Source organism: Centrocercus urophasianus, unplaced genomic scaffold, assembly GCF_019232065.1.
Source record: "Centrocercus urophasianus isolate 14NV4802_14NV808 unplaced genomic scaffold, USGS_Curo_1.0 seq_21, whole genome shotgun sequence".
Taxonomy (NCBI): domain Eukaryota; kingdom Metazoa; phylum Chordata; class Aves; order Galliformes; family Phasianidae; genus Centrocercus; species Centrocercus urophasianus.
This window is the reverse complement of record NW_024884767.1, coordinates 9,762,600-9,834,419: the sequence shown is the minus strand read 5'-3', so window position 1 is coordinate 9,834,419 and position 71,820 is coordinate 9,762,600. Positions and strand designations below refer to the sequence as shown.

The window sequence follows — 71,820 nt, the reverse complement described above, 5'->3', positions numbered from 1 at the left end:
GCACCCCGGGCACCGCTCGGCCCCGCGCCGCTCCACCTCGCTGCTGCCGGGCCTTCCAGATGGCATTTTTTAGGGGGAGGAGGGAGCACTCTATCAAAGCAAGTTCTGCAGAGGTCAGCCAAAGTAGACAAGGGATCAGCGTGGGGGACCTCAGCCAAGTAGGCTGTTTCCCACCAACACCATTCTTGCAGGATACTTAAACAAAGATAATTTTTAAGCTTTAATCCAGCACAACTGGAGAACCAGGGAATTAGCAGAGTCTGTGTTCAAGTGTCTGACTTGTTGGAAGTCTACAGGAGTCAGTAGCCGTGTTCAAGCAGAGCCCTGGCATCAGGAACTACTGGGAAATACTTTCTCATCATATCTATCTTTTGAGATCCTTAATGCATGATTTCTTGTTTAAGTTCTGTTCTGTGTCACTACACAGCACAGGGTGCTGCTTACCCACCCACTGCAACTGCTGCAAAACTGACCTGGCCATTGGATTGCCTGCAGTCACTTCTGGCCTCATCATCAATCTGCTGCTGGATTGAGTCCTTCCACTGATTATATAATAGATTCATACACCATTGCTGTTGGGAAAGACCTCTAAAATCACCATGTCCAGCTTACTGCCCATCCCACTGTGCCCACTGTCCACGTCCCACCGTGCCACATCCACACGGTTCTTTAACACCTCCAGGGACGGTGACTGCACCACCTTCCTGGGCAGCCTGTGCCACTACAGCATCGCTCCTGAACAGAAACTCTTCCTGAGATCCAACCTGAATGCTGTTTCAGACACTGAAAAACATTGAAAATAACCCAGTACATGCATGGAATACAGTAATGATTCCAGTCATTAGGATTTGCCTTAGCTTAGTACAAAGATGGAAGGTTAAAACTAAGATACATTGTGCATGTAGCCCATCTGTAATTCTAGCACATGGTAATTTCCAAGAATTGAGAAGAATTGAGTGTCATATCCACAGGTATATTAAGGTGACTGTCTCCTATTTATCAATCAGTCAGTGGGAGTTTCAGGATCAAAAGAGACTTGCAGTCAAGTTCCTGTTCATATCCCCAAGGCATTGCTTGAAAAGGAGATTCAGCATGCACAAAAAAAAAAAAAGAAAAAACAACCACTTGTCTTCTGCTCTAATAACTAAAGAACCTATGCCAGAGCCATCATCTGCAGAATGAAATATTGATGGAGAAGTCAAAGTTTCAGGCTTTCCAGAGAGATCTTCCGAGAAGAGACTGCACCAATGGCACCAATGGTGCTTGAGGTGTTAGCAGTGGGGCTGAAGAGAGAGGGTGGGTAGGAGGCATCGCTGCATTACCAACAACTGCAGCAGTCCTTCGGTTACTGAGACCTAGGGTCCTAAGGCCATGCTGGGATAACCAGAATGCCTTGGTTGGTGGGTAGAAAATAGGTTACAAATGCAACAGTGGTGTATATACTCTTTAAAAAATCACAGCAAAAAAAATCTTAGCAAAAAAAACCCAACATTTTCCTCAGGGGTCTTTGTTAGGTGAATAAGTTTAGGACTCGGACAGCACCATCACTCACTACACCAAGGACATGTGTGAAGGAGGAAGGACATCTGACTTGCACTGCTTGGGAAGTGCTGTCAGTGTTGTGTACAGCTCAGCCAAGTTTGTGGCAGACCTTGCAGCCTGACCAAGTGCCAGAATACATGACCTAATGTGTTTTGCAGTGTATATGGGCTCATATTTTATTTGGTGATGAATACTTGCCATAAAATGTTTGTGGAAACAAAGAGAATAAAGCAAGAGTGGTATTCATGCTGTTTGCCAAGAGTAATACCGCAATATTTGTTTATGTAGTTAGCCAAAAATACCAAGTATCACAATAAACAGGCATTAGGCCAAATTTATCTGTCACTGACACCGTCTGCTCGGCTGATACTTACTGAAAGCAGCATTTGGTCTTCTATTTTGAGTACTTAAAACAGTGTTGCAGGGCAACACTTTGATTTTTACATCAAGTAGCTGTTGTGCGCATACAGGTGATACATTACGCATACACACCCCACTCTTTCGGGATGCCATTCCAGAGAGTGACACAGAACTATAGCTGCCTCTAATTAAAGTGAACAAGGAAGCATAACCAGTACCTAAAGTGAGAGCATTCACCAACACATGGAAATCAAAGTGACATAACAGCAGTAGGAAGTTACTTTCATTGTTCTCCATCTTCTCTGGGATCAGCTAGCCCTGTCAGCCACATTATAAATGAGCCGTGTGATACAGACATATTTTAAGCTTGTTTACCATGATTTGCTCTTTCTTCTTTTTATTTATTTATATATTTTTTTCCTGGCAGAGGGGAGGGATGACTTCGAGACAAAACGCTGAGCAACTTTGGAGCCACACAGAAATGTACTGACTAGACATTGCCTACAGTGAGGTCTTGGGTAAAGTACTGCCACACTTTCGGGACAAGTAGTTTCGCAACCTGTTCAAAAATTACTAGGAGCAGGAGGAACGAGTAGTGTTAATGACTGTAAATAAAGCCAATGCATTTCAAATCAGATCCTGGTGGAATATGAGACGGTGAAGGTAAAATACCATTTGCAGAGAAAACCCGAATAGCAAGCAATGGAATAATCACGTCTGGCACATACATGTAGAGAGCGAAGTGATCCAAAGGGTCTTAGTTAAGCAGCAGTGATGTAAGGCCCACTGCTGCTGGAGTCAGTGGAAGCACTGCTCCTGACTATATTGAGATAATGTTCATGCAGCTCCAAGTTTGAAGGACAGGTGCCAGATATCTCCGTGCTAATTACCGTGGAAAAACATTCTTGACTTCGAGGACTTTGAACCAACTTTGCCAGCCTGCTCCAGCTGGGGATCCAGCCATTTTACTTACAGCATGCAGTCATCAGTGGGCGAAATAATTATGGGAAAATGAGGGAGACAGTGGAACACAGCGTAGTTGTATTTATGTGAAATGAGTGTTTCTTGCTGATGCTGAGTAATATTTTCTCACACTCTAAGTTCTGGCATCAACAGTGCTAATCAGCGGGAGAAAGAGCACTCAATCTGGCCACAAACAAAGGCTGCTGAGTTTCATTATATCTGAAAAGGAATTTCAAGGGAGACTTCTGGAGTCCAGATGAACTCTTGAAGAGATGGGAATCCCTCTGCTTCTCCTGAAGATTTATTCCTGAAAGTAATCACTTTCCCTTTTCAGACGTGTACTTTACACACGGCACCCGCCTCCCTTTCCAGGCTTTGCTGTCAGCTTGTCCTTTTCACCAAGAACAACTCAGGCTTCCCTAGAAAATATTTGAGCTTGAAGCCTTAAAATCCATTCCTCTCCCAGTTTCTTGTCACATATTTTCCAATAGTCATAAGCTATAAATAGAGACAGATGGAAAGAGAAAAATAAAGACACTCATTCCTTTGAAAACTTCAGGGCCAGAAGAACTTTCTGGCAGGAAGTAATGGAAGAATGATAACTATTTTGCTTCTAAAAACCTTTGAGTTGTTCCTCCTAAGTAGGGCCAGCTGATGTATAAGGCAGTCAGCTATTTTAATACTGACATGGAGTTGGCCAAGGAGTTGCTGAAATGCTAATTCCTTCTGACATTAGCCCTGTAAGTCAGCTCTAGGCAGTTACCTCTGGAGCTTCTCAAAAGACAGGCCTCAACCATGGCAAATTTTATGTGCATACAGCAAGACACAAAGAAGGTGACTGTAACTAGTATTTTGCCAACTCTAGGGATGCACAAGGGCTGCTGGAGACAAGTTTTCACAAGCTCATTTCTAGATACTCACAGTCTGGAGGAGACTTGTTTTGAAAACGTGCTGTAGGGATGGTTCTATGGAGCTGGCATTGTCCTCAAGAGCCATCTCCATCTCTGTCCTGATGGTGCAGATTTCTGGTCTTCATCAAATTTCAGTCAAATTTTCTTCATCATCAAATTTCAAAACAAAACGTTTCCAAGCATGTATGGTTGGAGATAGGTTGACCATATTTTAAATATCAAAACAGCCATGTGAGAGAAATTAGTTGTTACAAGCAACTTAAATTATGTGTAGTTTGCACACAGTTTAAATCACATGCAACTCTCTATTCTGATGCTGACCTCCTCCTTAGAAGTAGCAGTTAAACACACGTGCACATAAACCTCTAAGCCTACATTACCGCTGATTGCTTTCTTTCACCTTACCTATTTTGTACTGATGTAACATGCAACTTAGGTGTGGAAGATAAAATGTAAGGTTTTTGTTCTGTCAGCCAGGACCACGGTACTGTTTAGTCATCATATCTTCCTAGCTTGGGAAAAGACAAAATTTGACAGCTTTAGAAATAGGTCATTTGCCAGAATGAGTTAGCACTGTATCTGTAAAGACAGTAAGTGTTGATGTAGTTGATTGTTTCTTCTTTGGAAAGGAAATAAGAAACAGTCCCTACTTTTACCAAAAGAAACAATAAATTCTATTGCTTACCTATCCTATAAGTCTTTCAGATCTGCCAGAGAGTAGCTTATAATTGCATAAGCGTGAGCCTGAACATGCTGTAGGCTGCATGCACCTAGCTCCGTCCAAATTAGAGCAGCAATTGTGTGTGCAAAATGTGCACTGACACAATTAAGGAGTTAGTTAAGCTGGAATGGGTGTCTATCTCTGTACCTACAAGACTTCTGTTAACCTGAATTGCTTGACATGTGTGATGTGACTGCCATCTCTGTCATTACTGTCCAGGCTGGCTGTGTCTCATATCCTGTACTCATCAAAATGCTACAATGCCTTCCACCAGCAGATGTCTCTCAGGTTGTGCAGAAGTGCAGCCTGAAAGCATGTGTGGTAAGACAGAAAAGAAATGGAACAGCTACAAGCCGTGATACAATTCCAGGATGCGACATACTTAAATTTTAATGAATGTGCTTCAGCAGCCTGACTGCTCTATACGAAAATTGTTAGGGCAAAGCCTCATTCCATGCATCTCACTCTCTACACTAAATGTTGAATACCTCTCACTGTTTAGCATAAGTGTTCCTTTGCTCCTTGAATAGCTGCCACCACTTGTTTGCAAGATGCTCCAGGATTGCTTTCGGCCATACAAGATGAAAATTAAAACTGTTTTCAGGGCTGACAGGGATACCTCAGTGTTGCACAGAGTGTACTGCTTTGTCAGTACAACTACCCATGTGCCAAAGAAGGTTGAAAATCCCAGCACTAATGTACTTTTGGATGCAATCTGGGAAGAGCTGAGATGGTGGCAGGAAATACAGAAACGGGGCAGAAAAGACAAGAGTCCAGAAACAATCCAGATTCTTTTTTTTTAATATGATATTTTCAGATAGAAAATTAAAAAATATAATCAAGGCTGCATGTGCAGAGAGAATGGTGATGCAAGAGGTTGCAAGGCAAAATGCTTCGCTCACACAACAGACCATACCAACTTTGAGGTATGGAAGCACTGACTTAAGCTACTGGAATTGTCGAGACCAGAATGGAGATTACCTCATAAAATGAAGAGGGTGGCTTAATGGTGTACTCCTCCACTTCAAGCTCAGCTTGTTTCCTATGCATGGCTCACACCGTTCAGAGGGCGCTGGTGCCACCTCTCCTTCTTCTCAACAACATCAGTAGACAACAGCCGTAAATTGAGTTTGTAGTGATGGACTGCTTGGCCACGAGGCTGAGCACTGTTAGGCAGGTGTTCGCCCTGCAAGTGAGCTGTCACTCCACAGATAACACTTTCCACTTTCTTGTCCTTGCTGTCACAATTAGGGATGAAGAGATACCTGCTAGTGAAACATCATGCCCTACTGGCCGTGTAATCAAGGTATTTGCTCTCCCTTATCCATGTGTTAGCCGTGAAACGCAAAAACTATATGCTCCTGTACTCCTGTGATCTTCAGGTTCACATCTGCCTTAGCTGACATCAGGATGACTCCTCCCTTCTTAAATCAAGCGTGTGGTGCATTTACAGGCTCATTACTTTCACATTCTTTCTGTACCTTTCTCCCTTACTTTGCAGGATGTCAGTGTTTCTTACATTGTATTCTATGTTGCTTGAGCCCCTGAGACAGTGTCTCACAGGCAAAGTCATTTCATTATTTTTAAAAATAATTGCCATATTGTTACCTTGTAATGTGAATGTCAAAGGGAAGTAAGAAAAGGTGGGAAAACAGATTAATTTAGCAGGCAATTAAAAATCTACCAGTCAGAGTATGGACAAAGGATTGCTATTGCTTAACAAGCTACAGTTCATCAGTTGAAACGTGTTTAACTAAGCAAGCCACAAATATAAAACAGAACAGGTTAATTTAATCTATTTTTTTGATAAAGGCTCTCTCAGACGATAATAGTGAGCAGAGAGAGGGAGCATAAAATGACAGCAGTGTGTTGTTGGAGTTTGCATGGCTTAATTACTAGCAGAGAAAATTTAGAGAATGCTCATTCCACAGGAAGAGGAAGACTTCAAAGGACATTCAGGCATCCAGCTTCTGTCCATGTCACTGGAAATTGTGGATGTCATTTCCCACTATGCTCTTGCTCTCTCCAAATCCCGATGAGAAACAAGATGTTCACAACAAAATAGGGCCAGGAACTGCTATGGCAGAGCCTATTCTCCAGCTGGATCCTCAGCACACCCATATGGGCTTGTAAATACATGTTGGAAAAGCCCTAAATGGAGCACTTACAAGACAGAATGAAACCACTCGAAGAAGATTTCATGGCTGAGGAAATAAAGGCTTTAGAATGTGCCCGAACATGCACATAGAGAAAAGGCTGTAATGGCTCCAGAGAACTGTCCTTCTTCTTTTCCTTGCCCAGATCACTTCTAAAAGCAGAGGCACATGCAAACCCAGAACACCTCTCACCTGACAGGGAGCCTAGGACACTGAGTGCCTCACTGCATATACTCAGCCAAGAGTCTCTGAGCTGCCTTGCAAAATTGCACTCCCAAGGGGAATAAAACAAATGCTTTCAGCATCTTTCCAATTATCCTCTCCTGTGTTCAGGCTTAATCTATAAATGAGCATGGATGTATCTAGAGTCTTCAATTCATTGCCAATGCCTAATCACACGGAGCTGGAAACAGAATTCACTTTTTTTTTTTTAATTTTACTAATTGAGCAATATATTAAATGTTTTGGGACTTCTTTTTTTTTTTTTTTTTCCCCCCCCCCCCATGGAAGTGCCATCAGAGTTGGTGATCATCAAACCAAAGAAGATTTTGACTTAAACTTTTCCATGCTTTAACTCCTTTGGCAAAGAGGTTTGGTTATAACAGCAAAACTCTTCATGTCAAGCTCTCCAGACAATTCAACCACAGCATTCAGGCAGTTTCACAGGTTACATTACACTGAGGTCACCTGATCCATCCAATTCATGCTGCATTTATTGGCTGTGTGAAAGAGCATGCTTTTGTGTGAAAAAGAGCATACAAAACAGCAAAGCTTCTGCATACTCATCACAGCAGTATGACACAAAACAATCCAAGTAAAGGAGAGGCTTGTCATACTGTTGTAGTTCAGATTCACTAAACGGTGTACCAAAGAGTAATACTCTGGATGCAAGAGTGCCATGTAGGGTGACTTCCACTTCTTTGTATCAAGGCCAGCCTTTGTGTTCAGCTAATGCTAAACATGATGGAGTGGCTTCCAACCTTGACTCCACTGGGAGATGTCTCCCAGGTTTTATGGTCACACAAGTTGTTGTCCTGACACCCCTTGAGAGGGGCACCATGAATCACAGAATCACAGAATGGCCAGGGTTGGAAGGGACCTCAAGGATCATTGAATCTCCAACCTCCTGCCACATGCAGGCCACCAATCTCCACATTTAATACCAGACCAGGCTGCCCAGGGCCCCATCCAACCTGGCCTTGAACAGCTCCAGGGACGGGGCATCCACAACTCTCTGGGCAGCTGTTCCAGCACCATGGTCTGAAGAAAAAGAGGACACACTTTCCTTCACTGAAGATGCAGCTCCTGGTTGTCAAGACTGTTGCTGAGACAGAAGCTTAGAACTGCATCCACATCTCTTCCAACACTAGTCTCATTTTGCTTTGTTCTTCAAGAGTGTTTGCATTTCCAAATCACCAAGCAGAAGGCAGGTAAGGAAAAGGTCTTTCCACTTGCTTAAGTTGCTGTGTTCTTATAAAATGAGAAGTAAAATGGCAAGAGTTTGTGTAAGTCAAGAAAATGAATACCTCTATCTGTTAATAAGACAATGCAATAGGCTAAAACAAGTACTCCTAATAACAGCTTAACATTTGAGAGAAAAATGGACAGGACTAATGTAAATAAAGCTCAACAATTCATTTTCCCTTACCTCATTTTTTGAGGCATTCCAACATGATAGTAACACATATTTTCATGTTGCTTACATCAGAAAATTAAATAAATGACTTTCATTACTGAACTATGGAAACACAAAATTCATTTGCAATCTGTCAAGGCAAGTAATCTTGCCACATGACCTAAACCTGAACAGATGAGGATCTTAGTCCCAGTATGTCAAAATACAGTATTATAGAAATTTTTCAGAAGTTTGATGATTGGTTCAGAAATGTTTTTGAGCTGAAAAGAGGACAGATGTGTATTGTGCACAAAGCAGATATTTACTGAAAGTCTCGGTTGGTCTGAAAGTGTGCTTTCTTGAAGAAAGGGCAGCTTAAAATTTTCTGCTGATACCTAAGGAAATTGATAAACTGCAATTGAGGCAATTTACAAAAAATAAATAAACAAACAGAATCTTTGTTAAAATCCAAAACTTAAACTTTGGAAAAATCAGTTTTCAAAAAACAAAATCCATTTTTTTTAGAAGAAAAATATTCATTGGTTTTCTATGCTACCCAGAGTTAACAATAATTTCCACCAGTAAAGCTTTCTTGCAAAAGGAGATTTCCTTTCAGTCAAATCCATTTTCAGCTGGAAAAAAAGCCTCAATAGAATAACCATGCCCAACAAGAAAAGTAATAATTCATGCATCTAGAATATGCTTTCATCTTAGCTCCTGAAAGCATTCTACAGATAACAGGCTGACTGCACAGAGGCGAAAGAATGACTTCTATTTTATAAGAGAGGAAACACTAACAAGGCAAGGGCCCACTCTTCAGAAGCAAACTCAAGCATTGCTGCTGCAATGCAGGGTCAGCCCAAAGGTCTCTCTAACCCATAGCCTTTTGTTGGCATGGTAGAGGAGATGCCATGGTCATGGAAGGTGGGTTGTCTAGGGTGAAGTTAATTCTTCACGCTCCAGATGTGCAGCTCTCTCTAAATTCTCAAATGGAAGAACCTCAGCTGTGTAATTTTTGCTAGCAGGAGTCTGTCTGCATCCATCCCTGGCTAGCTGGGGCTGCCAAGTGTGGATGCCAAGAGAAATAGCTGAGAATAGGTCAAGCATGCACTGTGTAATGCACCCATAATATTCTCCCTGACAGTACACGATGAGGCTTACCTGAATCAGAACCAATATTTAATTGATTCCCATTTCTGGCATGCACAACTACCTCTAGTTATGCAATCCACAGCTTAATTATGCACTGCACAAGAAAGCTATAGTCTTTTCCATTCGTTTGCTCCAAATGCATTGCCTGCAGTTCTGCTTACAGTTGCCTTGTTGCTGCACAAGGAGAAAACCCTTCCCTGTGCACCTGCTCATGTAGGATTTTACAGACCTTTGTGGTAGCCCATATTCTCTCTTCTCCAACACTCTTGATTTACTGAGTCAGGACTTTGTGCAGGTGACATTCAATAATTTTCTTGCTCTTTCAGCATTAATAACAGATCTGGTAGCTTCAGTGGTCTGATGCCCATGGAGAAGGTCCATATTGCCCACCGTAGGATTGCTTGACGTGACTACTTTACTGCACGACAAGAAGCAAGGATGTATTTTACTAGGAGTATTTTGTTCAGTGCACTATTTCTCTGATGTTAATGAACTGCTCAAACATAATTCCACTTTCCTCCACATCATTTCAGCCTGGTTCTTAACACTACAGAGCTAAAAAAATAATAAATCAGTACTGTTTAAACATATCAGAAGCACATCTCATTAGTAACTTGAAATGCCTGATCGTGTTCTTGTAGTTCATGCTGCGAACATATCCCCAGGGGTCTTACCCAGCTTGACCTCCTTAATCATTGTTTTTCCTTACAGCATTGATGCTCTGGTTTCACAGATATCCATATAAACCAGCCACAGGCTCAGAAATGTAGTCTCCACTCTTGGGTCAGCAACTGTAAGGTTGTACTAGCACAAAGAACCATACTGTCAGTTCATGATAGCAGCCTGAGTTTTCTCTTCTTGCTGTGTAACAGCATGCTGCATAGCATCTCCGGGAGTTATTCCCTGGTTTTGACTCCTGGTGTACTTTCAGCTTGTTTCAGTTTGCTCTGAAGCTGACTTCTGTTGTACTCTGGTCAGCTTGCATTTGAGGACAAAAACATATATACAGCAATATGTAATTTTGGAAACTTCTTTCTCCTGTCCATGGAAAACAACTTCTCCCTATATCAATGATGAGTTTCTTCTCTGTGTTTCTTAAGTGTGGGCTTTTAGCACTTAAGAAATTTTGTTGCTATTCGGTAAACACTTTAGCATTTGGCATCTGTGGGAGATACTTTTTTTTTCTTTTTCTTAAAGATCCTGCATGTCTCAGTTTCTTCTGAACTTCTGAACTGATTATGATTCCTGCCAAATATACCCACGTTCAGTCTGAAATAAGCAAAAGCTTTAGGTAAAGATTAGGGAACGAAAAAGTGACTGATACATTTATTTCAGTGGAATTATTCTTTTGGCAAGACAGTTCTAATCCAAAGCCAGCTACAAGACATCTGAATTATGCTTGGAGAAGGCTCCATATGAATCTAATTGATCCTGAACTTTTTAATCCAGAAAATGAAGTATAAAAATAAAGCATATGTGTGTTAGCTAAAGGGGAAGGTACCCTAATTATAGGAATGAAATCTTAGGGAACATGAAGTCTAAATTATCAGACTGAAGGCTAAACTCAACATTGGTGAGGCCTGCAATGAGCTAAACATACCATGTGGAGTTACCTCTCCCCCTTTTCAGCTGCTATACTGAATTAAAGAGACCTAAAAATATATGGGGTAATTGGATTGAAGCAAAAGAACATGTCTCAACTAATGCAACAGCAGCTGCTTAGAAAAATAGGAAGCTTACTATGCTTCATATTTGTCTTTCACTTAATCTGGAAAAGCTCTAAGCCCATCTCCTGCTGCTTTAAGCATTTATAAACTAGAATGCAAACATCAAGGGAAAATCACCTTATTTGCTGGACAACTCACTGTGGGAGAGTCAGAACCAAGCACTGGTGCAAGATAGGTGACTCATAGGACAACAAGTTTTCATACTAAGAAGGATAGAAATCCATACTGTGAGAGGGAGCTGCCATGAGAGTGTACTCTCTTGAATACAACACTAACTTTTTCACCTTGGATTTTTCTGATATTCTGCTATGACAACACAAGAACCATATAACTTCATGTCTTCAACTTGTTCAGAACAATCTCCCTGTAAGTATCTTAAAGTCATACACAAATCTTACTGAAAGCATATCCCAGAACCATTTAATAATATAATTGTTAGAAAACAGAATGTTTATCAAGGAGGTTTGGATCAAAAAATCTCCCAGTGATTTTATTCCACGTTTAGCCAGAAAATAAACCAAGCCCAAGACTATCAAATCTAACCTCTGTATTCAACTCTTTGATGTGGTCACCTTTCACAGAAGGAAACAATTGACAAACCGAAGGTGACACTGATTAAGTGGCTCTACCAATTTACATATAACCTGTAATAGTAAACAGTATCAGAAAGCATGTCAAACTTTCACCCAGCGACAACAAAGTTGTCCTTTAAAGTCCACTCCTAGGTACGAGAGGCCACTGGCACTATCAGCTTACAGAGTCAGTAAGGCTCTCTCAATCACTTTGACAGCATGCTCCAACTCAAAGATTTATTTATTTTATTAGCAAATGTATCTATTCATTCTCTGCAGTTAGCATTGGATGTAAGCATGCACTAGTTTATCAGACTTGGCCCCAGCAGTTTTTTCTTTGGTATGGCATTTTAATCATTATATTCTCCTTGTTGACTGCAGGTAAAATCCCTTGCAGATCACTGTTCATCAGGCTTTTATTGCCTGAGAATTATTCTACGTAAGCATTCACTAATTTTACCTGTTCTTTGATGGACGATTTCACACATTTCACAAAGGGATGTTGAGTGCTTAATGGGGCAGTTTTATCTTAACAAATGTAAAGTACTATTTAGATCACATTTTCAATTGTCATTTTAATGTCAAATGCTGTTTCTCAGTTGCTGTTTTTTATAAGACTTTGCTTAGTCCTTATAAACGAAGATTCCCCTGAAAAAATGAAAAGCATTTATTGAGTAAAGCTTTCATTCACTGTCTAGCTTGTTGGAAGACATAGAGATCCAGCACAACCCTTAAGATAAGTGAATTTATATTCCTACAGAAGATAGAAGTTTGTAATTCTTCAGCAATTCTATCTTGCCTAATAGTATACTTAAGAATCAAGATGGAAATGAAGTCACTGTTTCAGCTCATCAATTACACTTCTTATACTTCTTGTTATAGAAACTGGGCATATTTAGGAGAAATGAAGACCAAGAACAGCCACTGAATTAGCAGGCACAGGCCTTACCAGTGCAGAGTAAGCTGGTGGAAGAACTCTTTCAAGCCTGCCTTTATATAAGAATAAAGCAACTATTTCTAATTTTACCATACTAGTGCTAGAATTAGATACAGGCTACTAGTTCACATATGCAGTTCTTAAAAGCCTGACATTCTTTACCCAAAACAAAATATTTCAAAGGATTTCTTACCAGTCTCACAATGGGGCACTTAGCAGAGATACAGAAGCACCAGCAAGAAAGTCAGAAAATAGTTAAGTGTTTATTTAAGGCATCCTGGATACACAGTATTAAAACCTCCCATGGAATTCAGCTTAAACTATGTGCAACTACTTATCTTTTTATATTAAAAAAACAACAAAAACAAAACAATTATTAGACTAGAAAATAGCTTAATAATCCCCCATAGTGCTTGCATGTAACTCAATGCAGAGTTCTTTTGAACACCCATTCTACAGAAAAGCCTCTGAGATCTTTAAACATGAAGGTTTGTTTTCCAGGCGCTTATCACAGAATTTCCTTCAGCATAACATATGTTCCTTCTCCTAATAATACACAATACATTATGTTTCATATCTGCCTTGAAATATTCAGTAAAACAGAAGAAAACCTATTTTCGTAGTATTGTAGTTAAGTACAGAGAGAATACAAAGCCACATATTTTTGTTCGAATTGCAAACTTGCTAAGAGAATTAGTCTAAGTGTATTTTCACATTTGTTTGGGATAACAGTAGCTAGTTATCAGGCAGCACTTCACAGCTGTGTAATTTCTTATCACAATTCAATTAGATTAAAGAATTCATCCAGAAGTCTTAATAACTGTAGACAACAACTTTTGCTGATATTACTAAATAAACTAGTTGATTATTAAGCAGAAAGTTGGCTGCTCCAAGCTTACTTGTATATCCATGAGTCCTAACACCAAAAACCTAAGACACCCTGCAAGCATGACTCCAAGTGTTTTCAACTGGATAGATTTTCACTGTAAAACAGTAAGAACATCATTACTACTTTGTCCGCAGAGCAGGATTCTTTTTTATTCTGTGTTGAATACCTGACTTTGTTTTTGAGGTAGCATACATTTGCTATACAGTTGAATTCCAGACTAAGGAGGTCGGTGTCTTTGGTCACTACCATGGAGATGTAGCTTGACAGGTGTAAGAAATTTCATGGATTCTTTTTTAAGTATAGCACTGGCGATGGCTTTTTCTAAATTTAGATGTGTACCTGGAACTAGAACTTTGCCTTTTCAAATCACATCTTCCTCCACATTCTCCTTGGCATTCCTGCACAAAGATTAACCACTGTCCTTTTATTCAAAAGTTCTCTTCAAATCAGCACTCTCCAAAGACAAAGAATCTCATTCTGTAAAAGTTGTTTAATGTGTACTAAAAATGGCACATCAAATTGAAAACTTCTGTGAAAATATTAGAATCTTACAAAATGCAAGATCTGTGAGACCTTGGTTCTGAAGTAAAAAACTGCTCCATACTGTCTGCAAAAAGATGCCATGAGCAGGATGCAGCAAATAGCAACAAACATTAATATACTTTCAGTGCTTTTGGCAGTAACTCAATAGCACCAGAGGTAACTGCTAGAAAATAGTATTTGTGTGTATTAACAGCATGTATAACAGGGCATAACTTGTGATAAACAAGGCATACGTACTGTCCAGTGTTCTTTCTTTTAAAAAGAAAAAGTTTGAATGTTTAACTTTGAAAAGATAAACTTGTGCCTAGATAAAAGTGCAGGCAAAGAGATGTCTCATCCCAAATTGAAAGACGCCAGAAACAGCATAAAAAAAAAATAATCACACGTTGCACAAAAGATAGCTAAATATTCAAAAATTTACAAAAAACAAAGTAAGCTCACAATACTGAAATGCTTCTAATTCCTAACTGTAAAGATTTTTAAAAGTGCCAGATAATTTTTATTTTGAAAAATACAAACAGTGCAAAAAATACTGACTTAAGTAAATGACGGAAGTCTAAACTAGAGTAGTGGGAATTAAAACAGAATTCCATTATTTTTGTTATTAAAGGCATTATGTGGTACTTTTTCATAGTTTTACAGTGCAACGTGATTAAGCCTTAATCAGGCTTTCCTACTTGGGACACTGTGCTGTGAACACTTGGCAGCACAAGTCTGGGTATCCAAACAAAACGTGAGAATCAAGAAGTAAAAAGAGAGGTGAATCATGTGATACGAAGAAAAAAAAAAGTAACTGTCACGTTTTGAAAGTTATTTTAGCATCTAAGAATTTAAAGCTATTAATAAATACAAAAATTACCGAACTTAAAAGCACTATAAAAATGTGAACTTTTAGACTTAGAAATCCAACGTATGCACCTAGACATCTGAATACATTCCAAAAGCATACCATACAGATTCTGAAGGCAAACAACAACATATCATACAGCCTTAATCTCATCTCATGTACATTAAAAAAAAAAAAAAAATTCAATCAGCCTCATCTAAAATATAAACATTTTCACAGGTTGTCATGTATTGTAAGCTACTTATTCTGTTTTCTTTGCCTGTCTCTTCTTAACACCATCACGGGGCTGCTCTGAGGACGACTGGTCACAGACTGAAGAGCCATTGGAAGATGAAGCACCTTCACCCTTCACTTTGGGTGGTGGTTTTTGCAAGCCAAAGAACATATGGCTCAATGCTGACTCAATGGGAGCAAATGGAGAAGCTGTAGATCTTGTCAACATCATTGTTACCTATGAGAACAGTCAAGTTGCACTGTAAGTTTCAATCACTTCACAGTAGTTGAAAAAAAGTTCCATGATAAACCAATGTATGGCACTTCCAACTTGCAAACTGAGCACTAAGAGTCCATGCCATCAAGAACAGAAACATGCTCACTATAGCTTGAAATCATCAGCAAATATTTCCCTTTCTGACCTACACTTTTTAGATAGCTACATACAAGCAACCCTTGTATGTAGCTATCTAAAGCTATGTAAAGCTACATAGATTTACTAAAATCATCCTAAGAGTAAACCTTTATTGGTGTCATACCACAAGGCCTTTATTTGTTTAGGTGAAGAGCTGTGAGCATTAGTTTGAAGTCTTGTCTCCCTAAAGCAACTTCCTCAGAAATGAACTTGTCTACTACTTCACAAAAGTGAGACTGACAACAAACATTTTGCTCTCTAGTCTATTCAACAGCAGCTCAGAAGCTCTTAAAATTGCTAGACTTCTGCTAACACACAGAGGCTACACATTTCCTATTAGCTAATAATCCTGAAGACAAGCATCATCCTAGAAATGAACAATACTAAATGAGTCAAGGACTGAAATTAAGTGATGCTGTGTAAGAAAATACTATTATTTACCTTTAATGTATTAACTGCATTGTTTTTACAGCATTGTAATAATATGTGACATGCATATACAGACTAAAACCTATTTAGTTTCTTTTGCAAACCCATCAATGACTGCACATATAAGGCAAGCATTCAGCAGCTAGCAAAAGGCAGAGGAGTGTTTCTTTCCACAAACACCAACTTTGTTTGAGTTTGTGTTAATAAAAGGCTACCATGCCAACTCTTGGAAGCCAAAATTCATGATTTCACCTCACTCCATATGCTGAACAGCATGAGAATAGGTCTTCTGTTCATATAAGCAAGACTAAACAGCTTCAAGACTTCTGCAGAAGCCATCCACCCCTCCTAGAAGCAAGCTTTATAACTTGCAGCATAATGTTCGAGGACTGAAAAAAGGTATTTTTTAAAATCAGTTATTTGCAACACCTTCAGATTCTTACCTTGGAAACTACAAGAAAGATGGTGTATAGAAACATAAGGTTGTGTCTTGCGATTGGCAAGTACTGGCTGTGCTGCAGAGTGAAGAGAACTGCTCCTATCAAAGTTACCTTCACAGGACTGAAAATTAAACAAACAATGTTAATTTCTCTTTCCTACACTACTCTGACAAATTTCATGGCCTGGAAAACAAATATTCTCAGCATGCACAACAATTATTTCTAAATAAAAGAGACAAATACTTGCAGTGACAAAGTAAAAAACCACAGTGTTATTAAACTATGACTTTCATTTCATACAACATTATTATGCTTGCTGTATTATAGACAAGCATCAAGTTCAACATTGATTTATACAGCCAATAAATTTCTATTTCACAAATACTCCTCAAATTAAAATACATCCTAATGCTTCTATTTAGATTCTACATACTAAGCTGCTCCTTTTCCTCTTCTCAACATGCACTTTACTGGACAGATAAATTACAAATCTTTATTACTCAGATTTGACTTAAAAACATATTCCTCCCCTATATTAGAGGAGTTAGTTATTCCAAGCAGTTGTCACAGGTGTCAAAGAGTGACCTTATTCAAGTCTCATTCCACTGCGACACTCCACCAGTTCTACAGTTGTGATCAGCTGACAGTTGGCTTGATATAGGCCTTTGTTACCAAGTTTTGTCAACATAGCTGTGTTGACTTGCAACACAGAAAGATATACATCTTTAATCTACCTTCCTCATGATGGTACTTGAGCTGACATGTATGCAGTCAGAAAACATGAGAACTTTCTGTCAAATGAAGTCATCCTACATTTTTGCTATAATGAATAACCAGTTTGCACCTTCTCAAATAATCAGAATCTTCAGTGGAAAAAGTGCTGGCAGAGAAAGTAAGAATGTTCAAAGGAAGCCATATTGCTGATGTTCAGAATGTGCACTAAAACCACAGACTTTACTCATGTATTTGTGGTACTTTTCATTTTGGACTGAAGGCCGTGCTCCTCCGTAACGTTCTCCAACAATTTCCAACCACTGTTTAGCCATCATATTGACTTCTTCCTATTTGGTATTCTTGCACTGCAAACCCCAAATGACCAAAAGATAGCTAAAATTACATAAGATCAACAGCCAATCTTTCACAAGATAAATACCAACCATCTATTATAAACATTTCTGTTTGGGTTTCATTTTCTTTTTTTTTTCCCGTATTTTTAAATGTGAAGTGTCAATACAGGAAGTTATTAAAACAGCAGTTAACACATTGTATTTGTTTTTAAAAAACTTACTAGGACATCTTCAGCAGTTCATTGGTTTCAGGTTTCCACACTCCTCTCACCAACTGCTCGAAGTTGGAGATTAGACCACTACCAGCTCCTGAAATTCCAAAGATTAACAGTAAGCCTTCACTGGCATGCTACCGCTGCTGCACAGCCTACTGTTGCTCCAGCAAAACTTCTTAAACCAGGCGCCAAATATGGCACCCAAAGCTCAGACTTAAAGAGGTTAATCCAATCTTTGATATGTGCATGACTTGAGTGACCAAAAGGAAACTTCAGGGCTTCAGTTAGGAAGAACGCCAGGTTCACCTTTACACAGCAATCGGAAATGACACACTGATCACTGCAAACAAGTGCCAAACCTGATAAAGTAAATCGCTACAGAAGCTTATGGTATTCCATTCTTGTTTGCAACTAAGTACGGAGAATGTGAGTACAAAATAGGAGAATCTTCCACAACAGAAGACAGATGTGTGTTTTATATTACAGAGAGGCAAAACATAACCAGGTATTAGAAATTCTGGCCAGTAAAACTGATCTGTATCATCAACTGAAAAAGTTATACAACAGACAGATCTTCATATGAACACATTGTTTCCCAAAGCCCAGCAGCATTAAACAAATAGATTCAAGATCTGCAGCACTACAACCTGACTTCTTACTTTGTCACTATAAATACAGCTGTTAGGAAGGTAGATTCCAGACAGCATGCAGGCTAGAAAGGTAATTCCTGTGTTTAAAATAAGCTCACGTTAGCAATAAAAAAAGCTAAGACAACCTGTCTTCTACAGCCACGTGTAAGGAAAACATTTCGGAGGACACATGCTTTTGGAAAGATTAGTGACAGCAGGAGATCTACTTCCTCATTGCCACCAACTGCCCATCCTAGAAGTCCTCACAAGACCTTCTGAAAGGATAAGATGAACTTGCCTCAAAGTCATTCAGTGTCACCCTTACCCAGGCAGAAAAGCTGCCGCACAGACTTCTCCCTTGGGGGGATAACAGGCTGTATTAGGACTATCATATTCATCACAGCAAGGAACAGTGCTAGAGTTATGCTGAAGGGCTAGGCATTTAAATACCACTCCAAAATATCATAACTCATCAGAAGAAGATGTTATGCATGTTACCTCTGGCCCAGCCCACAGCTATCATGACAAGCCAGGCATCTTCAAAATGACTGTCTGCATGCGCAACGCCAGCCACTATTTTCCAAGTCCTAGTCACTTCTTTCATTGCTGCAACCAGAAGCCGAAGAGGCAGAAACGCAAAGCACTGGTAGAATTTGTCTTGTGGGCAATAAAACACAAGATACCTGAAAATCATATTGAGAAAATCTGTTACCAGTGTTCAAATATTTCTGCTAACAAATTCACTAGATATTCCTTGAATGTGACTAGCAAAACTTGATACACTCCTGACAGCTCAGTTTCTTATACTGCAGATATTAGAATGAATCTGAAATGCTTTTGAGCCTGTTTGAGCTCTTCTACCAAATCATGAAACATTACTATCGTTGTTGCCTCACTGTCCAGATGAGAATCCCTTAAAGTAATCAGAAGGAGCTTTAAATTTTCACAGAATATTCCAAGTCGGAAGGAACCCACATGAATCATCAAGTCCAGCTCTTGAAACTTCTTTCAGCAATGGTTCCGTAGTTTACATACCATATTCAGATTATTCAAATTATTAAATTGCTGTCTGACTTTGTTTTTGTTTTTTTACCCCCAGAAGTAAGACAAGGTGATAAATTATGTGCTGACAGTATGCTTCCCTCTGAAAGTTGTATGGAATTACATAATTGCAGCAAGAATGCCTCCACTAGTTAGTATCACGCCAGACAAAACGCACAGCTATTTTCAAACCCATTTGAAACCCATTTCACATCTCAGTAACCACTGATTCTGGTTTTCCCAGCTTTTCAGTCACAAGTACATTTCTTTCTTCAAAGTGTTAACAAAACAACTGAAGGTATACCTAAAATGTAATTATTTTTTTTTTTTTAAATCAGGTTATTTTCAAAATAAAATAAAGATACTTAACAATGAAATCCTAAGTTGACAGTAAATTGTGTTTAGATTATGTGATGTTTTACTTTATCTCCTCAATCATAACCAAATTTGAATTCTTAAGCAGACAGTCAAGGTCTCCTCTAAATAAAAGTTAAAAAATAAAAACAACAAAAAACATAAGCATCTATATTAGAATAGAAATAAAGCAGCAATAATGAAGTGAAAGCAGAGACAACCTGTAAAAGACAGAAGATTACATCTTCATTTTTCTGAAAGAAATACCTGCCTCTTGGTTTAGGCTTCTGAGTTCAATCTAGTCTACCAAGAAGTACAAGGGCTGTATCTTTTCCCAGTTTTCTCAGGCAGCAAGGTAGAGATGTGCATCTCTTTCTCTAGTTCACTCCATCAAAACAACTATCACACACCAGAGCCAGGAAGAGTCAGTCATGTTTCTTGGTTTGAGATTAGAAAGTATGAGAATACTTAGGTGTTTTTCCAGAAATAATGCCTATTCTTAACAGCAGAATGCCATGATGCTCTATAGGAAAGCACAATTTATGCATTTCTTTTTGCTGCAGTGTACTAAGTATCTAGAGTTTTCAGTATCACTGAAAACATATAAAGCTTTTTCTCTTTAAGACCTCCCAGACTGAAGCATACAATAGCCTTTTTCTCAAATACATGGAAGCTATTGGAATTTACAGTAATAGCTAACTATTGCTCCTACTCTATTAGTTCTAGCACTGTTTTCAATTGCTTAAATTTCTTCCTTTATCTCCTATGGCAAATTCAATTGCCTCTGCAGCAACCAAACTTCAGCTGGTATGTCATAGATGTATATAGAGCACGCATTTTGGTGGCTACTGCAAATAGCCATTTAAGCTATGTAATCAATACACAACACTAACCAGAATTAATTTACAATTGCAAAACGAGTGTTTATGACATCAAAGCATAGATAACTGGATTGAATTCAAATTGCACCACTACTCCACCACATTTCAGCCTCTAACTTCTGTTAGTAAAGCTTGCTAACAGTAGATGTCGCTGTCCTACAGTCTATTTAGGAGCAATTCTTGAGCCTAGCACAACCCCTTTCATTTTCCAGTTTTATGTGTGATCTGGGGAATTTTGCTTCATGTGTCTTGAGATCAAGAATTCAAGTTATTATACTAATGAAGAGAGAACTCAAAACTAAAACCTTAAGAAGTTTCATAACATTCACAGGTTCTCATTAAAACCTCATTTTATTTCAGCATGTCACATTTGTCCACATCAAACAAAAGTTACGTTCTCTTTACCTGTCCTGTCCGAGTTTCAGCTGTGACAGAATTTTTTTCTAGAGAGTATGGTATGATGCTATGTTTTGGTTCTAGGAGAAAAATAATGTTAATAACACAGTGATGTTTAGAGAAGCTACTAAGCAGTGTTGTACAGAGCCAAAGCCATTGATAGTGAAGGCCCCAAGGAGATGGGAGGGAACTGAATCAGGATAGCTGACTTAAACTGACCAAAGGGATATTCCATACCATATGACATCAAGTTGTAGGAGTTTTGAAGGCTATGGGAGTTCATCTCACTCTCTTCCCCTGTTCAGGGTCTAGCTGGATAGCAGTAAGGGGGTGGTAAGCAAATGCTTGCGCATCACCTGTTACCTATATTCATATATACATACATACTTTTTATTGTTGTTGTTATAATTATTACTCTTTTCCTTTTCACTATCTTAGTAAACAGTTTTACCTCAACCCACAAGTTCTACTTTGTTTTTCTCTAGCCTTTCCCCCATCCCACTGGTAAGAAAGGGATTGAGTACGTGGTGCTGAGCCACCTGCCAGGTTAAACCACAACAGCTCATTTGGCACCCAACATGGGGCTTCTCACAGGGACTGGAGTGACTACAGGACTGGCTGTGAGGATCACAACACCTGCAGGGCCTGTCAGAAGGGCTATAGTAACTGCAGAATCTGTCACAAGGGAGTCAGAGCAACTGCAGGACCTGTTACAGGAGCTGGAGCGGCCACAGGGTCCATTGTAACAGTGGGAGCAGCCACAGAGCTTGCTGGAGGAACTGGGACAACGTAGCTCCTTGGGACCTTTGCTGTGAAGATTCTTGGCTCTGTACAACACTGCTTAGCAGCAACTACAACCATCAGTGTATTATCAACATTGCTTTTCTCCTAGAACCGAGCCACAGCACCACACCAGACACTGAAGAAAACCATTTTGTCCCACCTGGGAATAAGACACCTCCTAACTCAAGTATTATTTGTTAAAAGTGTCTAATATAAACCAGAAGCTGATTCTGTAAATATTTTATCAATACACATTTAATTGTAGGCTATTCATCTCACTGATTTGCTTAAATTTGTCTGCATCTTCCACTACAAACCAGAAGACTAACACAGATACACTCATGTAGATGTAAACACTTATTTTCATTTCTATGGTTTGCAATTGTAAAACTTAAGAGGCAACAAGGAAGGATTTCAAGCAGCTAATACTCCTGTAAAATAGGAATCTACTGCTGCTCACAAATTTTGTTAAATTTGAGGATTCCTTTCAAGGTCAGAGCAACAAACTGATCTTTCAAACAACTGACTTCCACTGCAGGGTACCTTCACATGAAAATAACTCCAGTACTATTTACAAACTCCAAAACAGGCCAAATTACTGCCATGTTCACATACCTGACTTCCCATTCAGCTCTCTATTGGCTTTCACTATAACCCCATCCTTTTAGGAAAGCAATATGGGAAAGGGCAAAAGACAGAAAAAAAAAAGAAAGAAGACACTGGAAGAGAAAAAAGAATATCCATATCTTAGCTCCCCAGCTGAAAAAAGTTCAAGAACTTTATTTCAATCATGTTCTGGTCTTCAGAAGTTACCACTGAAAATACCAGATGGCATTTATGACCTCTCTGTATCCAGGGAAGCAATAACTGAAGTCTGTTTTACTCTGGATAATCTGCTTGACAAGGAACACCATAAAAATATAAGGAAAATGTAGTGACTTAGTTATAAAGCAATTTGTAAGAGTTGCTCTTTTTGAACATTTCATTTCTACAGAAAGGGTTCAAACCAGCTGTTTTGCTGCAGTGACTTCTCTGGTGAAGAGAGAGCATCTAAATTCATGATATTTCTAAGTTAAGCTTGATGATATAATCTTACTATTTACAGTCAAAGTACAGCTTCCTTAGAATAAATACACTCACGTCACTCAATTGTGGCTGCTTACCAGACTGAAGATGCCAGTAGAATGTTTGTGGTCTTTGCCAAAAATGCTACTGGAGGTTCTCCAAGCATCAAGGAAGACAAAACAGATCCACCAAAGCAGCAAAGCATAGCACTAAACCAGCAAGCAACCGGACTGCGGATTGACACTTCCACAGCTCCTAAAGCAAAGAGAAAAGATATGTAAACAGAAGCAAACACTTGAAAATCGTGTTACATTTGAAAACACAGTATTTTTTAAGACACACAGTCTTGCAAGGTTCCTTTGGATCACGAAAAACCATACACAAATCTGCAGGCCTTCACAGGAGAAGTCTTTGCTAAATGCAGACTTTCTACAACATGAAGTGTACACTATCTATAAAAGTGAAAAAATGACGCAGTGTTCTCTCAGCATTTTTTGTGGGTTGGTTCAGCCTAACTACTTTGCTACCAGTAACAGCTTTCAAAGTGTGGTCTGAGAGGGTTTGTTGTTTAAAATTTGTTGTAAAGCTGCTTTTGAATTTTTATTAAGAATACGTAATTGCTTTGCTGACGAACAGGACTGGTATTAATACAGCTACTTTCTGAAGATTGTTCTACAACTTCTATTTCTGCTATGAATTCAAGTTTTTTCCTCTTAAAACCCTCCTAACAACGTTCACTGGGTAAAATAAAAGCACAACCCAAAGTAATTAAGCAACTATTGTTTTACCTGCAGTCCTGAACAGGCAAAAATGTTTGCCCAAAGATGTAGAATAAATTTAAGCTTCACTTGTTATTAAAAGCTTCACTGTTTCATCTTTAAAATCTTAAAAATTAATTGCTTTTTAAATTGCAATTCAACCATACCAGAAGAGTTTTCAATAGCAGAAGATTATGCTGGAGTAAAGAAAAAAGGAATCTTTAACCATTTCTAAGGGGAAAAAACACTTTATCAAAGCCAAAAATATCTTGAAATCATTGTTTTTATTTTCTTCCACTTCAGGAGCTCGTCACTTTCAAATCTCCCCCCTTATGAAGAGGTAGGGCTCAGTTTGCCTAAACTAACTGTATTTTTTGTAGTCCAAAAGCTAAAGGTCACAAAAGCAAAGATGAAAACTAGTGTCTGCCCCCAAAGTGAAATGTAGCATTTGGCAAATGATACAGCAGAATTATTTTGCAAGAATTCTACGGGAAAAGAAGGTTCTTATCAAAAAAGGGATGTGTAAATGTATCAGGGAGAATCAGAGAGCACTCTCACTACAACTCACTTTAGACAAGACTATCAACAATACTGCTCCAGTTGTAAGTGTTAGTGCAGTATTACAGCACAAGGAGATCACGTATAGAAGAAGCATCCCAAACTTTACAGACTAACAAGAAAAACTTGGATGATGGTAGCAGCCACCATAAATCACAAATCACTCGGGATCACAAGCCACAAGGGCACAAGGCTGTTAGTAAATATATGTCAGCAGTTGTGCTATGCACTACTTCAATTCCTGGCCTGATGTAATACTAAATGTAATCTGCACAGTGATCTGTTTTTGGAGCAAGACTGGTAATCACGTTATCACAGGAGGTTCCACACACAAGAATTACTATCCTCCAGACCAGGTGCAGAAGAAATCTCTCATTTTATCCATCATCAGGTGGGCCTGCACCAACCTCTCCTTCATTAGCACAATGCTTCTCACCTGGCATTAGCAGAGAAGTAATCATCTTAACATCTTACTTGTGACCTCCTGGAAAATACTGAACTGCGCTCCTCCCTCCCCTAGGCACAGCACAGCTGAGAGCTAGTGAAAAGAAAGCCTCCTTCACCTCACCAGGTGTTTGGCAAGATTACTGACTGAAGGAAAGGAAACCATTGCAGGTGCTGTGTCTTCCTGAAAAAATAGGATTTTACTGATGATCAGTAGGAGAATTTTCTTAGTTAATATATCACTATACAAGCAAAAGGCAAAATAAGTTTATCCCAATTTAAAGCCTATATTAGCACCTAAATTACAAATGGGATGTAATTTTCAGAAAATAAATGGAGTTTTAAGTAGGTCACGTATTTTTTAAACAAGGAGTCATTTATTTTTGTCCTCTAGTGCACCATGAAAAACTAATGAGGCATCACACAACCATGCAGGATATTATCTGCCAAAAGGCCACCAGTCCTGCAAATGGTGTATTTTAGAAAGCAGAGATAAGGTTTCAAAATACAAAGATTATCATTGAATGCAGTTTTAAATATTATTTCTAGATGATATTAATAAAAAGCTTTGCCAGCTTATTCTGTAAGTAGGTTAAGTTCTGCTTTAGGCTTCCTAACATGTTCTAAACAGGCAAACAAGAATATATACCACAATACATCTAAAGATCAAACTAGAAGCACTTCTAGAAAAGTTTTCCCAGCATTCCAGTTGAACTGTACATACTGTGAATTAGGCTAAAGCCAGACTTAAGCCAAATTTTTCTAAGATTTAGAAAAAGGGTGCCAAAAGCATTAGTTCTCCTCACATAACTTGGATCCCATATCAGAAGACTTTCAAGACCAAAACTAGCCCGTTCCTTCCAAACGCTGCATTTCCACAATCCTCAATTTCTGTTTTCTTCTGTTCCCCTTTCCTTCTACCTCCTCCAAGAAAATATGACCCCAAACTTACCATCTGGACTTACAAGCGGTTGGTTAAGCAACCCCAAATGTACTGAGCAAGAAATCTTAGCTTAGTTGATGCACAAAGCAACATACTGGTTGTCTCTGCTACAGTTCATCAGTACTCACAAGAGAGGAAGAAAATCTAGCTAGAAAGACTGGGAAAATTCCCAGTTAGTACGTGCACATCCATCATAAAAATACACCTAATCTGGTGTTTAGCAGTTAGTAATTTAATGAAATGCCAACTGAGATAAACAAACTTAGCTGTGACATGACTACATGCTTCCTGTGCCAACAGACACTTAATCGCTACCCAATTATCCATGTGTGGAAGAGAAATTTCTGAGAACACAAAGAGCAGTGCTGCAGTGGCACCGGCTGCCCAGGGAGGTGATGGAGTCACCATCCCTGGACGTGTTCAAGAATCATGTGGACACGGCACTGAGGGATATAGTTGATGGGCATGGTGGGAAGCGTTGGTGATTGCATGTGAACATCTTGGAGGTCTTTTCCAATCTTAATCATTCTGTGGTACAATACTCAAACTGTCTGCAAGCAAACAATAAACCAGCATGCAGTCACTGTAATTACTTTTATTAATTCTGAGTATTAGGGTATACTCAAAAGCTCTGAACTTTACAGCTACAAGGTTGAAAATTAAATTTAAAAAAAGCACAAACCATCACTTTCGCTGTCCTGAGGTTATGTCCCATTGAAGCTACACTACACTCAGCACAGCACTGCAGAGCAACTCCTACTGCTCAACTCCTCTCATGGGTGTTCATTCCAAAAGAAAGTCTGAAGGCAATGCATTTTAACCACCTTTAGATAGGCAGCTCCTTAGATAGAAAGTTGCAGAAATGTACTGAAGTGTTGCATGTCAGCACCCAGAAACAACTTCAGCCGTAGCAACAAGCCGTGGTGAAGATACCAGCACTTTAGGCTGGCCTTCACTGCCTGTTAAGTGCACTTATGCAGCAGGAGGTAAACGTTCACCTAGACACGCTTCACGAGTGACCTAAGAATCAGCTCTCAGTAAGCACACAGAGCGCTGCAGCTCCCAGTCAGCTCCACAATCCTCAACGCCAGATCCGTTTCCTGCACGGTTATCAGCCCGAAATCACTCCACAGGTGGCTACGCTAACACAAGGCGGTCTCTATGCTTAGGACAAGGAGAAGGGGGATCTGGGGATAACAGTGACAGTGAAGGCGATGTGCTGGAAAAGAGTAAGCGGGGGCTGAAGCGTCGTCCCGACGTGCGCCACACAGACCGCCATGGGACGCCTCTCCCATACGGGGCACAGCGCGACCCGCCCCGCTCCCCGCGGACCCCGCGCCGCTCACCCCGCTGCTCCTTCAGCGCCATGACGGAGGCCATGTAGTGCGCCAGGTCGAAGAAGGGGAACATGGGCAGGCGGGAGAAGAGCAGCGGCACCTGCTCCAGCTCCATGGCGGCGGGCGCTTGGGAGAAGCGTGGCCCTCGCCGGGAGCCGTCGGAGGGCGGAGCGGCGGTGCGCTGGGCCGGGTCTGATCCCAGCTGGTGGGGGGGGTGGGGAGCGTCCGTCTGTGAGCTCGCTGGTTTCCTGTTGAACTTTATTTGCTCTCGGTTTCTTTCTCTCTGTGCTTGAGCGCAGGCATGATAACCAGTTATTTTCTAGAGCAGCATATTGCTTTCCACAGCTGACAGGAGGTGATACATTAGTAGCTGCATCCTCTGGCGGAAAGCGGGTCGGTATGGTTTTGTCTCCCGCTGAGTGCTGACGTGTTCCTATGCAGCAGCAGAGGGTTTCCTGGCAAGGTGTTCTGCCCACGAGCTGTGGAAGTTGCCGTACCATTTCTGCTCCTTGCAGTACTGCTTCATGCCACGGAGCGGCACCGGCCTCGTTACCAGCAGGTGGGATCAACGAGAGCCGAATGTTCGGCAACGACAGCAACAAAAATTGGGTGACGTGAAAGAAAATGTGGGCCAGCGACACGTGCGTGGTGGCAGTGTTTACACCGCAGACATTATAAGCTAGTTACACTTAGTGTATTAGTAAAACATTGGCTTAGTGTTTTTTTTTTATTTTAAACTAGGAGATCTCCCCTCATTTCTTGTGGGTGAGGTGATAAAAGGAATATTGTGTTTATAAGAAATTTTAAAATGGTCTGATGAGTATTCTGCTGTGTTCATAGAATCGTTGAATGGCTTGAGTAGGAAGGGACCCCAAGATCATCAATTTCCAACCCTCCTGCCACTGGAAGGGTTGCCAACCTCCAGATCTGGTACTAGACCAGGCTGCCCAGGGCCCCATCCAATCTGGCCTTAAACACCTCCATGGATGGGGCATCCACAACCTCTCTGAGCAGCCTTTTCCAGCACCTCACCACTCTCTCTGTGAAGAACTGTACCCTTGCATCCAATGTAAGGCTTCCTTCCTTATGCTTAAAACCACTGCCCCTTGTCGTACCAGTGTCTACCCTTGTAAAAAGTTGATTCCCCTCCTTTTTATAATCCCCTTTTAAATACTGGAAGGCCACAGTGAGGTCTCCTCAAAGCCTTCTCTTCTCCAGGCTAAACAGGCTCAGCACCCTCTTTGCAGGGCAGGTGCTCCAGGCCTCTAATCATCTTAGTGGCGCTCCTTTGCACCCTCTCCAACAGCTCCACGTCCTCTCTTGTACTGGAAGCCCCAGACCTGCACGCAATACTCCGAATGAGCTTCAGAAGGGCAGAGTAGAGAGAGACAATCACCTCCCTGTCCCTGCTGGCCACCCCTCTTGTGATGGAGTCCAGGATACCATTGGGATTCCATGGTGCATGAGGTGTAAATCTCAGCATAATAAGAATAAGAATAAGAATAAGAATAAGAATAAGAATAAACAGCAACAACAAAGAAAAAAAAAAAAAAGCAGTAGCTCTGCATCCACATATGCCAAAGTTTTTTGTTTTTTGTTTTTTGCAGAAGTATGTTGGCTTTTTTTTCCAGTACAATAATGATAAATTAATACAAATGTTTTCTGAATTTTCTTCAGAAAACATTCTAGCTATTTATGAAGTTTTCTACTTACAAAACAGCTGTGAAAGTCTGAGGTATCACACGCTTGTCTGCTGTTCTTGACAGCTGCCTTACTTCATGTTATAACTGATCCTGGACAGACAGTTGTTATTAGTCCATTCCAATCAAAGCTAAAACCATTATGTAATGCTGGGCAGTAGCAGAGTGAAGTGGTGAAGAAAACTGGTTTCAAAGTGAATTCAAATCCACATCTTTAGTCTTTGTAGAGCACGAGATTAGTTAGTTGTTATTCTGTACATCTTACAAAAGCCATGGAGAATCTGAACTAGAGTATTCATACCCAATTAATAATGTTGTATTCATTTCCTTTGGCAATTAAGGTGGTATAATTTTCGAAGAGAAGGTCTGTGTTCCTAGCTTGGAAGCACGATCTGGTTTCCTGCTTCTGAAGTTAATGCTGTATATGGAATATGCTTATTTAGTGTTGTATTTCTTAATGTTTGGGATTCTACAGACACTGGCTTGGAATTGAAAGATGGTACCTTAGGAAAAGAGGAGAACTTATTTAATCATTAGATTGAAAACTTGCACCCCACTTTCCAAAACCAGGCAAATAGAAATGTTCATATTCTGTGGACTGCTATATTTAGTTTATTCACCTTTCTTAGATTTTTCAAACTCAAATCAATTAAGCAAAATCAATCCAGGTTAAAATCTGGCTCTTTGCTACATACAAAAATGGACACTCCCACTGTCTGCCATCACTCTGCTTTGCTCATGATCTGTGGTCGTTTGCCCACAGTGCTATCTATCTTTCATAGAGTCATAGAATCATAGAATGGCCTGGGTTGAAAAGAATCACAATGATCATCCAGTTTCAACCTCCCTGCTATGTGCAGGGTCGCCAACCACCAGACCAGGCTGCCCAGAGCCACATCCAGCCTGGCCTTGAATGCCTCCACATGGGGAGGCATTCCCCACCATCCATTCCATCCACAGGGATGGGGCATCCACAACCTCCTTGAGCAACCTGTTCCAGTGTGTCACCAACCTCTGGGTGAAAAACTTCCTCCTAATATCTAACCAAAACCTCCCCTGTGTCAGTTTAAAACCATTCCCCTTGTCCTATCACTATCCACCCTCATAAACAGCTGTTCCCCTAAGAGGATCTTTGTCCTCTTCCTGTTCAGTTCCCCATTTGCTCCATAGTTCTCTGCCTCACTTGTATTTTCCTCACTTTCCCAACAGTCACTTATCCCCCTCAGGCTTCTTACTTTGATTTTCTAGTACATTTCTGTCTCCTTCCTCTCTCTGTTGCACCCTATTTCTTTCATTATGATTCTTCACAGCTGTATCCCAGCTTTCCTTATTTTCTTGTTTGATCCATGCATTTAGTCATAGTTTAGTACAGGTCTCAGTCTCCCATTTCGCTCAGAACTTCGTCTGTTCATCTGTGAGGTCTTTTTTACTTCTCTCTTTTGCAAGTTTTTAATGAATGCATGAATGCTCAGGCTATACCTTCTCTGTGGAGCTTCAGCCTTCATAGCAAGCTGTGCAATCACTCTCCTTCTTTTCCATACTCTTTCTCCACAGGTCACTTTCTCATGTCTCTCTTAAGTTTTTGTTTGTTCAATGTTTGCTAAAGTGCTTTGATAAAAATACCTGCAAGGAGAAAGCTCAGGAAGTTAGCACAGACGTTTATTCCCTAACATAACATCACTTTATTTTCCTGGAGTGCTGGTTGATGCAAATCTGTACTGCGAAGTGGAGGCACAAAAGTGTTTCTTATCTGAGTAACAGAGTTACTCAGTGCATGAGTGCTCAGGTTTTTCATCCCTGATTAGGTTTCAGCACAGGACTAAGCATCTGCATAGTCCATCGTGTGCTTTAATGAGATGTGCTTATAGAACAGAGTTGATTTCTAGAGTGAGCTTGAACTCATACTCCAGCTCCAGATGTATCACTGGATGTTTTCTTCACAGGACTTAAATAGGTTGCAACACTGCTCACAGAACTACAGGGTGGCTACGGTTGGAAGGGAGCTCAGGAGAACATCTGGACCAACCTCTGCTCAATGGCCACCTAGAGTAGGTTAAGGGAAAGCTCTTGTGCTTTCGGAAAGGTGTCCTTAAAGATCTGTCAGTGCAATTCCTATATCCCTAAGAACAGCTTCCCAGGTGATCCCATCCAATAATTCCTTAAATAGTTTAAAGTTTGCAGTCCAGAAGTGCAGGTCCTGCCTCTGCTCTTTGCCAGGCCATGAACTCATTTCTGAAGGCCATGAACTCAACCTGCGTATGGTCACGGCAGCCCAATCTTAGCCTCTTTAATGCTCTCCTCCACATTGGTGAGCACCAGGTCCAGTAACATTTCACCTCTTGTTGCTCTGTCTGATGCCTGGACCAGGAAGTTATCCTGGAGTCTCTCGGCTTGCTTGCAACCATGTTGCTTTTCCAGCAGATATCCAGGAGTTGAAATCCCTCATCAGGATGAGAGCCTGTGAGCATTCTTGTAGCTAAAACAAGAAGGCCTCATCAACAGGCTCCCCTTGGTCAGGCATCCTGTAGTAGGCCCAATCACCAGATGTTCTTTCTTGGTCTGATCCCTATTTTTAACCCAAAGTTCTCAACTTAATCTTAGCTGCTTTTCAGAGGGAGCTCTTTGCTGTCTATCTACCTCTTGACATAGAGGGCACTCACCCCTCCTACCCAGCCTATCCTTTATAAAAAAGCTTGTTGCTTTCAGTCATCATTGTATGATTCATTTTACCATGTTTCTGTGACAGAAATTAGGTCATAGTTACCTGTCATGGTTTTGTGATTTTTGGCTTTCCAAATTTCACATCATAACATCACGTGGGGCACTGGGAGTTAAACTGCTAATGCTCAAGTCCTGGGTACCTGCCCAGAAGAGAAGAAGAACTACATTCCCCAGGGGACCTTGCGCTCAGGGAGAGGAGACAGAAGTCCTGGCAAGGTCACCTGATGCGCTCTTTTTCGTCTGCTCTTCATGGTCGGCTCTCGTCCTGTCTCCCTGCTGCTCAGGTGGACTGAGCATCTCACCTCAGCGTTGTGGTGAGGCCTATCCACCTTTCGGACATTCTCTCTCTCATTACATTTGATTTATTAGCTTCAATTCTGATTATATTGTATTATTGTGTGCTATCTTGCATTCTGATACTATACTTAGTAAATTAGTTTGTTTCTCCTCGGATTGTTGCTGCTGTTTTTAATTATTTTGGGGTCCCCTGTTCCCTTTTTCTGGAGGCTCGGATTTTGTGAAATCCCTCCACCCCGCTGGTCACGGAACTGGGCCGAACCAGCTCGCAAACCGTTGACATAATGTAACTGCGCCATGGCTTCTATTTCATACTGCTTATTTCCCATACTATGTACTTCCCAGGCACTTCTGCTGGCCTTCTTGGGGGAGGTTTTCCCCTTTGCTTCCTAAAGCGATGGGGTTCCCTGGATCTTCTCTGTCACTCAGAGAATTTACTTCCCCCATCAAATCTAGTTTAAAGCCCTGCTATATACATTGTATTTTTTGTGTTGGATGCATCAGCAGGGCAAAAGCCCAGACCTTTAAAGTTGATTGGGTATCAGAGGGTTTTAGATGTTCAGTACTTTCCAAAATCTGGCCTCGAAGAAGCAGAGGATCTGGGATTACTTTGTCTCAGATATCATGCTGTTTGTTTAATGGAATGTATTTATGTACAATGTAGCATAGGTTATAAAAACACTGGTTTGGCTCATGTCTTATAAGCTTCAGTATTTCCCAGGAAAAAGAAAAACAAATGAGATTTCCATGTGAAATCCAATCAACATGTAGTAATTTCAGAAAGTGTATTTTTTTCTATTTACACTTACTATGTTAATTTTGCCTTTCTGATTTTTTTTTTTTTTCTCCTTTGCTTAGTAATTCCACTCAATATTTTGTTTACTGCTAGATTTGCTAAATACTGATTTACATGTTGTAATGCGTGACATGCTCAGCAAACAAGATCTCAAGATACAGAGGAGCACTGCTGGCAAGATAATAGATGTCTCCTGCCCTATCAAATATCTTAGATGTAATGCTTTCCCTGAAACATTGTACAAATACAGCTGAGCCCAAAATTGAACTGAGATGACAGCTTTAAGGCAGTCATTTTTACTCTTCCATTTGTTTTCATAAAATGTTGCCCTAACACATTCCGTTTAGGGCTGTAGGACTGAACAGTCTGCTTTGCAGGAGAAATGAGAGCCATGCTACTTAAGGTGGAGTGCAGAACAAATATCTTCCTTAAATTTCCCGTTTTCTCTCCCAGCAACAAATAATTTATCTTTAGCAGAGGAAAGAATTGTCTCTCAGAAACCACCATTCTGAATTTCTGCCTGAAGTAGGTGCAGAAAAAAAGTAAACAACAACAGAGTACACTTTAATATTTTCAAGACGTTTCTGTTCAGTGTGTGAAAATGCGTATCGGGAAGCAATGATGTAGAAGGACCTAGAATCCTCATTGTTGACTGCTGACAGGATGGTAGGCAATGGGCATGAATTAAAAACTTAAAACACAACTGAGCACAAGAAAAGACTTTCTTACTGTGGGGGGTGAATAAGCATGGAAACAGATTTCCTATAGACGTTACAAACCCAGTCTGTGGAGATTCAGAGTCCGACTGGCACAAGCTCTTGTGGGTAACCTGCTCTTGGTGGCATAGCTTGAGCAGGAGTGCTGAAACAGACAATCTCAGGAGGCCCCTGGCAATCTAAACAATTCTGTGATTTTATGATTGCCTAAACTCTACAGTAAGGTTGCTTTTATCTTGGAAACAGATTTTCTCTATTCTTGAAGAACAGTTTCCTCAGCAATTTCAATTATAGCAGAGATAATGCTGGTAAAACAAGGCTAAAGCAAAGAGATGTGGCCAGCTTCTGCAGCGGTGACTCCTATTTGCAGTTGTGTGTGCATGCCTGAAAACACATTGCCCATTATTCAATAATTTTTGAGTGCAGCCTTAGTCTAGTTGAACAGATGAGGTTGTATCAGAAGCTGTCTAGTGCCATAGCTACCACCTGACTAACAATCCACGGACCATACTTCAACTACTAGATTCTGGGAAGGATTAGGTAAGGAGAAAGAAAGGCAACGTTCAACAGGAAACAGACTTCCCATTGTGTGCCTTCATTGTATATTCTCCGTGCTCCCTTTTCTGCTCAGTAACGCAGGCCAGTTTGGAACACTCTAAGTTGTCAAGAGCAGCAAGGGGTTACCCAGAGTGTGCTTTGTCTGACAATACAGACAGCTTTTTTTGTTAACTGGCTTGAACCCATTAGACAATGCTGTGTTTCCCCCTCCCACACCCTCAATCCTGTCCTCACCACCCTCATCCCCAGCCTGGCTCACCCTCCACAGATCCCTTACAGTGTTTGGGTTCATGAAGTACAAATTAGCATAATCAGATTAGCTTCATGGGGTTGTAGAGCTGAAAAGGAGGAAAAAGAAAAAGTGGTTCACAAAGAGAAGCCCTAAGAAGGGCAGAAGGGGGTGATATTGCTGTTGTGCTGTGGTGCTGAAAACTTGCACCTGCATAGCAAGCAGATCCTCTTCTCACTAAGGACTCTTAGATGGTATTAAAGCATGGGAATTAATTGGGGGGAGGAGGAGAAGGGGAGGGGAGGGGAGCGGAGTAGAGGGGAGGGGAGGGGAGAATTCTGTAAATTGATTATCTGTTTTGGGAATGAAGGTTTGCTGACAGTAGAAAATATTGATTCCATTCATCATGGAGAGGAGATCAGTTTGGTAATCTGGACTATCAAGATAAGAGCTTTAGAATCTCTGCAAGAGACTGATAAGAGACATTGTAGGAAAAAAGCCTACTGAGTGGGGGTGGTGGAGTGTGGTGGGGATTTTTATTGCTTTGGTTTTTGTTGTTGTTGTTTTTCTTGTAGTGAGCTTGCATTGCTAAAATTGGTAACTAACCTGCTTGATTGCCTTAGTGCCTGCCCTATTTAGCACCTTCCTGCTCTTGCTGTGAAAAGAACCTTCCTACAGAACTGAAGACACAAATCCATAGTCACAGGTTTTAAAAGCAGCTAGAGACTATGCATTTTTATATACACAGAAAGCAATATGAAATCACTGACTTAGTAAAAGTCTTCACATGCCTGCCAGAGCTGCTTCTGCACAGCCAGCTCTTCCATGTGGATTCACATTCATCTTTCTGAGGTATCTTAAAAGCACACATGGTCAGAAATTACAAGGTAAACCATAAAAGCTCCCTACCCAGAAAGCACCCCAAAAAGCACTCATGACAACCCTGAAATGTTTAAAGTTGAGCCCTCAAGATCAGGAGTTTTATTGTGAACCTCAGCCTTAGACTTCAGTACTTCAGAGGCAGGATAAAAGCAAACATAAATATCAGAGGAAGTCAAGCTTTCAGGCAGTATTTATGACAAGCGCATGGCTGATGCAAACCTGTAGATTTCAAGAAGAAATACTATTTGTGCTTCTATTTACCTTAACAGCACATGGTTGAGAACTGTTCAAAGTGTTTAAATGATGTAGTGAGAAGAAGTAAAGAAACGTGTTTTTTTTTTTATCATTTTAGCATCATTTTCACTTATTTACCTTTAGAAGTAGGCAATCAATATATCAAACGTATAACAAAAACATAAAACGTATTAAGATATTAAAAATATAATTAATACTTTTATGTATTGTTTCAGCTGCCTGTGCTGCTGAAAAACACTCTGGAAATGTTTGAAATTAATAGGAGTCTCTGCATAGAGCTTTCTGAATTACCTGACAATTTGATTTATTTACTAAGTGTAGCAGAAATGAGATGATAGTGTTCTGTTTTGATGACATATACATAAGTAACACAGAGGAAGTCTATGCACCCACGAGACAAGTGTGCCAGACATATAAGATTCATCATACATGCTTTCTCTCACTTTCAAAGGTATTTCCTTTTCATTTTTGTTATTTTTCTTTTCCCTTCATCTGAAAGAATTAAAGACAAAATTTGCACATGACTGAAGTGAGCTTTAGCAAAGGTCCAATAGATGATGAGAGGAATATGTATGCAAATGTTTTCTAATCTGCTCACCAGATCAAAGTAGATTGGTAAAATTTGTCTGCTAACACTGTCTGTAATGAGTGTTTCTCCTCATGCCCATATCCAGGTGTTGGGGAACACCCGTTTGCGTTGTGTCTATGCAGAAATGTGTCCTTTGAGACTGGAATATCCTCTGCCAAATGCTTTGGCTGGGCATGTTCACCCCACAACAGCTGGCAGCTCTTCTGTGTGTGAAAACACAGAGAAAAGAGGAGCCAGAAAGGGCAGCTCCCTTCAGCACCAAGTTATTTCTGCTGCCTTTGCAGCAAAGGGAACATTTCCCACCCGAAGCAGTGCCAGTGCTGAATGCTTTTGGCAAACACAGCCTGCCAGGCTCACTTGCTCTGGTGCGCCAGCAGCCATCCTCACATTTGGCAGTGGGCTTTTCCCATTCAGAGTGACAGAGATCACATCAGAAACTGTTACTCAGCTCTTAATAGGGCCAAATACTTTCTTCTGAAACATTTGTTACCCTACAGGCAGTAAAATACAGTCAGTTGGCCTGAATTTCTGTGCCTAGTTTACTAGGTCTAATAACTTCCTTCCAGTCTGAGTACTTTTAGCCATTGTAGATTCCTCTTTGAAGTCCTCACATCTTTCCAGTATGTGTAAACCCTTTTAAAGCTTGAGTTTAATAATGTAGCCTTGAATCTGGGATTTCTGTAGATCATATTTTAACTGGTTATATACCTACCAATCAGAACACAGTAATCCTCTTTGATTTGATGAAGATTTAATATTGATTGTTCCTAGCCTCTCTCAGCTCCTGGACATCTAATGTTTGCCAAAACCAAGAGAAAACGAATGATATAATCCAACTCCACCATTAACAATGATCTGCATCCTGGGTTCACCCCTGTTCAGCATTGACAGGTTTCTTAAGCATCATACAGAGGTATTTCATGGCTAACCTTGAACAGTGTGAAGGCTCTTCCCCAGGTCTGAGCTATTCAGTTGTGTTCAGAACTAGCCAGGTGTAATGGAACAGAAAAGTGGGGTCTTGGGAAACTTCTTCCCTCTACCTGTGAATACCTCCCTGCTTTGCTTGCCAACACAAAAGTTGGAAGACACATCTGAGGCCCAACGTGGTCCATACTGAGACCTTAAACAAGGACTTCTTCCTACCCTTCATCCTGAGCCACCCCTATGCTCTTTTGTGACACTGACACTCAGCAGAAGAATTGCAGACACAGAATTTTAGAGTCATTAAGGTCGGAAAAAAACTCTAAAATCATCTAGATCAACCACCCATCTACCACTAATATTGTCTGCTAAACCATGTCCCCAAGTACTACATCTATACTTTGCTTCAAGACCTGCAGGGATGGTGACTCCATCACCTCCCTGGGCAGCCTGTTCCAGTTCTTCCTAATAACCTGAATCTCCCCAGCTTGAGACCATTCCCTCTCATTCTATCACTGTTATCTGGGAAACGAAGACAACCCCCACCTTGCCACAACTCTCTTTCAGGTGAGTGTAGAGATCAATAAGGTCTTTCCTGTGCCTCCTCTTTAGACTGAACAATCCCAGTTCTCTCAGCTACTCTTCATAAGATTTGTGTTCCAGGCCTTTCACCCAAAAGATGGCTGCTCTTTGTCTGTGTTTTTGCCAGAGGGATCTCTTTCCAGAAGATGCTAAAGCTGGAGCTTAGCAGAGGACCCTCATTTGTGCACTATTGGTTTTGCAATATGTGGCAGCAAAGTAAACCATGGAGGGATGGGATATGCACTTGTTCACACACATAGGAAGGGGGCTGGCGGAGAATACAATGGGATGAGTCTGTTTCTCACAGAGAAGACCTGGACCGACCCAGAGTGTGTTGAAAACTCTAGGGTTAGCTTATCAACAGCACAATGATAATAAATCCAAGCAGATGCATTTTTTGATCAGATACAGAGTAACCTGTCTACTTTCTGTTACCTCTCCACTTGTTTGAGCTTCTTCGCTTATATCCACCTTCCCCCTTTCAATTCTCATAGCAGCTGCTGCACTAAAAATGCAATTATATCCCTGAAAACTGATGGATTTCTATTCTGACACTTTGTCTTTGGCCTTTAGATTTAAGATTGGCTCTCAAGTGACCTCTGCCCCACAGGTCAGTAGTTAAGTCGCCTATTCTCTCCACCTCTTTTCATCACCCAGCCTTCAAAGGACAAAAGTCAGATCTGCCTTGCTCACACTACTTTAGCTATGGTCACTGCATATCATTCTCTAGCAGCAGATAAATTCATGGGAGACAGTTAGATATGGGAAGACAAATTATTAAATGTTTCCTTAATTGTGCGTCTCTGGAACACCTTGGTGCTGCAGCTTCTACTTCGAGCTCAGAACAAGATGCTGAGATGTATCTTAGTGTCCTAAATAACACCTTTTTGCCATTTACATTGGCTGACTCAGGAATCGTGTGGGTCTCCCTTAAGTCCACTGTAGCCTCATCCTCCCTGATTTAGGCTCACTATAACTAATAAGGCTGCTGAGTGCATGTCTTACTGCAAAATTGTCCCAATCTGAACAACAACACATCTAGGTTTAAAAAAAAAAGAAAAAAGAAAAAAAAGCACCATCCAGATCTGTGTATGCATTGCACAACATGCAGTGCTAGATGCAGTATGTTTCATGTCAGCTAGGATTTGAATTCACCGAATCCCAGGACAAAACCCTGACTTTATGCCTGGCCTCCCTCTGACCACAGGCTGGCCCTCACTAGAATTCACACAACACTAGAGCCTTCTTGCAAGACATGGTCTCAGCACTTTTCTTCCTTTACTCAACCCCAGTCTCTAAGGAGACTTCAGTTACGATCCATAGGCACGAAGCAGATACTGAGAATGTGGAAGACCAAATGATGAACACAAGTCTGGACAACAGGCTTGTTCTTAGGGGTGCTGTGGTTAACTTAAGCTTTACTGGCAACAGTTCCCCTAGGTTCTACAATAGCAGAAGAGTGCCACTTCTCTACTGGCAGCCCTGGCAGCCACCCTCTGTAAAAGGTAATCCTCATTCAGTCTGAAATGTGGAGATATATTCTTCTGTTGATCTTCATGGAAATTCTGAGTAAAGGAATGATTCATCAGGATTTCTGCTTCACAAAGGCATGTGAGGACACCTCACTCCACTCAAGCTAGCGTGTACCATGAGTTGGAGAGAAACATAACTTATTTTTTAACCTTGCATCATACCATTTGCTATCTGGAGACACCAAAAATTCTTCTATAAGATGACCACCTTAATTAGTTTTCCATGCAGTATTAAGAGCCATGTTATTCCCCTTACACCTCTCCCTCCTCCCCCTGTCCCCCAAAAAAGGAAAAAAGTGCCACTCAACCCACTTTAGCACTACTAGATACCTGTAGGAGACACAGTAGGGATCTTACTATTAGGGCCTATTACTGTAAACCTTAGTATAAATGACTATTATGTCATTTATACTAAGGTTTTGCCACTGCCAAGATATGTGAGAGATGTTTTCAGCCAGCTACAACTGAAGTGGTAGTTCTCCATGCCACAGAAGCCATTATCTTCCCAGACAATTTTGAGTGTACCAACCAGTGTGGCATTACCTGCAGCAAGCAGAAGATCCTCTCTGAGTTGACATAACCTTGCATGGTATAAATACATATCTTCAAGTTCACATTTGCTGATTTCATTATTTTTATATAGAATCTCCTGGGAAATCTTTCTCAGGCATGTTTTGCACAAACATGCCTCTCTTGCACATCATAAAGTACCACTGAATGTTTTGAGTTGGAAAATCACCAGAAAGTATTAGTGACAAAAAACAAAGAATTCCTAACATTGTTTGTCATCTGATATTACTTCCAAGTTGTTTCTAAGATCAAGAATCTTGCATAAGATCTAAATAGAAGAATGAATATTTACTGGAAATTACATTGCAGTGAATCTGATATCCTCTGCCAAGTGGTATGCAACTGTAAAACAAAATTTTAGAGAAATTTAAGGACAAAGAGAGATTCATTTCTTAAATAATTTATTTGGAATATATTAGATGTTAAATAACATAATGTAGCGCAAAACGTGATCAGGCACACCATATTTGTTCCTGATCATACAGATAAGAAATCCCCAAAACACGAAGGAAAAAAAAAAAACAACCTGACAAAAAACTCTTTGGCCAATAGATTTAGTCAAATACACATGGGATGTGAAAGTAGGGGGCCCATAAACGGAGAAAGAGAAGAAAGAAAACACTGATGAGAACCAAAACAATACTGAGAAAGGAACTTGAAGGGATAGGGAATATTACAAGCACGTTACATTGCAGAACTGACAGGTTTCCTTTTGCCTTCCCCAGGCAATAATTCTGCTGATGAGATGCTTTGACTTGTCTTGGTGACACATGTTTCTTAGGACAGCAAGTGGCTGATGGAACAAAGAACGCCATCACACTTCACCAATCAGTGCTCTGATTTATTTGGACTAATTCATTGAAAAGCTAGAAGAACGTCTTGTCTCATTACCTTGGATGCAGAGGTGGGGAGAAGGCAGTGCTAGTTGCACAGACCATGCAAAAGACTCCTATGTGTTTCCACTCAGCTGCTCTCCTGTACCATCTTTAGCCCTCAGAACTCAGTAATGCAGGAACAAGCAAGTGGAGATTCACAGTGTTCAGAAACAAGATGGTCATTAACCATTTAAACTTTTTTTTCTTTTGGTCAAAGGTTTCCACTGATATTCCTGCACCCCACAGCATCAACCCTGTACGGAGTGAGCAGTGTTGTTCTGTCAGTGCATTAAGCAGCACAATATGCACTTCACAAGAACCAGACCTGTCCAAGGAGGAAGGAGAAAAGTATGCCTGCTGTTTGGTGAAGCTTTAAATGCAGCTGACCTGTGGGTGGCAAATACCCTCAGGTAGAAGGGCTGTATTTGTTACCTAAACAAGCCCTGTCTCCGCTTCCTGAAGGCAGCTCCCTGTGTCACAAATAAGAAGAAACAGCCCAGGGAGATGCTTTGGCATGTGGATGATCTGTTTCTTCACCTGCCACGTACCTTGTTTCATTTGGAAATAGAAAGGACTTTTGTCAAAGGAAACATGTGTTAACGTTGAAGAAGGTCTACTTGAGCCCAACGTAATTTTTTCTCTTGCTCTCAGCAGCTTTGTACCTTTCATGAGCAGGACAAATCTTTTCTGATACACGTTATAATTCAGGGAATTGATTTGTGTAACAACCCACAGTGATCACCCTCACAAAACTCTGCTCATCCTGCTCATTGCCTGAATACAGCATGGTGGTTGCCAAGACACCTGGCATGCAGCCTGTGCCAAACAGGCACTAGAGCACGTTGCTCATTACATCCCACCTGTGCACGAGAAGGGCAGTGATCGCTTGTGTTCCATAAAGGTTTTCTGAGAGTGTCATTCAGGCCTTTTTCCTGAGACCTCTTGCTCAGAACGAGGGCTTCCCCTGTTTTTACAGCTGTTGAAGAACAGAGGCATTTAGCCAGCAATCTGCTTGATGGGTTTTGATAGCAGCTGGAGTGTAGTCAGCCAGCTTCCTTCATGTACACATGCTGGGTACTGCTAGGTATGGGCTTTACAGATTTCTCTGAAATTCATCTTTGACTCTACCTTTATTTTAAAACAACACTTTTGTTTCAAGCTAATTTTAAATTTTGTTAACTAGTATTTTGCTATAATTTCAGGGATTCCTCCAGTCTGATAAAGATGTAGGCAGGTTCAAGGGTTAGGATTTGTATTTTCAAAGAAGTTCAAGTTGGAAATAAGATTTGCAGTGAATGCAGGTGGTTACTAGAACCAGCAGTGGAGGACTGGAGAAAATACGACATCCCTCAGAACCTTTCACTACCATGGCCAGATGTCTTTCTTGGACATGTTTTGTGGCACATTCATCATTTCTTAAGCTCAGAGTGCTTCTTCAAAATGCCATGGGAGAATAACCTCTTCCTCTGACAAACCACTGGATGGATTTCTATGGCCCCAACTGATAGAAGAGGTCAGGGCAGAGGCTTTTCTGGCTTAGAATTGTCTGTTACAGCAGTGAGTCCTTCCTAGTTCCCAGAGCATGACCTCTTTCAATGGCTCTTTCAATTGCTAACTGACCAAGGAATTCCTTTGCCATTAAATGGAAACTTAAATAAAGCAGTAATAAATACAAATAAATTATCATTGTACATTGAGAGGCAACCCACAAAGATAGTGACTATCAGACTAACACCAAGACTTCATCTCTCATTCTCTGCTAAGGAGATGAAGTCTCTGACCAGCATTCTGCAATGTTGCTGCTCATGCTAGGAGAAGAGGCACCACAGCTTTCAATGAGAGTTAGCTCCTCCATACTCTGCAAGCATGGGGCTTGCTGGAAGAATCCCAGGATGCTGCCTCGTGCTGCCACTGCTGTCTGCTGCAGGCCTGGCTCTCCCAGCACCTTGACAAGGAAGTTGATGTATCTCATAGCTAGCCGTAGTGTCTCATTCTTGCTTAGTTTTTTGTCTGGTGGATGGGTGGGAATAAGTTTCCTCAGCTTGGCAAAGGCGCTGTTGACATTTTGCTGCCTCCATCGTTCCCTGGTGTTGGTGAAGATCTTCCTGGTCATTTTCAAGGTGCTGTAAAGTAAAGGAGATGGATATTGAGTGCTAGATATCCCTGACTTTCCTGCAGGCCGCTGCTCTGGGCATGCTGTTACCTCTGTGGCAGCTGTGAACACTTGGTCATGATGCTAGGAATTCTTAATTGTTGCCCTCTCTGGCTGATATCCTTGCCCTGCACACACAGATTCACCCCACTCTTAGAAATTATGTCTCAGTATAAATACACAATCATAGGCATAGCAGCTGCAGACACCAGAATCCAATAAAAATTTCACAAAAGAGTAAATGAATTTAATTTCCTTGTACAGCCCCGCAATGCTGCCTTTATCCCAGCTTCTCCAGCCTCCTAAGGTTCTCTTACAGGAAAACTCCCTTTAGCCTCCAGGTTAGTCCACTCAGCAGGCTGCGTGGGGCACCTGAGCACTTCTTGCAGGGTAAGAAGGGAGGGGTGGGCAGGACCATGACAAAACACCCATGTTTATCAAGGCCCATTTCTTGGGCCTTCTTGGGGGCTGTTCCCACCTGTCCCAAGTTTCAGAGTATAGCAGGAAATAAGCCATGCATAGGTGGACCTCGAGCAGGGGCCTTCAGAAGGCAACAGCTGATGATAATGAACACATGGTTACTTTAGGATTACTTTAGGTTATTTTAGAAGATTTCTCCAGGGAAGCAATGGTCTGGTTCCCTGCCCATATTGATGGCTCACTGCTGGTGACAGGGATTCCCCAGTTCAGTACATTTAGGCTTCTATTTTAGCCTCTGAGATCTGCTAAGACTAAGCCACAAATGCCACGAGTGCTCCTGGGCAGGGTTCACAGGCTGTAAAGGGACAATGTGATGCCTACAAAATGTGCAGGCATTCCAAAAGTTCATGCAGATGTTACTGGCCATGCTGCTTCACAGTGCTGAGCAACAAAGGGGACCAGTGCCCAGAACAGACCTGGAAACAGGACACTGCTGTGCTAGGTGCAATGGGTGGTTTTAAATGCCGTTTATTAGAAACGTTGTCAAAAACTTTTGGAATTCACCTAATCCTGCTCATTGATGTTTTCGGCCCATGGGAGACTGGCTGCCAGGCCACCCTGCTGTTCTTGCTCATTTCCATTTCCCAGGAAAGCCCTCAAGTTCTGCTCAGAAATATCTGATGGCTGTAGTTCCCTCTCAAAAGCCTTCCCTTCTGCCTCACAGCCGTGTGGGAGATATTCACTCTTCCATTTCTGAAGTGTTTTTTTTATGCCAATGGCATGCAGGCAGCTGGAGCAGAGAAAACTATCGACAGCCAAGGGACTAAAGGACAAATGCTTCCACCTTCTCTCTCATGAATGTGAAACCCTCAACTCTTTATATTCATCTGCAAATTCACTCCCAGGGCAGTCCCAGAGGCTGCAAAGCAGGGGAGGCAGCGCTCCTCACGCTCAGAACGGAAAACACTGGAGATCCCTGCTACGAAGCCATAGCCACGTGAAGAAGCCTCATGCTGTGCGAGGTGCTCACCTTCATTGAAGCATGTGGCAAAATTCTGGGTGAGTAAAGCAATCCCACTGTGACACAGAGATCAAGTGGGTCTTCCTTGGCAGGGAGGCAAGACACGCACAGCAGACGGGAAGTCCCCTCTCAGCACCTTCACTTCACAGTCTAACACTCCTTGCAAATCACCAGGCAAACACAGCTGTAGGGCCATAAATCATGTTGGAGCCACATTCAGACACCTCCATCAGAGACGCACTCATGTAGACTATATATGGCTGTGCTCCCAGGCTGGTCTCATCTGTAGCCTCTACACTGCTACCACGCTGCTATTTTAGTAGAAGCTTGAAACTACTGTCAGCCCAGTTGTCTACACTGCCTTAAGGGGACAAGAAAGTTGTCTGATCAGAATGTGCTTGTTTCATGAGCAGCTCCTGTTAAAAGCTAGCTCTAGTATTTTAGGTGGCTGAGGGTTCTTCCTGTTTTTGTAAACTTGCATTGAGACCCATTTCTCAATCCAAATGGAGATTGTTTTTTCAAACAGTATATTTTATTTTAAAAAAATTAAATTGCCTTCCTACTCTGAATGTTACTTTGAGTTTGTGCATTGTGGACAATCCTTCTTTGTCCTCTGCACTCACCTGGAAGAGCTAGCATGCACCTTTCAGGCAATAATGCTGCCGAGTCAGGAAAATAGATTTCAAGCATTGTCCTCCAGTGCTTCTGTCAGCTGCAGCACGTTCATTCCCCAAGGCAAAATTTTTGCCAATACAATTTTATTCTTCCAAGCAGCTGCTTGGATTCATATGAAATTCAGAGCACCACCCACTTCTCTCCACCCTTTTCTGTTTTAGTTTGGTTCAGTTTGTTTGTTTGCTTGTTTTAGAATAAATTTATCTGTGTGCAAAACAGTTGCTTTTTTTATAAACTAGGGAAGGTTATTTGGGCCTCCTTGTTTCTTCTAGTGGTCTGGGTGGACTGTGTTCCATTCCCATCCATGTGCTATCATTCTGGTACCCTGCTCTGTTTGTTTGCATCTCAGTCGTGAATGCCGGTGGAAGCTCGACTCCTTCCTCCTGCTGCATAGCACCCGGCACAGCACTCCGTGAGAACAGGTCAGTGCTGCGAACTGGAGCGTGGTCACCTCTTCATTTTAGCAGCGTTATGGTGGAGAAATAACTCCCAGCCTGCTCCTTCGCACCACGCTGCCTTTGTCTCTCTCCTCTTTCGCTTGGAAAGGACAATGCTACATCTGTGGTCACAAGCCTCGTCAGCAAATAGATGCCTTTGTGAGACCAGTGCCTGCTTTACACTTCAAAAGTGTGTGCTTGTATTTCTGACATGTGTTCAAGATCAGCAAACAGCAGCTTCCCCCGCCCCGCTACCTCCTCCTGCTCTAGTGCCTGCACAGGGAGGTCCCTGCAGCTGTAGATCACCTCCACAGCCTCTCCACCTTACATCTCAGTCCTCCTGCTCCTCACTGTCTTGGTGCTTCACATAATCTCATTGTTTCTCTGGGAGGTTCTGCTGGAAGGGTGAGAGAAGAATGAGCCTGGTCCACGACTGCCCGATGTTAACGTTTCAACACAGCTTAATTCCTCACATCATCACCAACACATCCTTCCAATTTTCTCTAACTATGGCACCTTCCAGTCAAGGAGCAGCGAGTTCACTGACAAAGCATCTGATTTCCATTCCTTTTGTCTCATTCCTTCCCTCCTCCTCCCTCCTTCTCTCCAGCCCTCCCCACCAGGCTTGGCTTTCAATGTGAAATTGCGTGCAGCTTCAGATCTTCGCTAATGCTGCACGTCTGAGCAATATATTCTTTAGCTTTCCTGGTGCAATGCGTAAAATATGTATTGGCTGGTGGCTGCGTGCAATTTGTATTGCACCAGCCCATTTTAAATCTCCGCAGAAATCACCACTTTGTTTCCACATACTGCAGACAAATTGCTTTATCCTGCACACCTGGATTATTCAGTGCTTTCTGGTCACCTCTGCCAGCTACAGGCTAACAGCCCACATTTATGTGATGAAGGAGGAAAATGAGAAGGCAATCCTGCCTAGATCCAGGAGGATTAATTCTGCTCAGAAGAATGTAAATCTGAAGGGTTACACCATTTTTACTGGTGGAGTAACGCTGCAGTTCAAAACGTTGCCATTGAGGACAGGATTTAACTGGGATCAGGGAGGCAAATCCAGAAACAGTAGTTAAGTGCATCTTCATGAGCTGAGATCCACATCTGCAGCATGTAAAGAGAACTGTGCAGAGCCATAACCACAGCCCAGCAGTGAATCCGCCCTGACAGCCAGCGAGAGAAAAACATAACACTGCCACCCACCGAACAGATAACTGAAGCTCTTTCCACCTCCTGCCTACCCTTTTGAAAAGCACAAAAATAGGGGGGAAAAAAAAATCTGGCTGTGGCTAGTGCAGCCGCAAGTGTCGCCAGACAAAAGAGTAAACAATAGCAGAGATGAAGATCTCTCCGTCGGTGGCAGCAGTTCTCTCCGTGCAAGAGCTGCTCAGGCAATTCCAGCAGCAGCTGCTCCAGCCTGGGGACAGAGCACCATCTCTGCAAGGACTTCCCTGGCAAACGGCCCCGAGCCAGCATTTAATGTCCAAGGGCTGGCAGGGGACTCCCCAGCAGCCCAGCACTCTATCATAATTAGCAGGTTGCTATTAAATAAAGATCTTGGAGGAGAAAGTTCCTCCCTCATTTTATACCTTTGACCTCACTGAAGTTAAATCCATGTTGAAACTAGCCACTGGAGACCTACTCCTGCAAATCTTAATCAGACAGCAGATGCCTGCTGCCAGCAAGAATTGGAGTGCTGCTAGTAAACCCGTAATGCCATGCTGTTCTCCATAGGGGAAGAAGCCCCGTGCCTGCTAAAACTGGTTATTTAACACATCGATTTTGTGAAGTCCCTTCAGCTCTGAGGTAAATGACTGTAGAGCAGCGGGTGGTGCCTGGATCTGGCACCAGGCAGGTGCTGGCAGCCTGATCTGCCACGGGGAGCAGAGATCGCCAATAGAGCAGCCCACAGCCATGCTTTGTTCACTTTGCATCAATGCAACATGGAGAAGAGGAGAAAGAGGAAGCTCATTGTTTTCCTCTTCAGCTTCATGCCAGCCGTGGAGCACAGGACTCAGTGCCGTGCAAAGATTGAGCATGGATGTCACAGGACATTACGCTGCCTATCAATAACACGTGTGACTTTTTTTTCTCCTCTCTGTAGGAGAAATAATCTTGAACTCTCTGCAGCTGAACCACACTCTGTTCGCACAGGTCTGAAGGACTTCCCTTGGGCCAAGAGGGGAAAGGAGAGAGGGGGGTGATGACGTGCCCCAGCTCAGTGGACTGCTGGAGGAGCAACACTCCTCTAGGAACTTGTTCCCCTCAGCTATCCTGAGTACTCCCATATCCTTCTCACGTGCTACATCCCCATACCCCATCAGAACACTGGTGGACAAGTCATAGGTAGAGCACAGCACAGCTCAGTGAGACAAAGCCATGCCGGCCATTAGGAGCTGTGCTGCTGTCCTCATTCCTGATAATTCTTTGCCCCTGCCTGTCCTTCCTACCCATCATTAGTCTGTTTCAGCTAGTGATGGATTGTTAGAGTGGTATGGTTTGGTTGCGGTTGGAGTTGATAATCTTTAAGGTCTTTTCCAACCTGAGCAATTCTATGATTCTATGTTTTTGGAGAGGAAGTTGTCTATGTGTTTGTATGACTCAGCTGGGGAAAGGCCCAACTCACAGTGGCCCAACTACACCAGGCATTGGTAGTGCTGGGCCAGTGTGGTGAAGCTGAGTGCTTGCTCCCAGCTCTCACAGAGTGATTCCATTCATCTGTAAGGGAGCTTCATTTTGTTTTAAGCCAGGTGTAGGAAGGGGAGCTACTTCAGCATTAAACAAGGGCTCCTTTCACTGCCTCGTGCCTCTACCAGGAGTGTTTTCTGGCAATCATGCAGTACAAAGTGCAGCAGAGGAGCAAAAGCACCATAATGAATAGTCAGCACTGACAAGGTGGTTTACCTTTTGTATGATCTGTAAACATGGGACAAAATGCACACAGTGAAATCTCTTGGAGCTCTCCTGGCTAAGAGCAGCTCTTATAGAGCACTCCCAGCTACACTGTCCTCTTGTCAGACCTTTTCAAAAATGCACATCACTGGAGTTATCTTCAACAGAGCACTGTAATGGTCGCAAGCTTAAGGCAGCCTCTGCGTTGAAGGGTACTTGCCCAAACTACATGTAATTGCAGTCTCAGAAGGCAGGTTTCTCCACAACCAGCCTTGCCACTGTTAGCCCTGGTTGCCCACCTAGAAGGTGCACATCTCTAGCAGAGGAGTAAGCTCACTGCTCTCCATCAGTCACCAGTGAAATTTCAGTGAAATCAGCCTTCCCTGCTAGCCTTTGAGCTTGGGCACCTTCCTGTTGTGTTGCCTAAGACTGCCTTGGGAAAGGTAGATTGGGAAAGCAGAGGGCTGTCACCCAACAGACATTTGGCAGGGAGCAAAATACGAGGTTGAGACCATGCCATAAATGTTGTGCACACAGGATTATTTTTCCTGTAGATTCTCACTTGTCAAGCTTTTTATGTTCCTTTGCAGTAAAACTGAAATACACCACAGCCCTATGCAAAGCAAAAATGCCACTTGTGCTGTAGCAGTTTTGTTAAATCGATGTCTACTGTGTTGACTTGGACACAATAGCTTGCTATGCACCACAGAATAGAAAGGGACATTTGACCAGGAACTCCAGCTACCCTTTACTATTATTATTATTGTTTTTTGAGGCTAAACTTGCACAAATGTAACTGTCTATTCAAGAAGATCTGGGAGACATTTTGTAATAAATCTTCGCTGTCTTCCTCATCCCATCTCCAGTACGGCTCTCTTGAGACAAAGCCTCAATTACAGCTCCACTGGGTTTCATCCAAAAACAGTCTCTGTTGAGTTAATTTCCCAAATGTTACGTGTGGACGCTATTGCAGTGCCACAGTATTAACACAGAAGGAAAAAAACAGATAAGTCTTCTTCCAGAAGCTCTTCAGGGACTCCGTTCTTTGCCAGACTTGTGTGCAGAGCCCTGCTGTACACAGACATCATCTACTAGCTCCTTACATAGGGTAATCCTCACTGGAGGCCTGCCACATGAAGATGGCGGATGATAAGATACCACCTGTCTCTCAGCTCAGCAAAGACAAGTCTGCAGCAGCTGGCTCTGTCAGAGGGAGCTGTGAGGAGCAGAGGGAGAAGGACAATGCCATAAGGGACATTTGCCTCAGGAGAATGTGGATGTGATGGTATTTTAGGATACAAACAAGATGAAGTTTGGCTTTTGCGTTCTGTCCAAGTGTGCTCTGAGGTTGGTAGCAAATCTGTCTCTGGCTTCAGTAGGAGCAAAAGTTTGAAAAGTTATTTGTGTGCAGTGTATCACCTTCCTACCAAAAATGACTTAAAACAGGCTACCATGGCATCATACCAGGAACTAATTGAGTCAGCAAAAGTGTGGAGAAACATACCCACCACAACAGAGCTTCACTTCCAGAGGTGTGACACAAATCAACACAAAACAAGGACTGTGGTTTCCCGCAGGTGTCACACTGCTAACCTGCATGGGACAGTGCCTTACAGAAAGGTCAGCATTCAGGTCTGCAGCCCACAGCCCTCTGTTGTGGGCACCTTTGTTTCAGTCCCAGATCATGCTCCAAGCTTGCTGGCACTGGGAGCTGCTCATTTATTGAATTGTCTGCTTGTGCTATGACCACTGTAATAATCAGAATCATAGAATCACTTAGGTTGGAAAAGGTGATTGAGTCCAACCACAGCCTAACCATACTACCCTAATTCTAACAGCCCTCCGCTAAATCACATCCCTGAGCACCACATCCAAATGGTTTTTAAACACATCCAGAGATGGTGACTCAACCACCTCCCTGGGGAGCCTATTCCAGTCCTCAACAACTCTTTCTGTAAAGAAGTGTTTCCTGATACCCAACCTAAACTTATACATTCAAACAGGCAGTAAGAGCAAGCTGTGTTTATTTTGGCCCTGTTTTGCTTTTTCTGTTGTGGTGTTTTGTGTGTGTGTGTGTCTGAAATGATAGGCACAGAGTGGAGATGGGTTCTACAAACCATGTATCATCCTTTACTGTTTCATGGAAAGCAAGAAAAATAGGGATGACTACCTTAGAAAAAATGCTCTTTTATTTATTGACAATCTCAGGCAAATATGGCTCTATTAGCCCTGGAAATATTAACCCGTTCTGCATTGGGCAGCTTCAATTTTTTATTTTTTTATTTTTTTAGGTCTGAGAGTTGTTTATGTTTTACAGCTGAACTTAAATGAATAATGATGTCCTTAAACTTTTCCTGCTAAGTAAACTACTAAACTGGAACAAGTTTGGAATGTAATGTGTAGTGCAGACTCATCAGCTGTAAGAAATATGACCAGTAAAGTAATGGGTTGTTGTTAAGTATATGAGGTTTGAAGTTTGAAGCTCTTTCTTTGCATCCTTATTTATTTACACATTCATAGGATTTCCACACAGTCTATCTAGTTCGTAAACATACAACAAATTCTGGCAAATGTATGCTTCTCTGTGTTTTCACAAATAATTTGTTACAAATATCAAACACTGTAGAATTCATTTATTTCTCAGGGAGCTTGTGGTGCTCTATATAACCATTTCACCCAAAAGCAACGACTGATCACAGCACTTTCTGGTAGTATAAATGAGTTTGCCTAACGTGTAATTGCAAGGTCATAATGTAAGGACATTTCTTCCCAGAACAGTAAAAACAAAAACTAATTTCTCCTGGTGTGAAGCTGGTTAACTGAGTCTTCTTAGTAGATGCTAAGAACTGGAAATTCCCGGCACAAAATTAGGGGAATACAGTTACTTTGCTTGATTAAACGCAACTGTTTCTGTAACTGTTCTGTCAGATAAGGTGCCTTACTTTTAGCTTTTTGATGACAAGATTCTGAAGTACCATGACGATAAAGGGGAATCTAGGGAATGGTAAGAGGTAATTGCAGAAATTCCTTCCTGGAAGATATTCCCCGCTGTGTGTTTCAGAAAGGAAACATCGGCATTCCTAAGAAAATTGCAAGGTAAGCCCAGGAGATGGGATGAAGTTCTGCACAGAGGCAAGTAAATTGTCACTTACGTTTCTGGTCACAGGTGCTTGAGGCTCAGCAAACCAGGACAGCAGATGAAGGGACAGCAAAATCAGACGCGTCCTTTTCCCGCTCCCTAGCAGCTCTTGCCGTGCCTGGCCACAGAGCTCGCTCTCGCTGGATGGAGTCAGCCTGGTGCTGGTCCTGGCTGCCTCATTTATAGAATAGCAGGTCCTTTGTCTGGCGCGTGTCACCACTGGTCCTAGCAATCCAGGAGCTTGCTTTGCATCTCCCGGGAGATTTCCTCTGTCCTGCCTTTTCTCTCCTAGACACCACTCCCTGCCTCTTTCTGTAGGGACAGAGGGAACTGTACCCACTAGCCCAGGCACAGCTCTGGCTGGGTCAGATGTCTAAGTACATCTGGGGAAAAAAAAAAAAGGAAAGTGCTTGTAGCAAGAATCAAAATTTTTCCTTAAAAATATTTGTTTATTTATTTAATTAGCTCTGAGCCTGTAAATGTTTCTGGACACCCTCTGAGCTCGGTGGCAGCAGCCAACAAGCTCAAATATGACTGCAAGAAACAGAACACAGACTGCCAATGCAGGAAGGAGGCACTGAGGAGTGAGCCTTATGTGCGAGGGTGCCCCTCAGCGCGGGGCCGGCAGAGGGGATGCTGTAGGGTCCTGATGTAGCCCAGACCCCCTCTTTGTCAGGCTTACTCTCCAGGGAGAAGGTCAGAAGTTGTGGGGATGTCTGAGATGACCTCTGAACACCACGGTTATGTTGGTAACACAGACTGATTTGTCCTGTGCCCCGGGAAAACGGTTCTCTTTGTGGGAAAATAGTCACAGAATTTCCCCAGACACAAGCCAACTGCCTCTGCACAGCCTTGGTACAAACGCAAGGTGTGCTGTTAAAAGCGCTGCACATCTCTGCTGAGGGCTGCCCCAGCAATCGGAGCGTCCCAGCTGCGGAAAGATGCGGCTGCTCTCAGTCCCGGCAGGGCACCTCCTCCCCCGCGGAGCTCAACCGGAGCTTTAGCGCTTTCATGCGGTGAATTAACAGTGGCACTACAGCCTGAAAGCTTTGTCAACTGCTTCATTTAGCACAAGTGTTATGTTAACTAAAGGTCCTATTCCAGAGGGGCCTTTGGCTTCACGCTGCCTAATTTCCATGTAATTTACATTGGAAAGTCGCAGAGTGCTCCTTTTCTGTGCTGCGTCCCCAGCCTGTCGCTTACCACAGCCTGCCAGGCATCCCCTGGTCAGCACGCTGCCTGCAGCAGCGGGACTGGCCAGCTCAGAAAAGGGCAAGATTAAAATTGCTAATCCCTGAGTGCTTGGACAGCCCTACTGCTCAGGGTTTTCGAGCCCTGGCCAAACATGGAGTACCCAGCCAGAAAAGTGGCTGTTCTTGTAGTGAGATGGGCTGCACCGGCTGTTTTATGTTCACGTTTATGTGCAAGCGCAGAGAGCTGGATCTTGCTCTGGCTGCTGTCTGACATGGGTTTCACTCATGACCTCCACAGGGCCAGGTTCATCCTTCCAAGGGGGGCCACAACCCATCCTTCTCTTCCTGCAAGGTCTAAGTAAGCCCCAGCTGTCTCTGCATGGCACCCCTGCAGCTAAGACCAGGACACTGGGACAGCTGCCAGGCAGGGAGAAGGGAACCACGATAGTGAAAGCAGTGAAGGCTATATTGTGTTTTGGGCTCTTTCTCACAAAGATTTCTGCAGGGATCCATCCATCCTGAAATCTTCCTTGGAATCTGAGGCAATTCTTCACTGAAAGAAATCTAGGTTTTTCGCAGCCACTCATAATTAGCTCTTGAAAAGTCGAAGAGAAACAGAATACTATTGTTAACTTGCATTCTGCCTCTATATTCTGCCTCTCTTGCTTATGCTGTGGCCAGTTTCTCTCCTCAGACATACATGTGAGAGCAATCCTGGTGCTGATGCACAGAGAAGGCTGAGAAGCACTTGTGCAGCTGTGGGAGTTGGGGACATCGGGCTGCTGTATGTGCCCCATCCCTGGAGGCACTCAAGGCCATTCAAGGCCCTGGACAGCCCAGTCCCATGGCACAGCATGGGACTGAGGGGGTTTAAGGTCCCTTCCAACCCAAAACATTCTGTGATTCTGTCCACTTGAAGGAAGCCAAGAGCATGTTTGTGGGTGATTGCAAAGAATGAACATCCTCACTACTATGTTTCATGTACCCCTTTTGGAAATTTGCCATGCTAACCATTAAATTTTAGCCCCTAAAACATTCTAGGACAGTAATTCCAGTTATTTTTCTTCCTAAAAGGTAGAAAATCTGCTCCTGGCACATGTGACTGCACAGTACACAAGCTGGTGCAAAGGGCTCTGCCCTGCTGTGACACAGCTTCTGAGGCCAACAGAAGCAGCTCCTGTGCACAGCCATGGTCACATAGGAAAAAGAAAGTGTTTGTTACATGCTGGGCCAGGACTCAACCGCTGTATTTCCCCGACAAAGCTCTTGCAGATGGGCAGGAAATCCCTGCCATAGTATGGACAACAATTTCAGGAGGTGGGCCTGGGTTCATATTGTTTTGAGGGTGACCTCTTTCAGTTCGATGAAAGCAACACACAGTGATGGATAGAGAAAGGGCAGCAAGGAGCTGTAAACACACAGTAACATCATTGCTGTGAGTTCAGAGCTGCTTTTTACAGATGGGAGCAATAAGAAGCAATTACACACATCTGGGTGTCTGCCCTTCGAAATTAAAATTTAGATCAATAGATTTTGAGTACAGCAAGCTGGAGGAGTCTGCGTGGGGCTCAGAACAGCAGCTGCATGCAGACTGCTGAAATATTAAACTTACATCATCTGCAGCTTCATGTAACCTTTTGAATCTCTTATTAGTGCTAACAAAACACTCCCATCAGGGGGCGATTTAAATTCTGGCCACACTTTTCAGCTTAATTCCAGAAGCTAAAAATCTTTTCCTTTTTACTGCTGAAACTCACTGATAGTCTCAAGGAAAATGTTTTAGCCACAGAAGAGAGGAGCTGCAGACCCCTCTAAACCACACACTGGCAGCAAGGAGGAAGAGGCAAGCATCTCGTTTTCCTCTTGACACAGAAATATCCAGACATCAAAAGTTCTCTGGAATTCACCTAAAAGTGAGAAGAACAAGACACTCATCTCAGCGAATCTTCACTGGCACACAACATGGAGCTTGACCAGCTGGTGTGCAGCCATATGAAGCCACCCCATAAACATTACTCAAAGGAGTGATTCAAACGAATGAGGAGCTGAGAGTCAAGAGAGCTCCTGACCATCTTTTAGGTCCAGGAGGGTGCCTGCCATAGAAGTGTTTGTGCCTCCTGCAGCAGCACTGTAACCAGTGGCAAAAACTAGGGACCAAGAGATTTAATTTCCAGTAATGTCCAGCAAATTCCTCACTGCATTTGAGGTGCAGGGAGTGACCAGGCTTTTGTGCTGTCTAGCAAGTTCTCTTCCCTCATATGGAAGTCTGTGAAACCATGTGGCTTGCTCTTTGATGGAGGAAGATTAGCTCTGAGTCTCCCCAGCATCTCTTCCGAGTGCACGTTGCTGCACTAAGGGAGTGAGTGAAGTTGGAAAACTCAAAGGAGAGGTCCCATAGTTGGTGCTTGACCCTGCTTCTCTGCAGGACCAGAAATGCATCTGTTGGGGGGTTGGACTCAATGGTATCTGGAGGTCCCTTCCAACCCCTACAATTCTGTGATTCTGTGATTCTGTTTGCAAAGAGAGATGGCAACAACCCCAGCCTCTCAGAAGTACTTTATGATCTTGCAGTCCATTTCACATAGAAAGCTTGGACACGCTCACTATTCTCACCCATAAATACAGCTTTCTTCCTTTACTTTTAAAGATTTCACCATCCTATTTTTTAGTCAGCAATAAATGCATGTCCTTACTGCTGCCTTGATAATTGTACCATCTGTTTCAAATTTCAATTGCAGTGTTTCTACTGGTTTTACACACATCTCTATAGCTGAGGTCAACTGATGCAACTTCACTGGCTGCTGTGAAGCAGCAGTGGTGTACGGCATGCAGAAATCACTCCTCACTCTTTCCACTCTGCTGATCTGTAGTACAACTGCTCTACATCTCTTTCTGCTTTCCACAGGGAAGACAGATTTTTGTCAAGGTGAGAATTATAAGGACTGAGTAGCAAGCTCTCCTGACCGTCTGTGAGTACTGCAGAACTAGTGGAAATCCTCATCTGAGTGGAAAAGCTCATATCCAGTGTGTTGCATCTGCCATGGAGAGGAGTTTCCATCTTTGTCGCAAACAAAAGGGGCTGCTTTCAGCCAGGACTGTTATACAGCAAATGTAGGTCAGCTTAGCTTCCAGGGTGATTTCCAGTGGCCGCACAAAGAATAAATAAGCTCCTCTTTGCCAGTTGTAGCTGACCTCTATTGCCTTTCTCAGCTTTCCGCTCTGATTTGTGAAAAAATAGCAGTCCTGCCGCAATGAAAAAGTGACAGGCTCAGAGACCAGATGAGGACTGTAAGCTAGAGTTTGAGGCTGGTGCTCATTACGTTTGTAAGACACTGTTGTGATTGCTGGAGCTCTGGACAAGCGTTTCAGGGAAACACCACCCCATGTGAATCCCAGGGCTGGAGGATGTCATTACCTTGCATGCACTCAGCCAAAATGCAGGTTCAGGTGATGCAGTGCTACGTGTTCAGGCTCAATGGGCAGGTTGCCAACAATCATTTTTTATTATCTTAATAATAATATTTTATTATTATTTATTAGCTTTCATTTGGTTTGGTCACCAAAAGCATCATCCCAGCTGTTAGTCCTGCAGCACAGGGGGGTGAGCACATGGACAATGCCTGCTCTGGCCCGTGCTTTGGTGGTGTCTCTGGTGCTTGCCCAAACAGCAGCACCCGCCTGCTCAGAAACAAAGCCCTGCGCTGCTGCTCCACATCTCAGCACCCTCTGCCCACCCCTTTCAGCAGTGCTGCCTTTTTGTGGTTTAAATGTTCCTTTTTAGAGTGCCTTTTATTTCCAGCTTGGAGAGCAGGGATAGAGATGGGATAGGGATGCTGAAGTAGGAATTTACATAATCTGATTAACGGGGGATTATCCAATGGCTGCTGAACAGCCTTAGTGTGCTTGAGCTAAAAACCTTAGTATTCATTGCTCTCACCACCCTGCAGGACGACTGCACCTGCAGCAGCAGCTAATTCTCTCCTGGGGTCTTCAAGGAAGGAGAAAAGCGAGGGCATCTTTTTATTGTTGTCTGGGGGAGGACTGAGGAGCTGCAGCTTTCTATGGTGTGGTCTTTAATCGATCTGTCTGCATTCGCCTTGAGGATGCTAAAATGCAACCAAGCCCATTGGCATTACTAGACGCAGACACTGTCTTTGAACATCGACAGCTTCTCCATGTCCCCCATGTGTCTGCATAGGGAAACCAATGGGATCCATCAAGGTCTGTACAGAAAGCAGCTGGGCAGAAGGGTCCTCTGCATGCCAGAACCGCATGTCAGCCTTCTGCTGTGCTCACCCAGACGCAAACCAAACTCTGTCCTGCTCTAACAGCACCAATCAGCCTGTCAGGCTGTATTGCTCACACCTCTCCTCAAGGAAAAATGCCATACCATGACATGGGGACAAGCACAGTTGTGAAGACTCATGCCACTCATCACAGATACCACCTCCACAGATTTGCAATGCAATGTATCTTTCTCACTCCAATCAACGGCAGCGTGAACGTCTGATGCAGTACAGTTGTCTGGTTAAATAAGGATGTTGCAGAGCATCAGGAAGCCATCCTGCTCATTTGTTTCTACAGTTTGTGCTCTCCTTTTGAAGGAAGTCACTTCTGATTTCTGGGGAAGAAACACAAGAGCAAAATCTGGAAAAGGGCACCAGAGGCATGCTGCAGGTGCTATCCTCACATGAAAAGTCATCTCCACTTTCTTGGAGGCATTTTCTTGGAGGGACTGGATGCAGAGAGACTCAGGCTCACATGCCCGGAGGCATGAGCTCCTTCTGGCCCCTGGCTGTCCTGCTTTGTGCAAAACTGGGTTCTTTTGGGAGGCAGCTCATCATAGAAGGTGCCCAACGTATCACCTAGCATCAGTGTCAATGTGTTTCATAGTAGAATTATCTCCAAGACACTTCTGTGCTTTGGTGTAATTTGCATTCCTGGCCTTAGTAGCTATCTATAATCATACAGGGGGATAAACAGCATCCTGGGTTACAAGAGCTCTCTTGCTTTGAGGAAGTTCATCTCTGCTGATAAACTAATCCTTCATACTGGCATCTGCCCAGGTGCCAGGAGGGACTGACAACAGCTCTACTAGCATTCATCTCATGTTATTCTAGGCAGGGAGAACATCACTGCTGATCAAAAATATGTGCAGATAACAGCAGCTTCTCTTTGTTCCATCGGGTGCTCCCAGATGTGGACTTTTATGTGTTTATTTCTTGGAGATCAACAGCCAGAACAGTAAAACTTTCCCTCAGGTGTTACTAGTTGCTGTAACCTGGATTTTAGGAAGCAGGATTTTAGGAAGCAGGATTTTAGGAAATATTTCTTCTCAGAAATGTGAGGCAGTGGCACAGGCTGCCCAGAGAGGTGGTGGAGTCACCATCCCTGGAGGTGTTCAAGAACTGTGTGGATGTGGCACTGAGGGATGTAGTTGGTGGGCATGGTGGGGGTGGGCTGCTGGTTGGAGTTGGTGATCCCAGAGGTCTTTTCCAGCCCTTGATGATTCTATCATTCTTATTGTCCTATTACTTTTGTACATGCGGAACTGTCTTAGCTGCCATTCAATCCCAGGTATACACAAACCTGACTCTTAAGAGGAACAGGAAATCTATATACACAATGAGCAAATTAAGAAATATCGCAGTACTAAAATCCAGACCATGCTTCTCTAAAGCCTATAGCAAACCAGTGGCCACCTCCTCCCCTTCAGCTCTGCCCCTCGCACTCTGGCACCCCATGCAATGGATCTACTACTCTGCAATACAGGGCAGCTCTGCTCCAAAGCCCCTGTGTTATTTATGAGTTTGGAAATCAGAGCCACTTGGTTCACTGCCAGTAAATGGCAATGATTGGAAGGAGGGAGGGGAGGGCTTGTGTTCAGCTCTTCATTCTCTATTCATTGTGAAAAGGGGATCACTCCAGCTAACTGGCCCATGGAGATAAGGATTTCAGACAATCTGCGTTAGCCTGATAAGCCAGGTTTGCATTGCAGAAAGATTATTTGTTAAGAACCTCAGTAAAACAAAATACAGTCAGAAAGCTTATCAGCACAGCTCATTTCCACTCGCAGCTCTCTGACATCTCTCCCCCATAAATAAAAGCCCCAGTCTGTGCCTCAGCTCTTTGGTACAGAGCAGGGACTGAGGACAAGGAGCAGTGGGGAGGGCTGGGGGAGGAAGAACAGGCTGAACTCCATTGCAGGAGGGCAGCCATGTCTGGCCAATGCGGAGCTGTCAGCTGGGAGCCAGGCGTCAGGGCTGGCCAAAACAGCCTGTCCTCTATGCCAGCCAAGGGTCAGGTCAGGAAGGAGGAGTTCCTGCATAGAATCATAGAATCATTAAGGTTAGAAAAGACCTCTAAAATCACCAAGTAATTCCAACTGTCAGTGCATCCCCACCATGCCCACTGACCACATCCCTCAGTGCTGCATCCACACAGTTCTGGAACACCTCCAGGGATGGTGACTCCAACACCTCTCTGGGCAGCCTGTGCCACTGCAGCACCAGTGGAGATGAAATTGTTTCTTTTGGAGACTAAATTGTTCCTAATAATCAACCTGAGCTTCTCCCAGTACAACTTGAGGCCGCTATCTCCCATGCAAAGCCATTATGTCTTCTCCTAAAATGGTTTCTGTCCTGTGCAGAAATGATCTTTTGCTCTACTGTCTTTTTCCTTTTTCTCACACAGAAAACACTGGCCTCTAGTGTACTAATTCCTGGGAACTCCCACCTCCTTGTTAGTCCATTCTCTTCCCCGACAAGCTGGCTGTGTCAGAAGGCTCCTCTTTAGCCAGTGGCTCTCCTATGAACCAGCCCTGCTAAGCAATGCAAAGCTATGGGAGGAGCGCCATGTTCTCAGCGACAAAGCCCCAGGGTTCTTCAATGCAAGTTGTGCTGAAACATTTTAAGAAGTGGTACAGGAGATATGTCCATCTGGTCATCACTCTGACCAAAATGGAAAGCATCCAGCTCCAAATTTCCCCGTGTCAGCCTTCAGGAGGAGTAAAGACTGGGTAACATCTAGAGGAACTCAGAAATGGCATTGGGGAAGATGTGGGAGATGGGGCCATGCTGTGGTGTGGGCCATTCCTTGGTTTGCTCACAAGAGATACCATGGACCGTTGCCTGTAGGTTTGAACAGCTTCACTTGTACAACAGGAAAAAGCAGCCAAGATTTGGGCCAAGGGGCAGAATGATGGATTGGCTGACTTCAATAGCTTCTTGCAATTAAATGGCTGTAATCATTTGCTCCTAACAACAAAACAACAGGTACCTTTTAATGAAGAAATGCAGTGGCATTTGCTAATGAAGAGAAGTGGCTGCAGCAAGCATCCTCTGACTGCTGAAGGCATCAGTGGTGTAAAGACCACCAAAGATGCTGCAGACAGCACATTGTGAGCTCTGTGCTGGAGATAGGCCCAGTCCCTCACTATAGTGCTCCTGTGCTCCTGAGGTTGCTGCATGTCTCTGTCAAGCTCACAGAGCAAAACACCAGTGCCCAAGCACACCACAAAGCCATCTCTGACTGACAGCCAAAAATCCTGCTGACTTCTTTTTCCCACTTATTTCTGGGACTATAAGACCCATAGCTGTGGATTGGAAACTGACGTCCTATGGCAGCAGAAGCATCCAGGCTGCAGAGTAAGGGTGCTTGGGGCTCCGTTTCTCCACAATGATCTCTTTGCACCTACTACGTCTGTTTGAACCCACTGCATTCCCTTACATGGGGGGATACAGGAGCATGAGCTGTACTGTTCTCATGCCTCCGTGGACCAGAATGTGAGCTAACACTGCATATGTGTGCATGGTTTTCTCCTTTCCTGCTAAGGTGTATCTGCTCTGTAGTCACTGCCCGTAATACACTCATAATTGCCAACATCATCAGTGGTGTGCAGGGAAACACCATAACTTACCTCAAGCAGCGTCTTTTCTGGCATAAAGGATTCCCTGGGGTTTCTGTGTGCTTCTCTCTGCGCATGGGCTGGAAAGGAATACGTGAAAATAAGTTTGTGTGGCATCCATATTTATAAATGTAGACAAAACGTTTTGCTGGGCAATAAGGTATGACATGTTGGGTCAGTCATGGAGCTGGGCACAGGGCCATCCTTCTTGCTATGAATGTGTTATGGCTTCACAAAATAAAGTAGTTGGGAATAAATACTTCTGGCCTAGCTCCTGTCTTTACCGGCTGTCACCCATTTAATCTTCTCTCCCCTTTCCATGTTTGTTCAGAAGTCTCTCTCTTTCAGTGCAGCTGGAAATGTTGTTACTAATGGGTGACCAAGCCTGAATGCTGACAATGTCAGATGATTACAACTGTCCAAAGAGCAAACACATCAACTTTTCAACAGGAGATGCTCTTGCTGCTCTGATGAGCTTCTGAGATACAGCTCCAGGGAGTGCTGGTGATAAATGGAGGATAATGCCAACTCAAGATGAGAGGCCACGGGGTTCAACAGTTGCTCTATGAGAAAGCTGCTGTACTTAAGAGTTTTGACTTCTCTGACTCGGGGTGACTGGCTAACAAGGTCTGTGATTGCTTTATTGATGTCAAGGAGGGTCTCTTACATTATTCTTGAAGTGGCAGGAACAGCAATGGCTGGGCTGGTGAAAAGAAAAGAGTGAAGTGCCAGAACTGCTTGGCATGTGTTTGTTGCATGCTGAGATAGCAGATCAAGTCCAAACTGCAACAAAGTAATCATAAAAAAGAATCAAAATTCATGGGACACAATCTGCCATGTGTGAGTCCTTGCTTGAATTTAGAGTTTGCAGATGACAGAAAACTGAGAGGAGTGTCTGGGGGTTGTGCTGCTATCCAGAGGGGCATCCGTGGACTGGAGATGAGGCCAACCTCATGGAGCTCAGCAGGGAGAAGTGAGAAATCCCATTTGTGGGGAGGAACAATACCAGACACAAGGACCGGAAAGAAAACAGCTCTGCAGAAAGGGGCCTGAGAGGCCTGGTGCACATTAGAGTGTGCCATTGTCACAAAGGCCTCTTGGCTCCTTTAGACAAAGTGTCACTAAGCAAGTTAAGGGAAGTGATCCTTCTCCTCTGCTCACAGTGGGGCTGCACCCAGATTGCACTGTTCAGTTCTGGACTTCTCACTGTAAGTGAGATCACCCAAGAAATCGCCACTAAGACGATGAAGGTGATGTTCATGGGTTTGGGTTGGAAGGGACCTCAGCACCCACCCAGCCCCAAACCGTGCCATGGGCAGGGCTGCCCCCCCCCCCAGCTCAGCTGCCCTGGGCCCTATCCAACCTGGCCTTGAGCGCCTCCAGGAATGGGGCACCACAGCTTCTCTGGGCAGCTGTGCCAGGGCTTCACTGCCCTCCGAGTAAATAAAAGCAAAATCTTTGGATGTAGAAGCCTTCCAAGATGCTGTGTTTCCTAACTTATTTGACTGAGCTCCACAGAGCTCTGGAGAGGGACTGCTCGCACTCAAGCAGTCTCTGCTCTTGGCATTTCAGACTGGGGTTGTTTCTAATACATATTTGTAAAATCCAGCCTGAGATTTTGCAGGCCTCTCGCTTTACATGGTGCAAAGCACACAGCTTTCCCCATCACCTCAGTAGCAGTGCCTTGGGCTGGCACTCAATCATGAAATTATTTGCAGCATCTCTTCATGAACTACCACAACTTGAGAAGCATCATCTGCAGCACATTCCTAAATCATTCATCTGGGTTTTTATTTTAAATGATGCAGTAACTGCTTTCTAATGATTCAAAAAATAACTTCAGTAATGAGAGCAAGTGTGCAAGAGAGCTTTCTGCTCAGCCTTGCCAAGCTTCCATACAGAATTGTAAAGGTTTCATTTTGGAGTGTCAAGATTTCTGCTTCAGAGACACAAGAAGAAAAAAAAATCCATCACAGACCTTTAAAACAGTCATTCAGCTACCGGCCAGGCTCTTCTAGAATCCCAAGCACATTTCCTTTGCATTGTACACACTGACATTCACGCTGATGGTTAAAGAAGGTATTCATAAATGTTCAGGCCAGAGGGGGAATGCTGTGAGCACGCAGCATGATCTGCAGCGCACCAGGCATGAAATTTCACGCGGTTATTTCTGTATAGAATATTCGACTACTCTTCTAGAAAGATTTATTTCGGGAAAGCAGGTGCTACCACGAGTGTTCGTTTCCCTCTGTTCAGAACAAAACTGCCAACAACCCTTCATTTTTTCAAGGAGAGGGGTTTTACCCACACTCCTTAATTACAACTGTGACTTGGATTTGGTAATATGGATTCAGTGCTTACGTTGTACTCTGTTGCAGGCTAGATCAATAGGACATTTGTGTATAAAACTAAGCCTTCACAGAGAACTCACTATTAGGCTAACTAATGCCGTTAGGGAAAACCATCAACAGATGGAAATCAGATGCTGGTGCCTATTTACCAAAGCTGAGGACCTAGGCCTTTATATGCAAGTTGAGGATATCTTTCTTTTACATGCTTGTACACTGACCTCTAGTTTCTGTATTTTATTCAGCAATACATTGTGATATAACTACATGTCTATAAAGAAAATAACCTCAAAAGTAAGGCTTGCACCAGAGTTTCTTGAGTTGCTGTGTGAACTTGGAAAGTTCTGCAAACATACAATAAAGGACAGATCTGTTAGTGGGAGACTTGCTGGTATGAAGAAAGGTTTCTGTTATAACACTGATGCCACCCCTTCAACATCGCATTCATCTGTGCAAAATAAACAATTCCTAGTGATAGCAAAAAGCAGAGACTGTTGTTGTCTTGGGCTGGCAGACTTCACAACATATGACAAGGGAGAGAATTTTAAAGCAGCAAAGGATACAAACTGTTTTTAACACCAGAAGCCAACATCTGCCAGAGTCTGTTTCAAGGGAAAGGGCGTAAGAAAACCAGCAATTTATTTTTCATTCGGACGGCAGAGAAAGACTTGGGGCATATTTTCACAACTCTTTCATATCTGTATCATTACACAGTTTTGTTTGCCTTCCATTCCTTGCTTTAAAAGAAGTCTGGGATGAATCATACACAGATCATTCTGCTATCTGAACATTCCTCCGGATGGCATCTCCCTCCAACACTTATTGCCCTGCTCAGCAAGGCATCGTCTGTTCTGTGCAGGAATAGAAGCATTGTTCAGCAGCCTCCGTCTGCCTTAGACATATCCTTCCAAAGAGCTGTGCTGCACTCTTGTAGTAAAGGGTCTAATTTTCACATGTTTAAGACTGTGCACTCTCTTATCATTTCCACAGTGGTATTGGGACTGGCTTCACCATCATTCCCACTGAGCTATTTAGGTGCTCAGCTCCACTATCAGATTCCAGAAATACCAACTTTTTTAGACTCATGCACAATGATTTCAACTGCAATTTTGTAGAAGTAAAAAATCATGGAAAACAGTTAACTCACTCCCACTGGAAGACAGGATTAGCTACAATTAATCTTTGAGTCTAAGCCAACACATCTGGTGACTTGATCTTAGTGACCACCAAAATCAAAAGCTTTGTGCATTTCCATGCGTAATATACCCCAGAATTCTCTGCAGGCAATCTTGCTGTGCATTTCTCTCATTTACTTTTCTCTTCTGCCAGTTGCAAAGAGAGTAAATGCATCCCTTCCTTTTTTGCAGCACCCTGTTATGGATTTTGGAAATGTGCTACAGTTCTTGTCCTACAGGCCTTCTCTTAAGCAACACAGTTTCTACAAACTTTCCTCGCAGGGCTTTAAACTACTTGTTATCCTCCACTTCTAGGCTTTCCTGAGCAGGCACTGCAATCTTCAACAAATGAACAAATGTAGTGTGCTTTGTTTGCCACATGAAAATGAAAGTGCTTCATGTATTGTTGGTTAAGACCTTAAATACATGCAGTGGAGAGAACTCTGAAGTCGCCCCCTGCTCATAACATTTTCAAAATGAAGGTTGTAAATTAGGAAGGTAAAACAGCACTAGAATTAGGAATGTGTCTGGGATTGGGCAATTCAGGGGAATATAGCAGGAAACGAATGCCTAAATCTGTGTATTTCTTTGGCATTGCATCACAGTATGCCTCCTAACAGAACAGGTTTCTGCTGTGTTTACACCACTCCTTGGACACAACCCTACAAGTAGGAAACATGCAGCTGGGTGCACAAAGCACATCAGGAGACATGCAGAAGTGTAATGTACTTGTGCAATTGCAAGATTCTTTTTTCTACCTTATTCCAACCATTTTTGTTGTGGATTCCTATTACTTGCAACATACACAAGCTTGGGCTCCCTTGTAGGTCAGTCTGACAGTCTTTCAAGACACAGTATGTGTCATCTTGACCACCACGGCACTCTTAACTGCCTGAGGAATCTGATTCCAGCACCAGTCAATGTGCTGGCAGACTGGCTTTGCTGCTGTTGAGAATTAACTGCAGAGTTATGCATAGCACACTGCTGGACTGAGAACAGCAACATAACTTTGTAGTTCTCTGCTTCATCATGTGCTCTGTTACGGAAACAATCCAGTATATCATTTTGGAATCATATGAGGTCAAAAATGTGTTCTGGTTTAATGAGAACCAACGAATGTTGTGGAACAGGTGCAAGCACTCCTTCTCAGTTCAACTTTCTACTCTCTGCCTGCTGACTTGTTTTGCTCCTGGTTTTCCAAATTCTACTTCTGAACTCAGAGGAAGTTCTTCCTCTGCTGACAAGCAAGGCAAATACACAAAGTATTTTCGGTAGGTAAAACAAAGTCCACAAGGTTCTGGTAAGCACCAACACCTGATGCTATTTTTCATTCTTTTTTAAGCAAAAAAAATCTATTTGATGAAGGGGACACTGGAAAGGGAACACAAAAGGAGAATATATTAAATACTCCAGTGTTTTGACAAACAGCTTTGCAATAGGAGCTGCAAGTATAGATAAATGCTGATGAAGAACTGAAGTGCTCCTCTGTGAAGAGCTTTCACTGTGAAGAAACCAGGGAGCATTCCATTGCAAGTGGCATGATAATGTAATGATAAAACACCATTGCTAGAACACAGAAGATCAATCAGAATGCCAAATCAGATTTGGCATAGCTGAATTCTCATCAAGTTTATTAAAAATTAACAGTTCAAAATAAACTGTAAGTAAGCTGTGTAAGAAACAGCTCAAAATTTTTACTTTTCCAATATTTCACTGTAATTACAATGACTGTGTTAGAAATGTTGCCCGAGATGACAAAATAAAGCATGAAACCACAACTTGAGCAGTAAATTAGAATCTCATTCTTCTAATCAGTGTTAAATATTTATTTGTATCTTCTGAAAATATTTTAACTTGAATAACTTATGTACAGTTATCATCAAATATTTCAGAGATCCGCTCTCAGGGACATGCATTTTTTCCATTACAAATTCTTTCCATCTGTGAAGTCAAAAATTTGACAGGATTACAACTTTCTGATAGAATCTGTCCTTTGACTCTTAAAAGATGGGAGTTGTAAAACTTGCAGGCTGATTGTACACCGTTTAGTACAGAAGTCAGTGACAACAGAGTTCTGGGCACTAAAATCATGAGGAGTTGGCTTTTTCCATTTTAAAGAACAAAATACAAAAAAATATATACCTGAGAAATTATCCCTTATGATGCAACGTTTATGTTTGCAAGTAAATGGCAAGACTAGGATTTCACATCTTGTTCTTCTTAATTAGGCAAAGTTACAGTACCACTTCAGAACAACATGACAAGCTTTTGTCGGAAGCTGTATAATTCACTCCAGTGCCTCAGTGGCAGGAGAACTCTGGAACACAGAGAGCTAGCAGGGAAATGTATGCCACATGCTCCAGGATGAAAACTGCAAGGAAGACCCAGAGTGCACCTGGAACGATACAGTGCTGGAACAGCCCCACAGCAGCGGCCTTTTCATCTCTTCAGAACTGTATGTGTCTGAATACAGAGCTGAACATTGCACACCAACAGAATGCAAACCACACACTCAGTCTTGCCATGTGGAAGAGCTGCAGATCGACGATAGCCCTTCTACTTTCACAAGAAAAGAGGGAATCTAGATCTGTTGCAAGAAAACAAGACAAATGTTTAGTACCTTGATACTAGTTCATAAGTAACCCTGGATCTGTATCACATACATATCACCAGTAACACTAATGGTCTCATCTTCCCTGCACAGCAGGACTAGAACAATCCTGCTCATTTCATATGAGCACAAGTTCATATGAAAGTTATTATCCCTCTCCAAAACAGAAAACAAAAGAGCTTATTTTGCTGACCAAAAACGTGACCAAAAATGAGAGCTGTCAGGCCTGCACCTTTCCCAGTCACAGCCTAGCATACACTTGCACTTCATTTGCAATTATGCTGTTGCAGATTCGATGGAGCAGTCGGTATTTGTACACACTTCTGTTCACACTTACGAAAAGAGCTATGATTCATACTGACCTTCTGTGAGCCCCTGTTTAACAGAAAAGTATCAATTCCCTCATTTCTAAAGAGCAGTGATAGATGTGATCCTTTAAAGTCTGCTCAGCTCTTACAGAGGGAACACCAATGGGACACCAAAACCAGGTGGTGTATTTTAATGAGAAATACTTTCCTGCAATATACGCCCCCAAGTTTTTAAAAAAGAGAGAAATAAACACCTAACATTCCCAATTGTTAATACATGTAGTTAGTTCCTGAAAAAAAAAAACCAACTGTTACTGGAAGATCTCTGATGCAGATTGTGCTTTTGATTCTTCCTTCACTTAATATTACATCAGAACACAACACTTGCAGAGCAGGGGGGTCACACAGGTTCTGAATTAAAACATTTCATCCCAAGAGGCAACCCCCTCACATATTGTAGCAATACATCAATCTCAAATTAGATGCATTTATGAGACTCACAGATTGCATGTTTAAGAATTGTAAATCCATGTGAGCTCCTCAGAAAACAAACAAACAAACAAACAAAACCAGAATAATTTAAGGATTTTCCGTCCTATCTTTCTTGAGAAGTGAATGGTCCCAAGGTTTTGATGATCCCCAGATCAAGCAGCTTGGCCATGGGTTTTGCTTTTATAGTCAACTGCCCATACACTTACTGAAAGATTTTGTACACTTTTACTTTCGGCTTTTCTTCTCCTTAGTTTCCACAATCTGCCTTTAATCTTTAACTATGTGGGCAACTCACAATGAACATGTAAAATTATCTGCAAAAAATGGAAACTATCTCTTCAGGAAACAGATGAGGAGATACAAAAGTAGCAGTTGGGAGACGGGAAATTACAGGCTGACAATTTCAAGGATACCAGACACTTTCTGGGAGCAAAGAGACGTTCAGTAGATTTGAATGACTTCATCCCATTCATCGACAGGCCAGACACCGTTGTACTGCACGTTGGATGGTGAGTTCTTCCAGTCCCACGTCTTGACAGGAACCTTCCAGTCTGGGCCATAGTTGGCTTCAACATACTGCAGGGTCTCACAGGGTACATGGACCTTGAGTTCTACAAATTCAGTCCAGCACAGAGTAAACTTCGGGAAGAGATACCTGCACCACAAAAGGACATGGTCACCAGCAGAGGACATGCTTAGCACATGCAAGTCAGTCCATGCAGAAAGCAAGCAACTGCAATGAGTGGCCAAGTCACATTTGCAGATTTTTTTCTTATTTCATAGTTACCTACCTATGATGCATCATTTACCAACTGGACGGGGTTTTTATCAACAGTAGCTGGTTACACATTTGCCACATGTTCTCAAGGAGGAGCATTTCTAATTCTACTGCTGTTTACTCCCTTGCTGTTCTCCTTTGTAAAAGAAATTAGCCCCTGTCTCTACCTTTCCACTTACAAACTGAAATTAAGCTACCTTGTTTGAAGGATATCAAGATATTTGACATGTTTTTTGGGAAGGAAGATTTCAAATACAGCATGAAAGACTTTTCTGTGAGTCAGGCGTGGAAATCAAAGGTATAATTTTTTATAAACAAGTTTTTACCTTTCTTCAATCGCATGAAACAAAGCATTCCATTTGCCTTCAGTGCCTGCTTAAACACAGTGCCAGACTTGGAGCAGCTGCAAAGAATTAAGATACAGCTGCCACTCTGCACTTTCTGAAACCCCCGTGGCCCATTTAAATTAATATATATTATACCAAACCCACCTTGTTTTTTGCCTGTTCTTTTCAGCAGAGGGCTCAGTGTAGGCCCCATCTACAGATAAGCTGATGCTACTGGAAATTGACAGCTTGGTCAGAATGACATCTGATGGGAACCCTATATGTTAAACCAAAGTGTATGCACCGTTCCTGCAGAGGATCCTTCCCTCTTCTTAAGTCTTCCACAGAAAAAAAAAGAAAATAAAAAGTGTTCTCAACATTATTTTTCACAGGTCAAAAATTGGAATTAGAAGTAGTTAGCACTTCTGAGAAAAGGGTTAAAAGATTTGTGCATTTGCATGAATTAAAAATCTAGCAAGTTCCTCCAAGCACAAAGCCAGTGTTTTATCTAAGAGCTGAGCAAACAATTTCAGAAAATAAAACAACCTTGCTCTCATGCTTTAAACGGAGGTGAAAAAGAGTGATCAAGCACTTTTTAATTTATATCTAGGGACTGACAATTAGCTTTAAACTGAACTAAAAAGAGAAAAAAAAAAGCCAGCTACCAAGGGGGAAACAAGATAAATAAACTTTATTAGTGGGTCTATAATCATCAAGAAGGTATTTACTTCCTATTTACCCAGGAAATCATTCATCTATCTGAAGTGGGCATGCATGCATAAGCAAAAGCTATCAGCACACAGCTGAAATAATACATCCTCCAAAGAATGAACTCTAAATAACCAATTTTAAGGAAAATGAACAGATAATTTAAACTAAACTACCTAATCTGCAAATTCAAAGCCAGTTAGAAACTCCATCAAATTATTTAACTAATTCTGAAATAAAATGCTTATATTCCCTAATGAAAAGTATTACTTTCGTTGAGGTATTCACTTCTGGGATCCTTGTTCACTGTTCAGGCATTACAAGTGGCTTGGCCAGGGCTGGGTGCTTTTGTGCACATACACCAATCACCATTCCTTCTTCCAATTTCAGTCTCATGAATCAGAAAAGATTTTATGCTTACAGAAAAGCCTCTATATTAAGCAATTACAGAATTAGCTCATTTTAAGGATTAATGCATACAGCATACATTTGATTACTGGGATACTTTTTTGTAAAGATAAATTCTGTGCTAAGAATGAAACCATCTAGTACAAATCTTCTAAACAAAGAAAGTTTCAGTTCTTGTTACCTCAAAAACAAAATTACAGGGGATTTATGAGTTTGCCTGCCTCTGCAGTGTTGTGAGAGTATTTCTATACATAAACATGTAAACCACATAGCAAGATTTGTATGGCTTGGAAGCCCACTTGCCAAGGAAGTAAAAAGAAAAATAGCTACTGAAAAATATTTTCTAGACTAAATGAGAAATAATTCCATTCTTCATACTTTTATTTAGTAAGATATGTAGAAAATACATTGGCAAAATATTTAGCTTTTTTGAAAAAAAAAAAAAAAATTTACCCTCCATTTATTGAAAACATAAATATCTCTGCATGGAGCCACCTTCCAGATCTATGATGATCCAGCAGCAATCAGTCTCTCTTCTGATACAAATGAACAGCAGGTGAGATTTAGGATTTAACATGACCAAACAGTCACTCCACTTTTGATTGACCTCTCTACTTCAGCTAGTCAAAATTTTAAAAGTGTGATGGCTAAGAAAAATGGAGGGTCCCAAAGTCTGCTACTGAAATGCAATTTTGAAAGAGGATGTCAACTTTACTGGAATGAAAACAGATATGAAACACAAGTACATTTCTGGTCAGCTGCCTGAAAAATACATTAAAAAAAAAATCCTCCATGATCTTGTACAGAAAGAAAAGAAGAAAAGACATTATACTTGCTCTAGATAACCATAAAACTGTTGTATTCTACAAAACATATTCCATTTCCTATGCAGGAATATTCCAGTAATTCTTCTCCTGGTCTATTTTTAAGTGTACTTTTTGACTCTGCTTGTCAAAGTATCTTCCCCAATCTTTGTTTATCATTTCAGAACAAATAAATCTACAGCAAGGAGTCACACACTACCACTGTCTGGATGACACTGCACAGCTCCTGTTAGCTAACAGTGAGCAAATGCAGTTCAGGCAAAATGTGAAAGATAATGATATCCTATGTAAGTCAACAAGGCTTTCAACCAGTCTACAAGTGTCTCTGGGAGAAGATGGGTAATGGAAAGAAACAAATCTAATTATCAAAACCTCTATTCAGCAAGCTGAATAGATTAAGAAGCTGTTGTACTTATGTGCTGTTTTAGCACTGAAAAGAATGAAGCAAGAAATGTGGTATTCTATTTAAAATCCCATTCTCAGAACTTGAACAACAAGAAGGTCTGCAATAATTATCTGCACTGCTGTCACATCATTATAGTCAGTGAAGTATTCCAGATCATTACCACAACATCCAAAACTATGGAGTTTACTTTGGAAGGACAGCTGAGGCTTTCCGGCATAACACTTGTCAAGACAGATGCCTAAGGATTTGTTTTTCACTTAGCATGTTTGTAAAACAGAAAAAGGTTTAAGAGACTTCTTTCTCATCTTAAACCTTTAACTTAGCCCTTGCACATCATCTGGCTCATACATGACATGACAAAGTTTCAGATCTCGCAAGAGAACTAGCATTCGACAGGCCCAGCACCTCTCTAGCAAGGCATGGTATTGTTCTCTTTTTACTTCTGTAGTCTCAAAGTACAAAAAACTCCTCTGATTCTCCCTGATACGTACCACAAAAGGCAAAGACTTTGCCAAATGAAAAAACCCAATACAGAACGCTAACACTAAAACCTAACTCGTTCAGTTTCTTTCCAATTAGAGGTATAAATCCAGTTCATACTTAAATTTCTTGCCCGACTTCGCCTGAGTTCCGCCATTCCATATGTAGTCATCTTCTTCATAGAAGAAAAAAATATCAAGTTTCACATCATCATCTCCCTGGAAAGAGAGTTCCAAACTGTCTTCTACCTGCAAGACAGAAATACAGACTATATGCACTCATAAAAACACAAGGCTACTGACACCAGCAGGTTTCAGGGAACAAATTTATTTTCAATAATGCAGTGAAAGTGTAGAAAATAAACCACCACAGCAATTTCTTTATTTTTGGTGCCTTTCTGCACCTCAGTGAGACTGACTTCTCTTTACCACCCCAAAGCTCTGGCACTATCTCCTTGCTTTCTGCCACAAAGTGAACACAGAGCTATCTATTCAATGACCAACTGTAATGTCATTCTGCCTAGGCAAGTAAGCCAGAACTCCAGCAGTTTTCCAGGAGAACACAAAAGAGCTATGTGCAGAAAGGCAGAAATCTAAAACAAGCCATTTTCCATTTAGATGCTTTTGGTAAAACAGACGAAAGCAGAGAATGATGACCTTTCATTGCCATGAAGTCTGCTACTCTCTTTGGAAAGCACCTAAACATAGCCCCTTCAAAAGAAAAGGTATTATGGTATGGGTTTAAGATAAGAATTTTAAAAGTGCCTGTGTTGTGTGTTAACCCCAGTATGCTGATAAGCGCTGCACAGCTACTCACTCACTTTCCTTCTCACTTCCAGGAGAACAATGGAGCAGGAAAAGATGAGTGAAAAGAAAAGCAAGAAAACTTGTGGTCAAGATAAGGACAGTAACTGGTAAAGTAGAAGCTGCACACACAGGCACATCAAAATAAGGGACTAGTTTGTTACTTCCCATTGGCAGCCAGAT

The 71,820-nt window shown here is 42.1% G+C and overlaps 3 protein-coding genes and 1 non-coding gene across 6 annotated transcripts in view; 1 reads left to right on the top strand and 3 right to left on the bottom strand.

Annotated features, from left to right (window-relative positions):
• The first annotated feature begins 9,154 nt into the window (after positions 1-9,154).
• On the top strand, positions 9,155-9,316 carry LOC122162644. Its single transcript, XR_006169614.1, has one exon. It is a non-coding gene; the product is annotated as a U1 spliceosomal RNA (small nuclear RNA).
• Positions 9,317-12,900: 3,584 nt separating this feature from the next.
• TMEM38B (transmembrane protein 38B) lies at positions 12,901-31,920 on the bottom strand. The gene is made up of 7 exons (XM_042822765.1): positions 31,884-31,920; positions 26,913-27,191; positions 22,962-23,118; positions 18,842-19,026; positions 17,721-17,808; positions 16,436-16,553; positions 12,901-15,386 (listed from the first exon to the last, which is right to left on the bottom strand). The coding sequence occupies exons 1-7, from the start codon at positions 31,918-31,920 to the stop codon at positions 15,177-15,179; spliced, it is 1,074 nt and encodes a 357-aa protein (XP_042678699.1). The 3' UTR covers positions 12,901-15,176.
• Positions 31,921-41,885: 9,965 nt separating this feature from the next.
• TAL2 (TAL bHLH transcription factor 2) lies at positions 41,886-42,239 on the bottom strand. Its single transcript, XM_042823059.1, has one exon. It carries the CDS (start codon positions 42,237-42,239, stop codon positions 41,886-41,888), a length of 354 nt encoding a protein of 117 aa, XP_042678993.1.
• Positions 42,240-65,096: 22,857 nt separating this feature from the next.
• FKTN (fukutin) overlaps positions 65,097-71,820 on the bottom strand; it is a 19,104-nt gene continuing 12,380 nt past the window's right edge. The window contains exons 8-11 of one of the 3 annotated variants that reach the window (XR_006169603.1): positions 70,955-71,082; positions 68,174-68,346; positions 68,009-68,085; positions 67,473-67,559 (exon numbers count right to left, since the gene is read on the bottom strand). Coding sequence is in view for 1 of the 3 variants with exons in the window: in XM_042823018.1 (XP_042678952.1) it covers positions 67,346-67,559; positions 70,955-71,082 (342 nt within the window). In the remaining 2 variants the exon portion in view is untranslated. Of the gene's footprint in view, positions 67,560-68,008; positions 68,086-68,173; positions 68,347-70,954; positions 71,083-71,820 lie in introns of all 3 variants that reach the window. The other 2 variants (XR_006169604.1, XM_042823018.1) reach the window with 2 other exon arrangements.

Coding starts and splice junctions, on each gene's coding strand:
- TAL2 (XM_042823059.1), bottom strand. CDS start 42,239: ATGACCAGGAAGATCTTCACCAACACCAGGGAACGATGGAGGCAGCAA.
- TMEM38B (XM_042822765.1), bottom strand. CDS start 31,920: ATGGCGCAGTTACATTATGTCAACGGTTTGCGAGCTG. Junction 27,192..31,883: donor TGTCAACGGTTTGCGAGCTG/GTTCGGCCCAGT, acceptor CCTGCGCTCAAG/CACAGAGAGAAAGAAACCGA. Junction 16,554..17,720: donor GAACTGCTGAAGATGTCCTA/GTAAGTTTTTTA, acceptor TTTAATTTTCAG/TCCTGTGAAGGTAACTTTGA.